A 71,568-nucleotide genomic window follows, 5' to 3' on the forward strand; every position below is an offset into this window, starting at 1 on the left:
TGGTCTCCACAATTAGACAGAAACGATTCACCAGTGCCTGTCGTCCCTACCTCAAGAATACGCCGCTCGTCAATGTCCGACGCTGCACGCTTCCAGTCCAGAACCTCGTCAAACGGCAGTACATAGCCGTTGCTCATACTGACCGGTATGCATGCAGCAAACAGTGTCTCCAGAAAGCGGAAGGAACCAAGACGGCGACCGCGAGGTACCAAACAAAACGTGCTATTCTCCAGTAAGTCATGGTAGTCGTATCTTCAAACACAAAAGTAACAAAGGTACATGACACACACACATATTGCAACGGTTGAACACAACTCACACCGAAAAAGGAGCGGACACTGCTATAGAGTGTTTTCACATCTATCATAATACAGGACAGACATGTTGGCTCCAACTCCACTCAACCCCTGCATCTATGGGTCACATGATGTAGGCCATGTTGGTTCCACCGTCCACACGCCATGATCACTTTCTAGACAAGTTTAGTCACATGACAAACTGATGTGAAACCATTCTATACTGACACACACGACGTGGACCCCAACATGCGGACTTGCCCTCGGAGTGCGAACAGCGATTCGGGGTATGGTGCATTTCAATAACATAGACGTGCAGTTCATTGCGAGTTTCGGTAAGGTCTTCTAGTTTAGGGGAAATTCTCCACGCCATTGGCTTTGTGCTCGCTTCACGATTCCACTTATATTCGCTATATTCACTAGAAACAAAGTTGATGTTCCAGACTGGTTTTAGGATTTGGAAAGACTTTGGTAGTTTCGCGGTGATAAACTTGTTTTCATATTTACGGCATTTTTCATTTCTCGCAGTGTAATCCAAGTGCTTGGCTGTTCTCAAGATCGCATCGAGCACAGTCGACCTTGTATCTTGAATGCACGCATAGAGTGGATGGCACCATGAAAGTGACGTAGTTATGAAAACGAGTCATGACATCACCAGGTGAACACTCGGAGGAGTTCTCTTGGTAGCATACCACCGTACACACTGTAGAGATACGCCCCGGATGGTAACACGTCGAATTCTATTTCACCTTCCACCATGTGGTGTCAAGGCAGAGCAAACAACACGGCATCATTTCGGCACACCCCACGCCGCACACGGTAGGTGCAAACACCAAACTTACTTGTCGTAGAGAGCATTGTCCACTGCGCAGCGCTCGTCGGCAACCCGCTGCCAGCTCTTGCCATGCTTGCACGTCGTCAGCATGATGACATCATTGCCATTATGAAGGTGATGCACGGCATTGCGCACCTCTGTGCCTATACCACTGAGGTAACGCTTGCCCTTGAACGAGACCAGGTAGCGGCGGTGCACCGGGTACAACGAGCCACGGCGTTCAAACACGGTCGACTGGCTGCGGCGCATCGGATGCTCCTTCAGGAAGAGCGGAATGCTGATGTCGAAACCCGTGCGGAAGTTGTCGCGGTGTATCGAGGCCTTGGCCAGCATCGCGTGGCCCGTGTCGAACCCGAGCGACTCCTGATAGTCAGGCCACGTACCTGCAACAAACAGACAACACACGGGGAGAAGGAAATTAAATTATTTTTTTGTCAGGAAGCCCAGCCAGAACACTGTCCCACCACACAAGCTGAAAGCGCTAGTTTTAACCTCTTTCCCATGTATTCCAGACAGGAAAGTGCTTACAAATGTGTAAAAAGAAACAGCAGACAAGTTGTCCATGCATGCAACATGGTCATATGCTTCCGTGCACTCTGCATGAGTCTTTTTAGGACTTGGCAGCTTCTATACTCACATGCACCAGTAGTACACAGAGAAACAGTGACACTGACAGGTGCAAACAATTCAGCAGGCATGCAGTGTGAGCATGCCATTAGTGCACTGGTGCATGACGCCGTGGACAGGAGGAGCAGATTAGAAACAGTCACAGTACTGTATGTGTACAGACGACTACAGACTGCCCTGCACACAACACACCTGTGACAGACCCTATACCCTATACCCTACACATACTACACATACATGTACTACACATGCAAACAGCACACACATTGTTATTAATATCGCATCAGCACAAACTCCTACTTTAGAACGCAATCCAATATTAATTTTCGTCTTCCAGGATACTAGTAGTTGAAGCAGGAAGACCTCATTCTAGACACGTGACATTAGCAGAACATTTTTAATTGCAGGTCTAGCTGTCACTGGCGAAAGAAAGCTCCATTTTTTCTAGCTGACAGGGCAATCTGGGGTTTGCAATACCCCGTTATAATGCCCATTGGCGTTATAAACCAATAAGGGATATGGGCAAAGACACTCTGGCCGGGAGTTTCACAAAAGATACACGCGTTATCAGTGCAAGTCACGACCGGTGGCCGGTACATCCTTACATCCCTATCTCTACCTGCCCAATGCTGTTGTACATTGGTAGAGCTGTCGGCTCGTTCTGGACACTGACTCACTCACAACCAGGGACCCGGGCCTGATTCAGCAAAGCCATGCAAGTGTACATTGGCTGCCAATATCAATCAAACTACTTGCCAGCAGCACACCCACTGGCTGTATGCACTAGGCTAGGACCAGATTAACGCCAGGATAAACAAACCCTGGCCACTTTGAACTGGTGCAACGTGGACTAGATTTCCACATCCACTGCAAGTGGTCAACTATGAAAGCACTTCCACCAGGAAGACCCCCATGCCAGCAATCTTGTCAATAGGATAATGTGAAGTGCAGCAACATTCTTTTGCCATGCATTCATTTATTTTTCCACAGTTCCTGGACCCTGCATTACCCTGTGTGTTCGGTGTGTAGAAATCATGTACCTCGTTCTGTCACATTATTACCATATGGCCCAGTCACACACAGACACGCACAGTCACAGCTTCACAGCAAGTAATCCCCTAATCACCGGCTAACAAAGGAGTGAAATACCACTCACAACTTACTTCAAAAAATACACCCACCAACACCCATTGGAGAGCAAGCACATGAACAGCGCATGCCTTACTGTCACTGCCTGCCAGGCTGCCATACACCAGTCCAGTACCGTCTTTGTCATCTTGGCCATCAAGACTTCAGCCTCACAGACCTAATGATTACAAGTGCTCCTTGAGCAGCCCGAGACTGTGACATAATGAGGCGCGCGCAGCAGAGAAATGACTGGGACACCATTTCCCACGCAAAAGGTACTACCTGAATGTAACCCTACTCACCCACGCTCTGCAATACATGTACACTTGATCCTGGTGGGATCCCGGCAGCACAAAAGAAAGCAAGTTCTCCAACTACTAGTAACACTTGATTGGGATTGCTACCTTACAAAACTATTTTGATATTCCAAAAGTGTAGATTCTGCCACTGTTTCTGTCCAAACAGTCCCTCCCTCCACACCATACAGGTAAAGTACAATACAATCAAGAAAGGAAGACAAAAATAGGCAAGACTGAACAGGTAGGAATGCAGGTTGGCAACAGAGGAAGTGAAGTATTAGATTTCGTGGGTGGCACAGACAGTGCAGTGTGCACAAGGCAGTTACTTCACCCAGTAGGGCAGAACTAATTCAGTTTCTGCACAGTGGAATGACACCAGCAACCATTGTTCCCCTTGTAAGTGTTGCACCATCTCTGGCTCTGGCAGTACTGGGATCATTCCCCTGCCCTTTCACCTGAAAATCTACCTATGCAGAAGATAGCCCCACCAGGTTGATTTCAACTGAGCTACCTCCCATCGGCTACACCCAGACACCCCAAGTAAATTCAATTCCAAGCAGTTTGCTCCACTACTCCTCTAGTCGGTTTGCTCCAAGCATGATACTTTTTCTAAGTAGAAGTAGATCTATGTGTAGTTATTAGTTTGGAGAACCAAGTACAGAACTCACACAAACATGTTTGTTAGTGTGTCACAGTAGATACAACAGCGACTCAATGTGCTATATTTCAATACCCCCATAGGCTCCGTACCGTTATCATCATGATCATGGTTTATGGTTATGTGGTGTCATGATGTGGCCCATTGCCATTACTGCAATACTAGGTCACAATAATACATGCCACGCACCATTGCAGATCTGCTCAAATCCGAAACAAATCACCGGTGCACAGCGATCAAAAAAGCAGCATACTCTAGCCACGCATAGACCATAGTCATACGGCACCACTCACCGGAGAACAAGTTGAACAAGACGTGGTTCTTTCCACCATTCCACAGCGGCAGAGCATTCAGCAACTGAGAAACAGACTGGACAAAGTTGTCACTCCTCTTGTCGCGGTCGATAGTGTCCAGGGACGGTATAAATATACACGCTTCCTCCGGTCGAGAGGTGTAGAAACGCGACGTGCGAATGATTTCCAAGATTTGTGCGAACACCGCCGACTGTTTTTTACCGGCAGGATCGGCTGAATTCGGGTACACGTAGACCCTGAATGGACGTCCATGACACCGCGAGAAGTCGAAACAGTCTCTCATTGAGCAATGGCGTCTTGCCGAGCCATCCTGACCCGCCAGGGCGAACGAAGCAGCTTCCTGAGACCACTCATAGTTGGACAAGAAGTTCCTCGAGCCAGGAAATCTCGCCTGCGCTCCAGGCGGATCAAAGAATGCTCCATGCGACTGGTCGACAACGCCAGACGGACCAGCACCAGCAGACTCCAATGAAACTGGCTCCGTTCCCCAGGATAGCAAGACTACGACGAATACGCAGACCACTATAAACAGGAGAAGGTATCGCTCAATCGTCCGCATGCCGCGAACCGAACGTAGCCAACACCAAAGCCTCCTCATCCGCCTGAACGGCACACATCAGAAATACTAGCCTAACAGATACTATCCTAAAGTACAAAATGGCAACTCAGCTCCTTTCTCATTCAGCACAAGAAGAAAAGTGAGAAAATCGATACGCCTGACTGTCGCACGACAAATAAAATCTAGGCGTCACCGTCGTCACCCACACGGGAGTCGGGACAAACCCAATCGCACTTGAGCGGGGCTATGGAGCGAAGAGCACGGCTAGCTGCAAAGAGCGCTAGCACAATGGACATAGGTTACTAGTCGCTAGTGAACGATCATCGATATCCCAAACTAACTGGTCCGTAGCAGGTTGTCATTCCTCATGCTCAGGTTTTACGACATCCATTACAGAAAGTCGTGCAGAGTGCTGGTGAACCGAACTCAAAGTCGTGATCTGGGATTATTTCTCTCGCTACTAGGCCTCCGCGGAATATGCCGGCATAATTTCGGGAATTATCGGTGTGATTTTTAAAACGGGAATTATTGGCAATTTTTGTGGAATAATCGGTAAAATTTGAGCAATGCCCCCCTTTTTTCAATTTTTTCCATTTTAACACCCTGATTTGTACCAAAAAGCTTGTGATCCTGAATGAGTTGATCGCCCGGTATTTCAAAAGAGAAAGAAAAAAAAGCTTCCAGCCGAGTTTCACGCGAACCATGATTTTTTTGCCCGGACAAGTGGCAAAAAAACCCGTAAGCGGTACGGTATCTGCAAAAAAGGGAGGAAAAAAAGCATTATTGTGAGAATTATTGGTGGAATTACGGGAATTATCGGACGTAATTTTGAGCAATGCTCAAAGGAATTATCGGTAAAAATACGAGCATATTCCGCGGAGGCCTACTCGCTACATGATCATGATGATTCGCAAGTCACAGGAGACTCGTAGATCTACGTGTCGTGAACAGCTTGATCTGGCGCGTGGCGCGTCCGTCATCTAGCTAGCTAGGCAGCACTGCAGCGTTGTCCAAAGCCACGCGCTTGTCATGGATGTCGACATGCTACTGCTAGCGCTGGCAAGCTGGATCATGGATGCAGCGGCTCCACGGCCACGAACGATCGAGTCGCTGGAGTGTTGCGTCGATCGGGTCTACTCAGGTAGTAGTTTTGTAGACAGATCTGCTGCTGCGCTTGATACATGTAGACTGTAGTGCACTACCATAATGCCATGTGGCATGTACTGTAGATGACTCGTTAGAATCTGATGATGCATGCATGTCATGCAGCATGATGAACGTAAGGTCGTTTTAGCTAGATCTACGAGCTACGGACTGCCAGCGCCTACGCATACTGAAACACTCATAGTCATAATCATCAGTAGTACAGGTCATTCATAGCGACAGCTCACCACTGCACTCGACACGTACGTAGACTCTACGTCTGCACGAGTAGAGTTTTGTAGCTGGGAATCGGTGTTCATGGTGTTGGAGTTGTAGTACTAGTAGTGGTATGCATGCATTCAAAACAGCTCTGCGCGCACATGTCTGCACACTACGCTCGTAAATCATGGTGCATGCACTGCACGCTCGCTGCTAGCTGTGCATCCTAGAATATCCTACTCCTAGATCCTGGGAAATTGTGGGAATCTGGGGACTGGGACTGGGAGGTCGAGTAAACTAAAAGTAAAACTATGACTCTCTTTCTCAAGGCAAGGCAAGACTCAACAAGTCACATGCACACAGTCTAGGACCATGGACAGTCAGTACAGGCACATGAGTCATGTTTTTTTTTAAAGTATTATTTTTTTAACTGGGCCTGTTTTTTATTTGAACCGGGATATAAAAAGCATGTCTTATAAAAACTAGTACAAGTAAAACATGAAAGACATAGTTATTACAATAAGTAGTGCTCCTCGCCCGGCAAGGCACTACACTGTACTAGTACTGTACTCAGTAGCTGGTTCAGTGGAGATAGGGACTTGGGTAGTTGGGAGGCTGGCACCCATCGCATGACATGTTTGGAGCAAGGACAAGGACATTAGGTAGCTAGCTCGGCTTGGTTTGGCAGTGACCACTCCAGTGTTACTGTTACTGTGTGTTAGCATCGCCGGGGAGTTACGTGTTTACTGTATCATGTGTATGGTACCATGCACATGCACATGTATACAGTCATGTACCGGTATGTCCTACCGCCAACACTCGACTCGAGTCTTCAGAATCTTTTACTTAGTCTTTGGCTCTAGCCGTCTAGGCGCTAGGTCCTGTTGTAAAAATGCCAACAAAAAAGTAACCATGCATAGTATACCATAGCCATAGACCAGGGCGTCGCATAAACCCTTTTGTGGTACGACTGTTGAGACACTCCATACTGACAGTGATACTAATAACGAATACATGTATTATTATTGTTACAATCTGCATTCCCGCTAAATCACTATGAATCATCCATGAGCAATGCTTATGTTGACATGACACACACACACACACATGCGCGCGCGCCGCGCGCACACACACACACACACACACACACCATGAGTTTCACCTCCTTCTGCCTGGTACTCCTGAGTCCTGGCCCAGTCACGGATACCCCTCCACTAGTAGGCACTACCCAGTAAACTAAGTAGTTACTTCGTCATTTCAACTACACGTGTACATGTACATGTACATTGTACTAGCACATATCATTGTATTTTTTTAATTGTATATGTATAATTATATTATAACAAGGAACCGAGTGTATATAGAGATATATATACACCAGTATGAAAACCGAGGCGAAGCCGAGGTTTTTATAACTGGTGTATATATCTCGATATACACGAGGTTCCTTTGTTATAATATATTTATACCTCTCCATATTCACCGTGTGTGACCTCCTAATGGCTTGTTCCTCGCTGACAACTACTGCTAATTTCCCTTAGCGGTGTATATGGAGATATATACACCACTAAGGGAGAGCATGCCTAAGACTGTAAGTGTATATGGAGTGAGGTATAAACACATACATTCGTAACATGTACATGTACAATGTACATCAAAATAATAGCAGCAAGACTACAGCCTACACGACAGGGGAGTACGAGTGGGGGTTGACCGTTGTGCACTCTTGCAGTCTTGGTGGGAGTTGGTTGGTGGTGTTCACCATGCAACGACATCATTGTACATTTTACAGAGCTCTTTCTCCTTCGTACAGCCTCTTTTACGGGCAAAAGCAACACAGTGATCTTCGTCAATACAATTGTACATTGTATACAATCTTCAGTGGCCTGGTATTTTGTCCACACAAGCCTTTTGAAGGTGACAAGAGGCACACAAAGAGAAGTAAGGGCTAATAGTTGATGTAACTAACGTCACTTATACCGTACATGTACAATGCAGTTGGTATAAATTTTCGTCTACAGTTTATTGTGCAGTCTACGGAATTGGGAGGGAGACAGCTTCCCGATATTGGCCACAGTAGGCATGGTAGATTCAGTAGGAACTAAATTTTAGTTCCTACTGAGTACTGTACTAATGAGTAATGTCTTTGGCCAATACCGGGAAGGGTAGCGCTAGCTAGCCGCCAAGCTCCAGCTCTCACCATGCTCACCGCGATGCGCTTCTAGTAGTACTGCCATCCAAACATGTTTAGTGCCAAGCCAAGCATGGCTAGGTAGTTCCTGTGAAGTGTGATGCTGCCGAGTGCCGTGTAGTGTAGTGTGGATTGTGAGGCATGTGTGTGCGGTTGTGTGACCAAAATACCTCGCACTACAAGACTTAGTGTAGATATACTCTGCTCGAGAGAGCTCGAAGTAGTTGTGGTAGCGGCGGCCACTACACCATCAGTACCGAATAACGTCGGGCCCCGGCTCTCACTTTAGTCTAGAGACACGCTAGCGGACCGACAGTTCCGTTACAGACGTGTATGGCTAGGCTTCATCTTTAGTCCTTTCCACCTAGTACCTGGCACTATTATTGTGATTATTATCAATGCTAACGTCGTCATACATTTACACGTTTGCCTCTCATAGTTATGACCAAAGAAAATGAACTTTTGGCAACTAATTTCTGCCGTTTGGTAACTTACACGTGCATTTCTGGACATTGTATAATGTATGGCCATGATGAGCAAACATGAAATGCTTCAGCTTGGTGCCTGCTTCCAACCACCACTCACCAGCTAACCTACCCAGTCCCTGCATGGACTGACTCTGGTTCCTTCCCGCAAAACAACACTCAACAGGAAGCGTGAGGCGATTACATGTTTCCCCTTTTTGCTACAAAAGGGTGAAGTTCACTATCTGTTAGCCATGCTACATTATCAACCTTCACTGACGAGATCCTGATGATCGAAACAGCTGCTGTCTGAAGGAGCAGAGTACCAACTGAAGTGTCGTTTTGCTGATGCCGTGATGGTGTGCTGTGGCAACGTGTTGACTGTTGAGGTCGGCCGGAGCGCGCAACGGTGTGGTGTAAAGTAAAGTAAAGTTTGCACGTCCGCGTTACCACGGTGTGGTGTGGTGTGGTGTGGTGGTTGATAATAAGATGAACGGGTAGCCTGGTTGGTTAAAGACATGTTGTTTATAACATCATGAACATACTGTCAACCAAACAACAGGTACAGTAGCCTGAGCAGGCTGAGGTCGGTTGCCTACACGGCAGCACAGCACAACTCACGCTCTACTCCTGCTGTTTGAAATCAAGATTTTCAGATTTGTAACGGCACAGGAAGCCAGAGTCCGTGTCGGCACATCTACTAGTACAATGTAGAGTCTACATGACTACACGGACCCGTGTGTAGATCTACAAAGTACAAATGAGAGTCCTCCGGCTCGATACGGTAGAGTGCTCAATACGGAGGATTAGCAAGACGAAATTCGCGTTCGCGTTCGCTCTCCAAAGAAAGTCGAACTCAGTGACGGAATTCGCGTTATGAGAAGGATTAGCAAACAGAATTCGCACATGCATGATGTTGACACGACGTGGGCAGTACAGCGTGGTAAATTTATGACTGCCCTGACACGAATCCACGATTCGTGTTCCGACTACTTTTCCGAACGAAAAGTGCGAAAGTTCGCAATCCAGTTCGCGAACTGAAAAATGTTTGCGAACGCGAACGCGAATTTCGTCTTGCTAATCCTCCGTAATATTCGGTCCGAACGGTTCGAATAGAGCTATCTTACACACGGCACAGTTAGTTGTCTGATGATTGCCTATGGGCATGAAACTACATTAGTTACATTAGTTACAACGAACGATGCTTGGTGCTCTGTGCCGTGTGTAGACTACACGGTGTATGATGAAGGGCACTGTACATGTACATACATGGTCATATACATGTATGTACATGACGTAGACTCTCTCTCAACCATCAAGTGACCAACCGCAGACGCTGGAGACATAACAGACTAGACCTTTCTGGATTTCACACGTCTGGGTCGACCTTCAAAGCATGACACCTGCCTGTCAACATCGTCTGCGAGCTTGACCCCTTTGATCTCGCTGACCCTCTAGACGAGTGCCAGACATGTCCTGCGCGCGCTCACCTTCAAAGGACAATCACCGTAGAGTCCAGATGGTTGAATGCCAAGCGGCATTCATCGTGACATAGACTGTCAGCCACACACACATTCACAACCTATGGCATACCAGTACAGTACTGTATGCAGGCGTAATCATCGTAATCATTGCCGCCAAGTGCCAGAACTGTATTTATGGATGATCCGCTGAGGTAGTCTGCTCCGCACGGTGATGTAACGGATTCCAGAGCAGGGCTTACTCGCGGTGGGGAGTGGCGGGTGGTAGCTGCTGCGTGGGTTCTGTCAGTGGCACTGTCAGTCCGTATTCAAGAATATGGCGAAAGAATCCTAATGACTGTGCAGATGGTGAGCTTGGGTAGCTCAGACGCTCCTCTGCCTCTCTCCGGCTCCCTAGCTGCTTCTACTAGTGGATTTCTGCGAGCGCCGTCAAGGACAAGGTTTGCAAGAGTGGATTTACTCGTCATCCTCGTCAAGAGACATCATGATCAGCGCACTGTGACAGGCCATGGTCCTGCAGAGAATCGAGCTAGAGTCGTAGAGATGAGGAGGACGTTTTGCATGCAATCAACTGCAATCACGACATCTTCATAGCGCGTATTGGCCCTTCAAGTTTATGGAACGAGCTCTTTAAGATTGTCCTGTTATGGGTTGGTGCGAAGAACATCTCTACCCCAAGAGACCCACCTGACATAATGGGTGTTTGATGTCGGCTGGGGAGGAAAATGCGAAGAGAACGAGGAGATGAACATCGCACTCAGTGAAGTCTATTCAGAAAGCAGGCCTCTCTAAAACACCTGCCTCAAACCAAGTCTGAGCAACCTCTGCCGTTACCTCAGAACATTATAAACAGTGCCACATACAATGCCATGTACATGTATATGGCACTTGTACTAAGCGCAGCTCTGTAATGATCATGTCCGCATTTCCACTGTGACGTCACGCTAGGGAGTAGCAACAATCAAACCGTGGGAGGAGGGGAGGGGAATACAAACAACCATTCGCCTCGCTGACGGGCTCTGCAGCCTGCAGGAGGCTATTTGGGCAGAGGACGTGCAACATTCTGGACACGAGTCATCAAGGAGGTGCAGGTGGCTGGGAGCTGATCCCATCCATAAGACCATAACCGAGGGGCATATTCAGGAAATGGCTTCACCAACCAGATGTAACCGGTTTCGTTTGCGTGTGTGCGACGTTTCTGATGTGCGTCCCGGATGACAGGCTCAAATCGAATGTATTTCCGAGAAGCTTGACCCTCATCCATGAGGCGGTCTCCCAAACGTGGAGTAGGTTACCGGCCACGGGTTCCTGCTGCGATTTCTTTGGTTCGAACTTTGTTCGCCAGGTCTTACTTACCCCATTAGGGTGAAATTGAATACTCCATTCCAGCTGTATTTTTGGAGTTGTGTCTTGCTCCCCACCGCGTGGGAGCTCGTGCTTTTCTTGCCGACTTGAATCTTCACTTAGCTGGCTCACGACTGCCACCCAGAGCACACGAGAAGTCCATCGAACCTTCCACTCGGCAAACCTGAAAGGAAGCACATCTCCCTGCTCAATACACAGTGTTTCGGGCAATTCACCCCTCATCAGTTGAGCTTGAGTAGGCTAATGAAATGTTTGCTCCGAGATTATGCATTATATAGTGCTCTCTAACTCTGAGCCGGAACATCACTAGGGATACCAATGACAGTAACACTGCGTACCCAGCGCGACAAACATCTCGCGGACTCCAGACAGCAGCGTAAGTCAACTTCGCTCATGGAGGTGCAAAACAAATGCTGTAGACTAGACTGTTGGCCATTCGCAACGAACGTTGCTGCCTTCAAACCATCTAGTCGCAAGCCCAGGGCGCTGGGGACAGTGCGAAGAAGAGGTGATAGCGACTTCGGCGACACTTCGGGAATTTAGTGTTGCTCCCTACGGGGGAGTGAGTAACGTTACGTCATGTATCGCGGAAGTGGCGACCACATCTTCTTCGCACTGTCCCCAGCGTTCTGGGCTTGCGACTAGATGGTTTGGACTTTTGGAGGCACCACCATTTTGGGTATCCGGTCCTCAGCGTTTGCTCTGCACCTCCATGGCATGAGTGACATTGGCTCACGCTGATGTCTGGAGTTCACGAGGTGTTCAAGTGTCGCGCTGGAAGCAAGGTGGCACTGTAAGTTGGTATCCCTACTACAGTATAGTAGTAATGTTTAGGTTCAGAGAGCACTACCTGATGCAGTGCTCTCGGAGCAGAAATTTCATTACTAGTTAGCCTACTCAAGCTCAACTGATGAGGGGGTGAATTCCCCCGAAGCACTGTGCATTGAGCAGAGGGTGGTACTTTCTTGCAGGTTTGCCGAGTGGAAGGTTCGATGGACTTCTCGTAGCTCGTGTGCTCGGGATGGCAGTCGCGGGTCAGTCAAGTCGGCAGAAAAAGCGTGAGCGCCCACGCAGGGAGCAACACACAATTCCCCAAGTGTTGCCGAAGTCGCTGCAACCTCTTCTTCGCACAGCTGTATTTTACCGTTCAATACCATGGTGGTAAAGACGCGACTGGTGATATGGCGGCAACGCACATACCAGGCTGCCCACACAAGTAGTTGTGCAAGCTGCGAAGTTAGTTACACTCTGAGACAGGGCTCCCCTCTCATAAACAACAACAACAACAACAACAACAACAACAACAACAACAACAACAACAACAACAACAACAACAACAACAACAACAACAACAACATCGTTTACCCCGAGTCATTGAGGTTAACCAGGGATACTGTCTTGTAGGCTACATGCATCTACACTGACTGTGCATGTGCTGGGCCGTATCCTGAGACCGGATGTAGGTAGAAACCGTACATCACTCCATGGTGTCATGAGTAAAGCCAGGAAGGAACCAGGAACCAGGCACATGCACACAGTTCAGCATCGCTCACATACTTGTACACGTACATAATTATTATCTCCCAGAAACTGGAGTGTTGGGCCCAGCACTGCACAGTCTGCAGCAGCATACCGCCACGCAGTAGGGACTGGGTGCGAGATCGAGTACTGGCCATTCACCGCGACGGCCCGTGGTGTGTGTAAGTGTGTGGTGTGTGTGTGTGTGTGTGTGTGTGTGTGTGTGTGTGTGTGTGTGTGTGTGTGTGTGTGTAAGCTGTTGGGTAGACCGGGGGGCTACAATCCCAGCACAAGCTGCTATGGCTTCTGCTGTAGCATCGCTATCATCGCCTCCGGCGATGGGCGTCCAATGGTCCAATGGTCCAATGGTGTGTGTGTGTGTGTGTGTGTGTGTGTGTATGTATGTGTGTGGTGTGTGTGTGTGTGTGTGTGTGTGTGTGTACATGATGTGTGTGTGTACATGGTGTGTGTGTGTGTACATGGTGTGTGTGTGTGTGCATGATGTGTGTGTACATGGTGTGTGTGTGTGTGTGTGTGTGTGTGTGTGTGTGTGTGTGTGTGTGTGTGTGTGTGTGTGTGTGTGTGTGTGTGTGTGTGTGTGTGTGTGTGTGTGTGTGTGTGTGTGTGTGGTGTGTGTGTGTGTGTGTGCGTGTGTGTGTGTGTGTGTGTGTGTGTGTGTGTGTGTGTGTGTGACAGTGTGTGTTCTCTACGGGTCGTCGAGGAGTACACGCTTTTTGGCATGCGCGAGTCATCCATCCATGTTGCACCGGTAGATGACTCCTGCATATGCGCGCATGCCAAAGCGTGTCCTCTTCGTCGTCCTCGAGCAACTGGGAAAAACACTCTGCAACTTCATGGGCACCGGAAGCGGTGGCGGAACAATGTCTTTTCTGACATGAAGGGCCGCCAGATCATGGACTGGACTGTGGCGGCCTCACAATCAATCAGTACCACCATGACCAAGACAATGTCGGTTGGACCAGGTCGGGTGTGTTCAAATCTCCCTGTCCTCCATGGAGATGATGACGTTATCAGTTGCCAGCTGATGAATCCACTTACTGTAGTGTACTTGGGAAGCAGCATCAGTGACAGTGCGGATGGTCAGCTGGATCTTGAAATCGCATCCTGTCTTGCAAAGGCATCCATCGCGTGCGTTTGGTAGCCTAGCGGACCCCATCTTCCGCAACACGTCACTGTCTCTTGGGACATGCCGCTATGCATATCATTATCAAGCCTGCGTTTTGATGGTCCTGTTTTATGCGCCAGAGACCTGGACGTTGACGGCTCCACAGTTACATCGCCTGGATATGTCATGTCCACGCATTCGAGTCGGAGTGATTTTGGGTTTGTCACGGGATCGGTAGTGGCAGAGCGTAATTCGTCCAAGGAACTAGCCCGTCGTTTTGATATGCAGTCGTCAATGGCGGAGGTTGCGTGTTGTCACCGTCCACGCCGACTTGGCCACCTTGGACGAATGGAAGATTCCCGTCTCCCCGAGCGTGCTCGGTTTCGCTGAGGACGGTCTGAACACACAAGGCCCAGAAATGGTCCGAAGAAGCTTTGAAGGGACATCGCCACTGCTGACCTGAGTCCAGTGCCCTGTACGGTGTGTAACAGGTGACTAGTGCGACTTGGTGCAGGCCAGACGAGACTGGCGCCTCATGAGTCGTGTGTTATCGTTCCCGGACGCCTGTTCCAACGCCCAGAATTTTCATTTGCGGCGTTGGAAGGGACTTCAGTGGGCCCAATCATGACATGACGTCAGCCCAATGATTGTCTCGCTACAGCCAGTACGGGAGCGCTGCACATGACTGTACTATCTAACTTCTGATGCAGCCCATCACCATGATCACTATCATCAGATTGCTCCGTCATCGACTACACTGTACCTGGACAGCTCATTACAGTGTACCTGCAGCACAGCAACTCGGTGACCATGACGTCATTGCAGGGGACTTTAATGTCCACAATTCCGCCTGGCTCAAAAGAAGTAAAACAACATTAGTTGGCCTTGCACTGGTGGATCTAGCATCTGCTTGAAGTTATTGCCTCACACAGCATATCACGGATCCCACTAGAGGTGATGCCATGCTAGACCTTGTCCTATCAGACGTACCTGGACATGTGAGCACTTCTATCTGTATGCCCCTTGGACACTCTAGTCATGCGGTCATCATCCCAGACTTCTTGACAGTTTCTCCCTCAGAGGAGGAGAGCTCTACTAGAAAAGTATGGCTCTACAACAAAGCCGACTGGTCGAGACTGAGGGCACACTTCATATCATTCTGTAGATTGGCTGCCAGTCACTGCTCTCCATACCGACTGCAACAATGTCTGGTATGCCATCTCAGAGAAAATTCTAGTGGGGATGCACCGATTTATCCCATGCAAACAATACCCTACAACACCCTCTGACCCTCCATGGTTTAACCCAGAGTGTCTACATGCAGTAGTGCTCAAGCCAGTCAAGGAACAGGCCTGGCGGCGATGGAGGAGATCTTCATCCTCTGAACCTCTGAAGCAGATATTTTTTTTGCAATCAGTCAACCATGCCCGCCTCACCGGCACAGGCTCCATGAGAGCCCCTACTAGTACATTGTCTGTCTTTCTTTTTTTTTTTTTTTTTTTTTTTTTTTTTTTTGGGGGGATTTGGGAAGGCCTCTTTTACGGGCAAAGCAAAGCACAATCATCACCATGTATCAGTACAGTGAGTAGTTAAACCCAACACGAATGAAAAATGTGAAATGGAATAAAAACAATATTTGTAAAAAATAAATAAATTAAAATTAAAATTCAATATCGAACACGAAACAAATAAAATAAAATATGTAAAAAATAAACAATATCGAACACGGAATTAATTCCGGAACTATCTACTCAACCAATTCATAATGCAATACCCGCACACTGTGTCAGTGATGGAACTCCGCTACCCGATCAACATGCAGAGACCACTCAATCACATGCTTAGAAGCCGCTCTCCACAATGGCCAACTCCCTCATCGCATTAACTGGACGATGGTAGGCCGAACGTGCACCGTGAATGCACATTATGGCTGCCCTGAGCAAAGCGAAGGACAAGCGACACCGCACATAGGCCATTAGCTGGGCATACGGTCGATCGGCAGTTGCCAGCAATGCACACAACCGCTTAATGAATGCAGTACACTCCGGAGCACAACAACCCGCCGTGGTAAAGACTAGAGGGGTAAATGAACCACGGTCGACATTGTTGATACGCTCGGCATACTCACTCTTCTTGCGGCGCTCATGTTGCTTCAGAAGATCACTGACGGGCTTGCTCTTGTATGATGCTGCATCCGGGTGGAAGACCCGGACATCGAAGAACGCATTCTGAGCCCGGGTCCAGAACCCACGAGCTCGGACATCAGCTCGGGCGTCGTTCGCGGTGTTTGTTGATGCCGATAAAAACACCTCGCCTGTGATCGGAGCAAGTACAGGCTCGACTGCCACATCTGAGCATACCTCCGTCAGAAGATCCGCCACGATATCTCTTACTTCATTGTGGCGAATTGTCGGGAAACCTCCGCGGGGGCAAATCATCGCATGCGTGGCGTCGAACGGCTCCCCACACACACAGCTCGCTGGTGTGTCCAAGAGAGACCAACCATAGCGGAGAGCTAGAGCGTCGCGGAAGTCTCCCTTGGACAGATGGTGACCATGGTCTGCCAGAGGCAATACCCCGAGCCAACTCGACACGCCTTTCGTGGATAAACTCTCCAGCCGACGAGCCAGGGCAGGGGACGCACTGCTCTTGATCGTGACGAAATCATTCTGCTCCCTCTGACGACGGTCATGCGCTAGCCGTGTCTTCTCGCTTAGGGCTGCCTGGCGAACATCCTCCGTGGAGTTATGGGTGTATTGATCATTCTGGTGTACAATCTCCTCCACCTGAAGGGCCGTTACAGCTCTCGACGCAGGGAGCTCTGCCGTACCCATTTGCTGAAAACACGGCAGGGCCATCCCCCCCAGTCGACAGGGCAGGCGGAGAAGGTTCAATTCTTCTGGTAGGAAGGAATAACGGCCCGCTAGAGCAGGTAGAAGCTCCTCCGTGATCACCTTGTCAAGGTCGGTAAGGCATTGTGCAGGGAAAGGTACTGTACGCAATAGGTAGGTCCACCTACCACGTAAACCATGAGATATTGCAGCATAGGCAGCATGTGGCTCCGTTTTTGCAATCTCTGTAAGCTTCTTCAGCTCTTCCTTCCACTTCGCCACCCGTTGCTGCACACTTTCCGCGACCGCCTCTTCCGATCCAATCTCGGAGCCGAGATAACGCAAGCTCCCCGTGACAATCCGGATCCCTGTCTCGGCAAACACTTGGCGTGCGTCCTGCTCCAGCTCTGGCTTGACAAGGAGCTGGGTCTTTTCGGAGTTCGTGAAGTATCCGTATCGCCGTCCAATTGCCTGCAGCTCGTCCCACCACAACCGGATCTGTCTCAGCCTACCTGCTCCGCTGGAATCATCCGCATACCAGCTCTGCCGGACTGATGTGTGCTGCTCCTGGAGACGAGTGATGATCGGTATGTTGGCAACTGCGTAAAAGGCCATGGAGAGGGGGCCGCCCTGAGTGGTTCCCTCACTCGACTTGACTTCCCCTCCACCTGCAACAAATAAACGTGCAGCCGTTTGATAGGAGTTCATGATGACGCTGGAGAGGGCAGGACATAGCCGCTGGACATTGTGTAGCGCCGCTTCTCTGTTCAAGCTGTTAAATGCATTGCGAGCATCCACCAACAGCACTCCATCTGTCTCCTCGTCATTGTCAATCTGCTGCACCGCATGCACGGCCGCCTCTATCCCAGCTGGTTGGCCCGCACACTTCTGGATAAATCCGCAGGCTTTCTCAATATCCGGGGCTGCGACACGAAGTACCGCCTTAGCAACAATGCGCCTCAGCACCTCGCCAACCCCGATTGGGCGGACCCCAGGCTTCTTGTCCAGTGCAATTAGCCGACCAGCAAGAAATGGAATGAGGCCCTCCGATGGTATGACACGGGTCGCAAGCAAGCGGGCGCAATCAGCCATTGCTTCGCAAAGGCGTGTTGAGGCTCCTTTGAACGCCAAACACATGCGGCGCCAGGCAGCAGCATCCAGACCGGAAGGGCCAGCGGAGCCTTCTGTGTGCTCGGCGATAGACTTGAGGAGATCCGGGGTCAATGGGTCAAATCGAATGCCGTCCACCTCGGGGGGCTGTCCACTCAACAAGACTTCCGGGCTGGCAGCCAGCCTCTCTGGGTGCTTCTCCTGAAGAAGGTCCCTGACAGAGCTTCGGGTGCCGTCCTTTAGAGTGACCATGTCGTCTATTTTGAGCACTCCACTGTCATCATTCCCGCTATCCAATGAGCGCAGTGCATCGTGTACTCTTCCCTTCCTCATGTGTTCAGCAAACATGCGGGCTCTGTCACTCTCTCCTTGCCTCTTGCCACCCGGCCTAGAGCGAAACAAGGTGTCCTGCAGGCAACGGCCCTCCGCAAGCAGTGCATCCAAATCACCGCCCCGCCACAAAGCCATCCGCCTCTGAAGATGGTCAGCGTTAGCCTTAGCTTTGCTCTTACTGTGAGTCACCTGCAACATCAACGATGGCAAGACCGACAGATTATACATAGCACTCGCATTGGTGCCTGCCGAGTCAACGAAACTGCGAAGTTGTGCGGCAATGAGGTTGACAAAATCCTTTCCAACGGACCCTGTTGGAATCTTGAAAAATCTCTTCCTCCAATGTACAACCTCGTCAAACGCAGAACTGATTGCTGGGCTGGGCGGATCTAGCCGAGGTGCAGGTCCCGACGGGCCCGACTGGCTAGAATGGTTGGAGGAAACTCTCTCCGGAGGTGGATCGGGCACAGAGTTAGCCTGACTCCCCAGCAAATCAACTGAAGGTGCCGTAGCCACTAGCGGTGGCATGTCCTGGCTTGGTGTTGACGCTGGCGAAGACGCTGGTGCTGACGAAGATGAAATTTCATGTACTCCATAGCGCTGTGTTTGCGGCTCAGAATTTTCACTGCTGGGGTACACTCTCCTCAGCCATGCAGGGGGCTGATTGTGCCAGTCAGCACCTCGGTCATGGTCGCTAGTCACACCATGACCATGACTGGCAGGCTGAAGCGCTGAGCTATCACCACCCAGACTATCAGGTCGGCTGTTAATAATAGCGCCGACATTAGCGCTGCCACTCAGACCATCGCTCTGGCTGTAGGAAGAGCCAGCTCCGAAACCAGGAGGGGCAGCGACACCTCTTGTCCTGTTTCGACACGTTGATGGAACGTTGCGACTTGGATAGCAATCCACACATGGGTTGTTAGAAATCTTGCACGCACATCTCTGGCACTTCCCTGTTAGTTGACACTGACAGCAAGGCATTACTGCTACAGGAGACGCCAGCTGGAGTAGGGATGCCGGCACGTCATACAGGCGCGAAGACTGGTGATTTCGCTCAGACCTGGACGCCAGAAGCTGGTGAGACTCTGCTAACACAAAGTATGAACAGAAACCAAAGAAAAAAGAGAACAAAACCCAACACAACACGGGAAAACAACAGCAGAGTAGCGATCTCATCCGAGTCTTCTTCTCCAGCTTCTCCTCCAGCCTCCAAGGAAATCCAGCACACCGTCAGAGCTCCAGAACGCCCAACCGACTCCCAACCGATGACGACCTAATTGTCTGTCTTTCTCCTTTGTTGTCTCGATCATTATTTTCTTTTGTCTTCTTCTTCTCCTCTCTTTGTTATGGTCTATCAGTAGGTGCATTCTGTGAAAAGAAAAGAAAAAAAAGCCTCAACTGTGATGGACAGGGCCCGTTTAGCCTGGGAACGGCGTGTCCAGGCTAAGCTCTGTGCTGGCAATCTGCGTGACAATCAGTGATGGTCCGTGATGAAATAAATCGCTGGTGATGCACATGGGCGGGAATGCCCAGCCAACCTGGCAAAGGCAAACTGCTTTGGCTCTTTCTTTCCCAAGAAAATGCAGTCTTGCCGCCGACATATTAGCGGACAGCCTGCTTGCTGCTTCCGGCAACAGTGAAACTCCAGCAGCCACAAGGATTCATTTCCGGGCTGACACAGTACGACGATATCTGACAAGACTCGACTCATCCAAAGCCACTGGATCGGACAATATCCCAGCTAGGGTACCCAAGGAATGCGCAACTGATCTTTCTGGGCCCCTAGCACACCTCTTCTTCCTGTCTTTCAGTACCGGCCGCCAACCACAGGCATGGAAGGTTGTCCGAGTAGTTCCAGTATACAAAGGTCCTCCAAATCCGCTGAAAAGAATTACCGACCAGTCTCGCTGCTCTCTATATGTTCTAAGGTAATGGAATCCATCTTCAACCGCCAGTTCATGAGCTTTCTGGAGGGACAAAACCTTCTATCACCAAGGCAATTTGGCTTCTGCCGAGGTCTAGGTCCATCCGATCTACTTACGGGACTACATGTACACCACAAGTGGTCGGCCACATCTGGCCTTGGTGGATCTGTGTAGGTGTTTGCTGTCGACATCGCCGGGGCTTTTGACAAAGTCTCCCACACAGGTGTACTGCACACGCAAGTTGTGGAACATTGGTATGAAGCCTTGCGGGTACCTTCCTGGACTGGCTTAAATACTACCTAACAGGTCGTTCGCTGGAAGTGGTCATTGGCGGAAAGAGCTCCTATCGCTATCCAATCTCTGCTGGAGTACCACAACACTAGGCAGCATCCTTGGACCGTCCCTGTTCCTTGTATAAAGTGAATGATGCGGATAGCTGCCTGGCTCCTGGGTCTGAAATGGGAACATTTGCAGACGACACTACGCTGTATGACTGCGTCAAAACACTCAACGATGCCTTACACCAAGCTGATAGTCTCCAAGCTTCCGTCAATGCGTTACATGCACGGGGGATAAAATGGCATGTAAGGTTTGAACCATCTAAGTCGCAGCTTCTACGAATCTCCATCGACAGCCTTGGCCTATCCCCGCAATAAACTTTGGAGGGAGGTCATCCCACAGCAGCCACACCTGAAACTCCTCGGAGTTATGGTTGACTCCAAGCTATTATTTCCCACACATCTCCGGGCAGTTGCAGCCAGGGCGAACTCACGTCTTGGCCTCCTTGGTAGAGCTGCTCGTGGCCTGGACTGCCGTGGCATGCTGGCCGTGTATCACGGCTCCGTCCGGCCCCTGCTCGAGTACGCTCCCATTGTCTGGATGGGAGCTGCTCCCACCAACCTTGAACGCCCTCCACATCCTGGAACCCAACAGCTTGCTACAAAGCCTCGAGGCTCGATGGACAGTGGCGGCGCTGACTTCCGTCTACAAGCTACTGTGCCAACTAGGTTCTCCTCTGCTGAGATCCGTGGTCCCCCTTCTCCTTGTCCACCATGCCACAACTGTAACCCGGAGACAATGCCAACAGGCTGCTTCACACCCCTACAAACTGGAAAATGTTCTCCCGCCAGGCCAACTACATGTACCGAAAACGAGCATCTCCATGCAAAACCATCAACACCTGGAACACGCTGCCAACCTCTCTCTCTCTCTTCACCAAGCCACCATCTCCTAAGGGCCTGCACTCCTTTTAAACGAATGTCCATTACCATCTTCGCCGAAGCCAGTGGCCTCTAACAGTTCAGAACTAGTTCCATCTTGAAGCTCCCCCCCCCCCCCAAGTATTGCATCGTGTTCACAGCCATCTGAACTCCCTTTGAAGCTCTCTCTCTCTCTCTCTCTCTCTCTCTCTCTCTCTCTCTCTCTCTCTCTCTCTCTCTCTCTCTCTCTCTCTCTCTCTCTCTCTCTCTCTCTCTCTCTCTCTCTCTCTCTCTCTCTCTCTCTCTCTCTCTCTCTCTCTCTCTCTCTCTCTCTCTCTCTCTCTCTCTCTCTCTCTCTCTCTCTCTCTCTCGGCTATGGTGCGGAAGCCCATATTAAAACGCCGAGACCATAGGTCGGTGTTGTGGGTTTGCCTCACCAGCACAGGCTTGCTTTGCAGCCCCTACTCTCCCTGCTGTTTTGTTATTGTATATTATGTTGTCTTCCCCTATTATGACGAGTAGGTTGTGTGCTTAGTGAAAAATATATAAAAAATGCTATCATTGCACCGAGCAATGCGCATCCAAAGGTCCGAAGGTTCAAAGGCAAAGGTGTGCGTGCGTGTGTGCGTGTGTGTGTGTGTGTGTGTGTGTGTGTTTGTGAAGGACAATGTAAAAATGGTTGTCACAAACGCACCGCAGTACAGCAGTCAGCCGGTACATGTCCAGTCAACATTATAATTATTTCTGAAAAGTAAATTTCAAGTTTGATTCATGTGCATATATGTACACATTGACAAGAACACTTCAAATAATTTTATTACAAACCGTGACGTATATCTGTAGAAGTGACACGAAGAAAAAGAAATGTAAAGAGTCTGTTTTTCGGTTGAACCATTCTCTTTATACTTGAAGTAGTTATAGTCTCTTAGTTTATTTCTATCATTCCCTGTAGTACATGTAGTATCTTGAGAAGAAGGGAAAGAAAACGTTCAATGCTTATGATACATGTACATGTCAAATTGGCTGCCGTGTCGTGATGCGTTCTTGCGTTGATGCATGCGTAGATAAACATTTTTTTGTACTATTTTCGGCTTCACCACCACCACCACGGTCTTTCACTGCATTTGCAATTTGCAATAAATTGATCTCCAAATAATTTTCGCCCTTGGGACGAGAATTTGGAGGTCAATATAATTATTGTACTTCAGTAATTTCAGTATAATTACAGGCTGTGATGGGTGAAGGTGTTTAAAAAGAGATAATTATTTGGCTGCAGTGGAGCCTCCAAATCTTGAAGGACTTGTAGTTTTAGTAAAGTCAATAGATCACAGTTGGTGTAACTGTTACCAAGAAGTTGCCAAGAGTCCATAACCCCGTGGACTCTTGCTGTTACTGATAGGGCCAAGTAGCTGAGTGACAAGACTCATACAGAGACATTTTATCTGTGCTCTCTTTTCTTCTCTGGGCATGGTGTCAATTTAGGAGAGGTTTTCCCTCCTTGATCACATCACATGCACGTGTGCACGGGTACACACACACACACATACACACACACACACACACACACACACACACACACACACACACACTACACACACACACACACACACACACACACACACACACACACTTGGGCTGGCGTTCATGAAGGGTAGTTTCTGATTAGAAAATACGTTTGTGGTGCAATGCACAGGAAGTGCGCTAGTGAAAGACAAAATTGATAACACCGGCTGGGTTAGAGGTGCATGTAATCATGACTTCTATACATGTATATCTGGTGAGATTAACACGGATGGAAATGGATGTGGGAAGAGGATTCGTAAACATGCAACAACGTACTCAGTGTGCATTTAGGGCAGCAGATAGAACTTCAGCAGACACTGTCCAGCTTGCAAAGAGCCTGTGCTAGAAACTGCAGAATCAATCAACAAATTGCTCAATAGCGGTGAGATTGTGGGTGCAGTGACTCCATGCAAGCAACCAGCTTTACAAGAGTTGACGGCACTGCATGTGGCACTCCTAGAGTTCCTTTCACGTGGATTTGAAAATGTCGGCAGCTCCCGCCACCCACTGAGCTATGCTGGTGGGCTTCTCTCCTGTAATCTTTTCAAAGTCAGACAGATCACCAAGGTTGAGCACAGGGTCACCGGCATCGATTAGATGGTACAATTCCATAATTCCGTCAGTCTGCCATTCCGGCACGCCATTGGTCATAAACGCTTGCTTGGCCTGGTCATAAGCAACTTGCACGTACTTCACCTCCTTGCCGAGTGACGAAGAGAAGGCCGCGGCTATGTCGAGTTTGGTGTGTCGATCGCTAGCAAGAGTGTACGTCTTGCCGTGATGTTTAGCTGGGTGTCTTAGAATGACTGCAGCCGCTACGCCGGCGTCACTTGCCGACACTGGTGTGAACGGCTTATCTGCCTCCACGGGGCCGTAGAAGGCACCCTGGCCGGCGATCGATGCCTGGTGTGCCAGGTTGTTCTCGTAAAACAGAGGAAGGCGCAGGAATGCATACTGCACTCCCAGAGACTTGATGTGACTTTCCAGGCCGGAGAACTGCTTTCCAAAGGTGAGCTCAGGGCGATCTGCTGATGTTACACTCACGCTCAGAATAAATTTGACACCAGCTGCCCTGGCTGCCTCCGCTGTTGTTCGGGTCAGTTCTGTCCGATCCTCAGCACCTGGAACAACAATATATAAACTGTCCACGCCAGCGAGCGTCTCGTTCAGGTTCGGATCGCCGATTTCTGCTTTGACAATGGTCACATTATCCAGTGCACGCAGCTTGTCGGCCTTGTCCGGGTTGCGCACACCGGCCAGAATTTTGACTTCCTTGCCGTACCTCTGTGACAAGGCAGTTAGCGTCGATACTCCGATGGAGCCAGTCGCTCCAATCACGAACACTACGGGCTTCGCCATATCTAAATAGTAATAACAGCAAGGATTATTATTTGAGGAGTGAAGAAAGCGAGGGATAGCCGAACTTTCCTTTTGAAATAAGAGGCAAGATTGAAGGTCTGAGGATCTAGGATGCTCTGACTTTGGACGAGTGGTACGACCCTATTTATACCGCTCCGAGGGCTGGACTGTGTCTGTGTAGTCCAGAGTGTTGTACTTGTAGTGTGGGCAGAGTAGGAAGTGGAAGGTTTGACAGCCTGATGCGCTAGCGCGACTCCCCCAACTGTGCACATGGCTTTGTAGAGGATGTTCACAGCCAGAACTAAAGCAGTAAAGGGCCGTTTGTCACTCGGCGCTGTGGAATGCATCGAGTTGCTCTCGCCATTGCTTCACCCAACGTTCATGCACCATTCACCTCCAAACTGCGGGGAAACTGCCAGAAGCTGAAAAAGAAGAAGCAAGGGCGCACGTGGCAGGATACGAGTATGATGACAGCAGACTGGTTTCATAACTGCTTTTGCCTAATTGACATCTTGATCTTGTTCAAGTACAATCATGTAGTATTACTTGTAGTAGTAGTTGGTTGAGGGTGATCGGGAGTGAGTTCCCCAGTTCTGTACCCCGAGCCTCTGCATGCATGCAATGAAGTAAATTAGTTGGTTACTCTGCGCCACTAGCTACAATGCAGGTGTACATTTGTATACCTTGCCCTTGGCAATTGGCCGATAATGCCGGCAGAAAAATTGGCAGGTACGTTTTCTGGAATGTTTTATGCATGTTTTGGTTTGCGGATAGAGAGATGGAGCAGAATTCAGGGAAATGCCCGCCATAAGGTTTGTACATGTATGGTCTGCCAATTTCACTGCTTTTCGAGCAGAATCTGACAATTTTTCGAGCATTATCCGCCAATGGCTACGTACGTACTACTAATACTATACTAGTACTAGTAGCTGCCATACATGTACGTGTACAGTCATGTACATGCTCTTGAATGTTGAGTGGCTGAACACGTGCAACCCTGCTGGCAAACCGGTCGAGGGACAACTCCATGACACATCCAACCGGACTGGAAAGCAGTTAGTACTAATAGTAGTACAATCATGTAGGTCTACAATCATGTAGGACAGTGACAGTGTTTCTGTTTGTCAAACACAATCAAGATGTCGGCATCAGTGGTTGAACTACTTGTATGACTAAGAGGCCTAGGTGGCTTTTGAAAGATCTCGACTCCTTCTAGAACACGGATTAGAACATTGGGATGACGAGCACACAAACAACATGCATGGTCAGTTTGTTCTGACAACAAAATCGAGTACTACAAGTCATAATTATTATTATGTACATGTACATTCAGGGCCGAAACGATATCCCAAAATGGGCCAAATACTCGCATATCCACACTGGGGACCACAGTAACTCTATAACCTACACTACAGATCGATTACTTTGTACATGTCATGTACAAAGTAATCGATCTGTAGTGTAGGTTATAATAGAGTTACTGTGGATATGCGAGTATTTGGGATATCGTTTCGGCCCTGAATATAACATGTACATATGACATGACTGTATTGCCAATATTATTGTACAAATAATAATGTAGAATGTAGAAGCGTGTAGGGGGGGGGGGGTATGTACTCTTGGCAGTAGAGACACCCATGGCAAGCAAAGGGCATGACTTTGTACACTACAGTCAGTACACGCGAAACAGAAAAGCGATGTTTGACAAGATCGTAAACTCACTTTACGATAACAGTAACTGTACTAGTAGTTACCTGTATGTAAGGCAATACCTCGTCACTGTATTGTTCAGTGTGAACGTGTCGTTACAAGGTATAATATAACACTCTTGTTATGTCGGCATAGTCGCCTCATCCTTGTCGACTGCGCCCCTGCATTCTTCAAGACAGTAAGTTCACCTATGCCGGGCCTAGTCTTCATTCTTTCACATTGACGCTGATAGTGACTAGTAACATGGGTGATGGGTGTTACATGTACGAGTATGTGGTAGACTTACTACTTACTACTTACTACTTACTACTTACTACTTACTAGTAACACAACAAAGCATTCAGTGCACAAGTCATGTACCCCCATAATACTAATACTAGTAATAGTACCACCAGACGTCCAATGCTCCGCATTCTTGCAGACCACTGTGACTGCCAATGAGTGTGAGTATCATCATGCCGCTGAATGAACACAAAGGAGATATTTTGATACTAGTACAAGTACAAGTACCCTTTTATATAACTCAATACTACTAGTTCAAAACTAGTATTAGATAAACCTTGTTATAGTTTCCGAACACAGTGTCCTCCACCTAAGTCCTAAGTCCTTGTTTCATGCTGTCAATCTAAGTACTAGTACCCATTTCTAGAGGCAACCGTCACACGGTTACACCATGCCACAAGGTGTTCACCAAAGAGGCGGAGGGTCACCGCCAACTCAGGCAACTGTTCTTGATTCCACTTTCTCGCTCTGACTTGTCCTTTCTAAAGTAGAGGTGAGGTGATCTTGTTGCAGTTTCATTCACCTTTACTCATCCTTACCATGGCGGGTGCATTTTGCGTCCTTGTGTGTGTGTGTGTGTGTGTGTGTGTGTGTGTGTGTGTGTATGTGTGTGTGTGTGTGTGTGTGTGTGTGTGTGTGTGTGTGTGTGTGTGTGTGTGTGTGTGTGTGTTTATGCTCCTTGGGAGCAGGTTACAGTTTCTCAGCTCCGTGTTCTGGCTTTCTCTAAAGTGTTCTGCCTGCCCAAGGCGACTCTGGCATAGACAGAGTCGACCCTGGAGCACCCTCGTGCATTGCCAAGATAGTGCTGAATGATTGGAGCGCGGAATGGAATGGAATGGCGATGTAACTTCCCAGGAAAAATATTTTGATATTGTATTTTAAAATAGTGTGAGCCGTGCCAAACAATCTGAGAGCTTGTGTACACTGTAGGTGAATAGGGGATGCGATAGCTTCCATTCACTGGTTGACGACCTGCATAGTCATTGTACATGTACATGTACATGTAGAGGCATGATGACTATGGAAAGACTAAGTACTTCAAAGTACCAACTGCACCAAGCCTTCCGGATCGCATTACGCGAATCAAACCTTCCGTCTCTTTCAAGTCTGTGTCTTGAAATAGAGCAGTACGTACATGTACATGTACATGTACATGTACATGTACGTATCGGTACTGTACAGTCATGTAACTGTATAAGTACTAGTGCATGTAAGTAAATTAAATGTACATGTATTTGCAACATTCATTGCCAGACTTGTAAGTTGTAAGCAACATCAATGAGAAAAATCCAGATGCTGATTAAATGTAGTGAAGGTCTCCCACCATTGCTCACATTACCACTAAATTCAAAAGTACTTTGTTTGACTTGTTTTATTCAAAGCCCCACATTAATTGAATAATAACAAGAAGGTACAAGAGAAATCTAGAGAGAAAAGGGAAACCAAGGAGGAGTCCAGGTAGAAAAGTAAATGTAAAGATTAGAACATTGAAAGGATCGGTCACGCAATTCGTCGGTTAATTCCCATCGTGGCTGATAGGATAACTATTCAATTAACACTGATATTTCACAAAGTGGTGTCGACCGCAGCTATCCTACAACTAAACGTAACACATGCCTGTATTTCTCTAAGGCTCTACTAGCATCAGCTGCTACACAATGAGTTAGTACATTCGGGTCTCCAGTGCACTGGAGAGCGCCGCAGGATGAAACTTATTTTGGGTAAAGCCTTCGCCACTATTTTACTGGGTTGTCATCCCGTTTGAACGCGCGAAGTAAGAAAAAGACTGCCAAGAGGACAACAGCAATGCATGCAGCATCGTTTATGGGGAGAGTGAAGGGCTGAGGATTCAGCCTACTGTCTGAGCTCCATGAACAAAAGCATCATTCAATCTGAGACGTTATTGTAAGAGAGGTAAAGGCCAGAGTATTTTTTTTACTACAAAACACTGGCCAGCAACATAAAAGGGGAGGTACTAGGTAGACAAAACTGGACAAGCGAACATTGACAACACAGAGGAGCCTGGTATGCGTGCCGATGAGGTAGGTCAACCTCCCCCGACCTAGTGGTCTCGGGTTCATCAGTTGGTCTACGCATCAGGAAGGGGAAATGGACAGAGAAAGGGAGAATGAGCATGAGGAGCTTTCCAGGAGAGAAAAAGTGAGAGAGAGAGAGAGAGAGAGAGAGAGAGAGAGAAACAGAAAATGATAATAATAGAGACAACCAGTTATTCTCAGTGCTGGTGGACGTCAGTGGCCCATAGCCAATTGGTCTGGCGGAGGTGATGGTAGGCCTTGGTCTTGAATGTCGGCAATTTCTTGAGAGTTGGGCGGTCGGCGAGGATTGGGGCAGGCAGTGTGTTCCAGCTCTCCAGGACAAAGTATGGGAAGGAGCGGCGGATGAACTCTGGACTGGAGGCTGGCAGAGGAGTTGTGAGTTGAAAAGAGTGGCCACCGAGGGACTGGCGTTGCCGGCGGGGTGCAGCGTTGACTCTTGCTGGGGGAGGTACCATGTTGGTAAGCAGAGCTGGACCTGGTATGCATTGGAGCTTATACAGGTAGCACAGCCCGTAAACATGCCTTCGGATTGCCAGGCTGGGGAGCAATGAGGGGCCAATAACCTTCATGGCTCGACGCTGGACCAGGTCCAGCTGATGGAGGTGACAATGTGCTGCACTTGCCCAGACGAGAGGGGCGTACTCCATTATAGGCCGTACAAATCGTTTGTACACTGTTAGGTGCCCTGCACTGTCTAGGATCCGAGACGCCGTTCGGAGCAGGCCGAGTCGCTGGTTGGCTCTAACGGCAAGGGAACGGATGTGGGTTCGGAAGGAGAGAGTACTGTCAAATAACACGCCAAGCAGCTTGAGCTGAGGGCTCTCAGGCACCTGCATGCCATCAAATCGGGTCTCGGAGTGGGCACGCACGTTCTGATCTGCAAGCCCTCTTAGTTCCTTCGTCAGCTGGCCCAACTAGGTTGCACTCCACCATGGGTCTGCGCCAACCGCCAGTTTGCACCAGGTTCGGCAAGGGTTGCCTCGCGTTCCGGGGCGCCCAGCTGTGGAACACCTTACCCAGCGATATACGTGCCATCTCCACGCTCCGCCAGTTCCGCGCCAGTATGATCCCGCACACCCTTAGTACCTAGAGTACCAAACGTCCTGTTTGATGATCAGCTGGCTTAGTTTTTCTCCACCTCTATCCTTATTACATCCCTCCCCAATTTCATTTATTATTGCTTTCTATCAGCATTCGCCACCTTTTCATTGGGCAGATCTGCCCGTTTGGTTTGCGAATTAAAATAAACGCAACAACAACAACAAATGTGAGCTGTGGCCTAGTGTGGGACATCCAGGGATGGTCTGTGGCGGTCAAGGAGTATTGCCTGAGATTTTGATGGCTCGAACTTTATCTTCCATTGGGCACCCCAAGTCTGCAGGCGGTCAATAGATGCTTAGAGGCTATTGCAAGCAACAGCGATGGTATCTGGGTTTCTGATTAGGGCATAGAGCATTGTATCGTCCGCATAGACAGCTAGATTGGAGCCTGGGGCCAAACACTGTTCTGCATCGTTTACATATAACAGGAAAAGAGTGGGACCTAGGAGGCTACCCTGGGGCACTCCAGCCTTGATCGGGAACAGTGAGGAGGACTGACCGCCAACAACAACAGTCAGTTTTCGGTCATGGAGATTAAGAGGAATTTAAGGCCTTAGCCAAGCCAGGAGTTGGCCGTGGATGCCACATTGCTGTGCCTTCGCAAGGACACCTGCGTGGGAAACCTTGTCGAATACCCCGGCAATATCAACTGCCAGGGCATGCACAAGACCACCGCCAACCAGGGTAGTGGCCCAGGAATGCTGGAGAGCCGTCAGTAGGTCACTTGTGCCCAGTCCACGTCGGAAGCCAAACTGGGACGAGGAGAAGAGTTGATGGGTTTCCAGTATGCACATTATACGCCTGCATTCTATCTTCACCTTAGCCTTAGGTAAAGATTCTACAATTTTATGTAAAGAATAAGGAGGCAGTGGGAGAGTCTAGAGCCATAGAGGCCATCAAGTTACGAACAAAATTCAAGCCGTTTCCATTCCTGGTGTTGACAGTCACTTATCACTTCAGACGTTTTGTTATTCCTTTTCAACTCCCTCACACTATACACGTACACGTACATGTAGAGTTCAAGCAATCAAAATATTCCAAACATCCTTTACATTACAGTACTAGTACCTTCGCTTCTGTAGACTAGTACATTATTCGTGAGGTTCCCCATGTGGCATGATATATACGCATGGCAATGTACTCTTGGACGGGCAGAAAGAAATAGATTGAGTAATCAGTAGTGACAAAAAAATCAAAGGAAAAAGCAAGCAGAACACAATGTCACTGATCCGTCTAAACAACAACGGTAGTTTGGAGCACATGACATTAAGGTTGCGTTTGGTTGGGCATTTCGAATGTAAATGACAACCATTCTGGAAGTGGAAGGGGAATGGGTAATAATCACCTGACCAAACAAACGCGCCAGAATCAACTAGGAATCACTTGACATAACAATTCCACGATGTCGTTGTGAAACGGCGGCTCTCTTCTCTTTTACCCGACTCTAGTTTCATTGAGAGAGGCAGGGTACTTATGGGTGCATGATTTGAGGCACTTGAACCTGATGGTACATTGTTTGGCTCGTGGCAACCATTATCATTTTTGATTCCGGAATGAGAATGCTCATTCCAGCATGTGAGGTGGAATGATCATTCTCCAGAAAGAATCATTCTCAGCGATTCCCAGTCTGGAATGGAACCAACCTATTAAACGCACTTTTTTGACCAACCAAACGGGCGAGAATGATTCCAAGTGATTCCCATTTGGGAATGTGACCAACCAAACGTAACCTTAGACAGTATGGACGCATACATGTAAAAGCAAACCAGATATTGCAAACAGACTGCAGTAAAAGAGGGACCACCTCATGCTCCAGAGAACATTAGGCAGTCATTCGCAAAACGAGCTGATCGATAGCATTATTTTTATTATAGTACTCATTGTCGTGATCTGCATCCCGATGTACCACTTGTAGTGTTATGACTGCTGTCATGACTCGGCCTGGTCTAGTCGTGCATAGCTGACTCTAGTTACTCTTGTCCCCTACTGACATTGTGTTTCACCATTAGTACACTTTGCCTCTACTCTAGTCGGTGCATGAATAGCCGTTCCTAGGTTTACATGTTCCATCGTGCAGTCCGTAGTGCACGCGACATTCTCGGCTTGACTTCCGCTGCTCTGGCAGCCAGCCAGTTATTATTCCTTTGTGATGGTAGAGAAAGGTTGTACATTGTCTTGGCTCGTATCCAGTAACTCTTTGGGAATGAGGGTACGGATTTGAGAAGTAAGTTGGAATCACTAACTGTAGTTACTTGTGTGACTGGATTGGTTGGGATTAGTAAAGTGAAACTCTCTCGAGACGTTTAGGTTGTGCGTCAATCGAGACATGGTGCTGTGACCAGGATGTCGCCACCCAACGAACAAACAACCTCTGAACAGGAACAGCCTGTCGAGTCAACCGGTGCAGCTGCTGCAGAATTACCGGTGACCCAAGCCGCTCAAACGAGCGTAGATCCACGAGCCGTGGATGGTACAGCGGATGAGTCCCATGAAGCCGGTAATGAGGACGCCAGCAAGGACCAGACCGATGGCACGGACGCTGGTGCAGGAGACCCGGAGCGGCTGCTAGTCTCGTCCAACCCCGAATACAAGCAGATGATCCAATCGAGGTCCAACATGAAGCGTCGACTGACGAGGGTGAGGCAAAAGATAAAAATTCACCTAGACCTGCTAGGAACTGATTGTTTCAGTGCAGACGCTCTTGGCCGCCTAGATGTTTCTGCCGCACGTTCCCTTTACGATGAGGCGTCCGGTTTGAAGTCAAACATCGAGGGTATCCAAGACAATATTAGACGGAGCTTAGAAGACGCAAACGAGGATAAGAAATTAGATGAACAAGACGCGTGGGAGAATAATTTCGAACTTGAATGCGTGTGTTTGCTGAGGCTCGCACAATGTTTACAACAATGCGACCACCATTCTCGCACTCAGTATGAAGCTGAAGACGAACGCCGCACCCGACTCCGATTACTAGAAGAGCATGGGCCACGCGCGCTAGATGTTCTTGATGCGGCCATGTCTAGCCCTCGCAGCGGACCAAAACCAACATGTCATGCGTCGCCAACACTACATGCGTGGAGTGAGAAGAGTGCCGACACGGATATCGACACTGCTGCTTCAAGTGCTTGTGACACTGTTGAGCCACCGCGACAGTCCCAATGTGAGTCGGCTGAACAGTCACACGCACAAAGTGCAGTGCTTCATGACATTGTACATGTAGTAGATGCAACTGAGTCTCCTGCCAGCGCAGCAAATGCACAGGAAACCAGCGCAGCAGTCAGTGTCAGAAGCCAACCAAGATCACCAGTGCCACCAGTCCCCAAACCACGTGTCAGGCATGCCATTGGCCCTGGCACTGGTAGAACTGCTGCCACTCCAGCAGTGCATGCGGTGCCCAGCCCAAGTCCCACCTATGGCAGTGGTGAGGACACGGCTGTTTTTTTGCGCGATTTTGGCCCATTTAATATGGCGGCCGAGAACGCGTAAAAATTCATGATTTTCGTCCAGGAATTGCTTTAGACAGCTAAGTATTCCACAGACTTCGCCACTTTTCGTCTCCAATCAGCTTGGTTTGCCCTAAGTTTTCGATTTTTCGGCTTTGCCTTTCCCTCAGCTCCGCGTACATGCCGCGCGACCGCTGCTTCGATTTGTTTCCTTGTCTCTGGAGGACGTTTGTTTTCCTCTCCTGGGACGTTCGTCGTGCAGAATTTGAGCCAACGTTTGTGCCTCAAATAGTATCCCCAGATTTGAGTATCGTTTAGATAATTTGGAATCGGGTAGGTAAGTGTCCGTTCTGGTGCTGTAGAAAATTTCGTTCCGTGACGTGCATCAATTCCGTGTGACTTGCGTTTGCAATATTCCCACACTTTTGGTATTTCCCACACTTACTGGATCGTAACTGCAATTGTGTTACTCTCCAGTTGTTGTGAGGACGTAGAGTGATCATGGATGAGCATAAATCGCTGCTGCAAGAAGTCTGCCGAGTCGGTGGCAGAAAGTTTTCCTGTTTCAAGCAGTCTACTAGATATAGTGTGGAAAAATATAGTGATCTGCTGAAATCTGTACATGGCATTGATATCTCGAAAGATTGCCCAGACATCCACCCACCATACATCTGTATTCTGTGCGAGCGAGCCCTAAAGAGAGCCAGTAGAAAGGCAGACCATTGTGGAGGTGGCTGTGGACCTGTCACCAAATGGGAGCCACACCATCGCACAAACTGCTCTGTGTGTGCAAGCCAGAAAAAAAGGGGCGCAAGCGCGCACCATGCAAAACCAAAAACAGCATTGCGAGGTGCCGCACTCCTGACAGCACCCAGCCACCAGAGTGATGATGGATCACCTGCACACGCAGCCGGCAGCAGTGTAAGTGGTCTAGATATCAGTGCAGAATGCATACAATCAAGAGCAGCGCGACAACATCGTGCAATATTGCCGCTTGACAGGGACAGATTTTTGGACAGAAATGCGGTGCAAATTTGCATCATTTGTAAGAATGCCGCAGACGGTATCCTGGAAACAGCATGCTGCAATGAGCTGAGTTGTGCAGAGTGCATAAGCGAATGGCTCAGCACGAATAACACATGCAAGTCTTGTAGCGCTGACATGGCTGCATCATCGATGCGCACGCCCAGCATTAGTCTAGTCAGGGTTGTCAGCAGCCAGTCCATACACTGCGACTTCCACGAGCCATCGCTACGTGGATGTCCTGAAGTCGTGCCGCTGCATGACTTGCAACGTCATGTCAACATGTGCCCGTTCAATCCTGCAGAGACGCCATCATGTAGCACAGCACGTAGCCCGCCGCCGAGTACGACACCTATCCGCTCAGTGCGCCCATCGTCAACAGTGGCTGAGGTTCTAAGTGCTTCTCCGTCGAAGTTGAAGGGCAATGTGGCAACCAACCTCACTGCACGTCTGGTCACGGCTAGGGCAGAGGGTGGCAGGCTGGAGGTGAAAACTGGCGAGGGAGGCAGGGGCAAACCGCAAGTTTACCAGCTAACACCAGAGTGCAGTGTACCGTCAACCGATGCGTCTGCCTCAACACTCAAACGCCGCGCTGCTGAGCTGACCCGAATTGCTGAGTCCGTTTGTGGTGGATCGGATGGAGCTCGAGTGCAAATGATTGCTGGGCTGAAGCGGCTCTCATCAGCTGCACAGGAGGAGCTCTTGCAGGAAGCTGGCTTGAAGTGTAGTTCACCTTCGCCTGGCACCGCGCTGGCCATCAAGGCAGACCTCCGACTGCCATGGAGCCAATTGAGGAAGCTGCGGCAGTGGCTCAAGGTCTTCGGAGTAAAGTTGGAGTCTGAGCGTTCTATACGAGAGTTCATCGCGAAGACGCTGCCCAGCTACACCGCTACAGAGCTGCCGATGTCGAAGCGGAATGGCGATGTCTCCATGGCTGCCACTGTATTTTTTCCGGACCTTGTCGCTGTTGTCATGCATTTCCTCGACATCCTCAATGAGAGTGACAGCTTGACATGGCATTCAGGCACGATTCCACAGTCCGAAGTATGGCTCAAGATTGGCGGTGATCACGGAGGAGGCAACTTTAAGTTAAGTTTGCAGATCGCCAACGTACTAGCACCGAACGCAACGCACAACACCATTCCACTGTGCATATTCGAGGAGAAAGACACTCCGGCCAATTTGAAGACTGCTCTTGGACAGTATGCTCCACAGATTGAGCATTTGCAAAGCACGGTATGGAACGGCAGGCAGCTGAGAGTGTACATGTTCGGCGACTACGAATTTCAGACTATGAACTACGGGCTGTCAGGTTCTGGCGGACTGCGTCCATGCTTGCACTGTTTGTGTCCGAAGAAGGAGATGGCCAATCCAAATGATGATAGAACAGATGCGCATAGACAGGCACGCACACTGACTACATTGGCTGATGATTATGGCAGATTTTCTGAAGCTGGCTCGCAGATATCACAGGCAAAGCACTATAACAATGTCATTCGTCCGTGCATATTGCCAGTGCCCGTTGAAAATGCAATCATCCCGGTGCTGCATCTCGACTTGGGCATCTACACATGGATGTTTGAAGCCCTTCTGAAGGACCTGCAGGAACTGGACTCGAAGCTTGCTTCGAAATGCAATGCTGACACCAACGATGCTGGTACGTTCACCAAGTTGTGTGCCCTCCACGAGAAACTCCGCTGCGCACAGTTGCAACTTGACCAAGCCGTCAACGAACAGCAAATGGTCCAACAACAGATGCAATTTGTAGCTCTCCACATCCAGAACCAAGCGGAACAGGCGTTACTGGCATTGGTGACTACTCTACAGCAAACATGTCAGGCAGCAGTTACGAAGACCCAGCAACACACTTCGACTGTCGACGCCTTGAAGGACGAAATTGCCAAGCTATGCCGCAGTAAGGACTTCAGTGGCCCATGCGTAGCCTCTGTGGAGCCTGTTCTCCAACACCACAAGATTGAACGTCAAGTGTACCACGGTGGTGCTTTCATCGGCAATCACGTCCACCAAGCCTTGAAGCCCACCGTGGTCGCTGCCATCAGCCATGCTCACGTACCAGTCATCACGTCCAGGTGTCCAGTCCTGGCGGAGGAGGCCCAAACAATAGCATCTTTACACGAGAATCTGATGAACAGCTACGCTTCTTGTCGAGCTATCTTCAGTCACAGCCAGGCAGTTTCAGCAGACGAGATGGATAAGCTAGAGTCTGAAGTTCGGCGCTTCTTGAGTATGTGCAGACGACACGTTGTGGCACGGCGACTTGGAAACATCACGCCGAAACTTCACCTGTTAGAGAATCATACGGTGCCGCTCATCAGGAAACTTGGCGTTGGTCTGGGCCTGCTCGCGGAGCAAGGGGCAGAGAGCTTGCACGCCAGTCTCAACACCCTCAACGCCATCTATAAAAACATACCAGGAGACCTCGCCAGGCTGAAAGTTGTCGCCGAGCAGCATCTGCTAACAACCACCAAAGAAGCCAGTACGCTGGCTCCTCGTCCACAGAAGAGGAAAGCCGAGGACCAAGGTCCAGTCTCCTCGTAAACAGGTAAGAAGACAGCGTGGTGACAGCAATGTCTGTCTTCGTGTTTTGTATTTCCAACGCTCCAAAGAAAAACATTTCGAGCACCAGATCATGCTCCTCTTTCAAATTTTCAAACGATCTTCAACTGTTTGCGTTTTTTGTGTCGAATCATACTGAAAACCAACTTGGTTTTGTTACTATTCACAAGAATTTACCGATTCGCATCGAGTTTCCAAAACCTCTCTAAAACCCGGTGGAACGACGCCATATTGTAATCTGGTCAGCCGCGGACAGCCGTGAGGACAGGGCCTATGACTATGAGCATTACCTCCAGCAGGAGACCCAGGACAGACAAGCAGTACAACAGCTTCAGCCAGATGCAGAAACATTCTATCCACCAGACCATTCTGTCGCCGCCAGGACAGCCCCTCCACCAGCCACAACCTGGCCACGCGATGCTATTGCCCCACTGGAGCAAGCTCTTCAGGGCGCAGTTATGAATGTCGCCCAGGCTTTGAGCCAAAACCAAACGCCACAACACACCAGCATATCCGCTGCAGCCGGCCCAAGCTCCGTTGTGTTCAAGCTAAAACCGATGGAAATACCGAGCTTCGACGGGCAGGTCACCAACTGGCCCGATTTTTGGGACCTGTTTGAAACTGCCGTGGACAAACAGCCAATGTCCGATGTCGTTAAGCTGAGCTACTTGAAGAGTGCCCTCACTGGCCGAGCTGCCCACACGCTCGCTGGTCTGGCTATCACCAACAACAACTATGCCACGGCCGTACAGCTACTGAAAGAACGATACGGACGGACAGATGATATTGTTGCTGCCCTGTATACCAAGCTGCAGCGATTGCAAAGCACATCGTCCAAACACCGTGATATCCGGAACACCATTGACAACATCGAACGGATACTACGACAGCTGTCTGCCATGGGCATTAGCGTTGAACAGCAGCCACTATTGGTGCAGCACATTTTGTCCAAGTTCCCTACGGAAGTACTCACCAAGCTAGAGGAATGGCGAACATCGAGCCATCAGTCGTGGACGGTCGCCACCCTGCGATCCGCCCTTCAGCGGTATGCCGAAATCCACCGGAATTTGCGGGAAGGTTCCGAGACTTCTGCCTCTCAGTCTTCAAGGACACCGGCCACACAGACACAGCACGGCTCACCAATGACCATGCAAGGAACTGGACACGCTCTTTCATCTCAGTCAACGCATAGTGCGCCTCCACGTCTATGTGTCTTCTGCAAAGGGACTCACTTCAACGACCAGTGCGTCACCTACAAGCTGGCTCGGACAAGACAACAGAAGCTCCGAGAACAAGGTCGTTGCTTCATTTGTCTGCGACGGAGCCATATGGCGTCCCAGTGCCCAGAGAAAACCAAGGCTTGTTTTCACTGCAGCAAGACCGGCCACAACCGAGCTATCTGCCCAGCCCATGAGAGACGTGAGCCCTCCAAAGGCAGCTCAAGGCCACAACCAAATGGCTCACAACCTGCCAGGGCCGTCTCCACACAGGGTAATGATGAGGAACTTGTAAATACGTGCTCCGCCAGTCTCGTGTCAGAGGGTCCCAGCGACAAGACTGGTGCAGTATTCCTCCAGACAGCACAAGTGCAGATTCAAGCTGCCGATGGTAGCTTTATCACCGCGCATGCGTTACTGGACACCGGCAGCAATCGCACTTACATGAGTACCCAGCTCAGCAAGCAGCTTCAGCTGCAGCCGGAGAGACAAGAGTCATTGACCCTCATCACCTTTGGAGTGACACACCCACGCAGTGTTGTTACATCGGTCGTTCAGACGTCCATCTCACTGTCCGACGGACAGAGGTACCTCATCAAAGCGAATGTACTCGACACCATTACACGACCTATCCGACGCTACCCTCTTCCATCTGAAGATGCGGAGTTCCTGGCAGGCGAACCATCCATTCAAATGGCAGACACCGTACCATCAACAGCCGAGACGAGGGCCATTGACATTCTCATTGGTTCTGATCATTACGGAAATCTTGTGCAAGGATCACCGCAGCGTCTACCGTCAGGTTTGTACGTGATGGATACGCTCTTGGGTCACATCGTCACAGGACAGTGTTCGTCCAAGTCGGATGACAGCAACAGCTCAACGCTTCTTGTCATGACGCAGGCAAGCACCGGTCTACAGCGTCCGCTATATGACTACATGGCAACCGCCGACTCTGCTCTGCTTGCTGAAGTCGAACCAAACTTGACGGAGTTTTGGTCGCTAGAAAGGATCGGTGTGGAGGACCCAGCAAGTCTCCCAACAGATGACGACACAGTTCGACAGTTCGAGGAGACCGTCACGTTTGCCGACGGCCGCTACACAGTCCAGTTTCCATGGAAGCCCGACATGCAGCTTCCACACAACAAGGACCTAGCCTACGGAAGGATGAAGTCACTGGGGAAACGGCTTGCAGCAGATCGAGACCTGCTGACCAGGTACAACGACGTGCTGCTGCAGCAGGAACGGCTTGGCATTATCGAGCGAGTCACAGAGAAAACCAAGTGCGGTCAACGCTCGCACCATCTGCCGCACCATCCAGTGTTGTCTCCTTCGAAGGCTACCACCAAACTCCGAGTGGTCTATGACGCCAGTGCGAAGGTCAATAAGACAGCACCGAGCCTGAATGACTGCCTGAATCAAGGGCCGTCCCTCCTGCCTAGCCTCTGCGGCATTCTGCTACGATTTCGCCTGGCCCCGATCGTGCTAATCTCAGATATTGAGAAGGCATTCCTGCAAGTAAGGATTCAAGAGACAGACCGTGACGTCACCCGATTTCTGTGGTATCGTGACATCACTAAGCCGGACGTCATCGTGGACAACATCGAAGTCTACCGGTTCTGCCAACTACCATTTGGCATCATCAGCAGTCCGTTCTTGCTGGATGCCACAATCAGGCATCACCTTGACAAACACAAGACAGCCACAGCAGCCGAAATTCGCAAGAACATCTACGTGGATAACATCATGCTGACGGCTGGTACTGCAGAGGAAGCCGAGGTCAAGTACCGCGAGACTCGGCAGGTGTTCAACTCCGCGTCCATGAATGTACGTGAGTGGTCGTCCAATGACCCTGCTACCTCCTCTGTGTTTGACCCGAGTGTGACAGCGACGAACACGAGCCAGAAAGTTCTCGGCCTGCAGTGGGATACTGTCGCCGACACATTCCACATTCCAGGTGTGAGCTCCGAGTCGCCTGACGTCGACAGCATAGCATCCAAACGGCGTGTTTTGCACAACGTAGCACGCATTTATGATCCACTCGGACTCTTCAACCCAGTCACCTTCCATGCCAAAGTGTTTTTGAGAACGCTTTGGAGGGACGACCTGTCTTGGGACGACGCTCTACCCACAGAACGACTCGAGCAATGGCAGTGCATAGAGGGTATACTTGAGCCGGTCGCAGACATCCGTATCCAACGCCGAACCTCCACTCTGAAGTCAGTCACCGATCGACAACTTCATGTCTTCTGTAACGCATCAAAGGACTCCTATGCAGCGTGTGTCTACCTCCGTGAAGCCAACGGACCTGATGCGACATCGACACTGCTCTTCTGCAAGATGCGATTGGCGCCAGCAAAAAGGGAGCTCACCATACCCCGCCTAGAGCTCATGGGCGTAGTCATTGCAACCAGAGCTCTGCTATTTGTGCGCAAAGAGCTCGGCATCGACATCACGAAGAGCTTCCTGTGGTGCGACTCACAGTGCGTTCTCCGCTGGCTTGTTACGCATTACACTAGGCCCTTTCGTGAGAACCACCCCGCTGCGTTTGTTCATTAGATCCAAATTGCTTTCTATCCGTTATCACCCTTTCTTCTCTTTACCCAGTAGTGTAACATTTTGCTGGCCGGAGTGTCGTGATCTGCATCCCGATGTACCACTTGTAGTGTAATGACTGCTGTCATGACTCGGCCTGGTCTAGTCGTGCATAGCTGACTCTAGTTACTCTTGTCCCCTACTGACATTGTGTTTCACCATTAGTACACTTTGCCTCTACTCTAGTCGGTGCATGAATAGCCGTTCCTAGGTTTACATGTTCCATCGTGCAGTCCGTAGTGCACGCGACATTCTCGGCTTGACTTCCGCTGCTCTGGCAGCCAGCCAGTTATTATTCCTTTGTGATGGTAGAGAAAGGTTGTACATTGTCTTGGCTCGTATCCAGTAACTCTTTGGGAATGAGGGTACGGATTTGAGAAGTAAGTTGGAATCACTAACTGTAGTTACTTGTGTGACTGGATTGGTTGGGATTAGTAAAGTGAAACTCTCTCGAGACGTTTAGGTTGTGCGTCAATCGAGACACTCATTTTCAACCCGCAACTCTGAGTCTGACTCTGAGCTCACAATGAAACGAGCAGAGTTTGACGCCTCAATTGCCTAGTAGTACTGGTACCGTTACGTGTCAGCCATTTACGAATACAATGGTTATCAGCTGGAACACCCGCCCTGCCTGGTCAAGTGGCCATTGGCATTGACATCATCATTGCACCATCATTCTTCACACAACGGTACAAACTCAATCCGAAACAAATACCATTGATTTCGGGGCTGGGTCCCAACCTTGAATTGCTATTTTGCTCGAGTGTCTCCAGGGACGATAGCCATGATACGAGTATGCATGTACAGTCAGTGTCAGTCAGTGTGTAGATCTACGACCCAAGCGGGTAAACTGTAAAGCAGGGATACTACAAGTGTACAAGTGTACAGACTCCTCGTCCTTTTCCAGTCCGGGCAGGCCCAGCACACGTCTTTGCTTTGCCAAAGACTTAAGTTGAATCAGACCTTGATAATAATTAATGGGCGCGCTGCAAACACAATGGTAGCATTGCCACAAGTGGCACAACCAGTATTCACGTACATGTACATACTGCTACTGATACAACGACGTAGTGGTAACCGGTGAACTACTTCACTGCATATTCTTCGGAGAAAGCATTTAAAATAGGCAGAACCATACCGCACCCTGTAAGAACCATACCGAAAAGCAGAATTTTCCTGTAGTTGCTGCTCTTCCCTATCGAAGCAGAAGCATTGTATGAAGCTTCCCAGAAACAGTACCAGTACCAACTAACTTCTGCTGATTTTACTGCCCGCACTACCCGCCCAGACTATGCATAGCAAATTGGCAGGGCTAGCAATAGTCCTGGACTCAGTGAAAACCGCTGTGAGGAGTGGTCAAGCTGACGTGTTCACATTTTAGAACGCCATACTGGCAGTGACTGAGTGAGATACAACGTAGAATGCAATCATCAGTTTGTTTTGAGCCGTACAGTCAGTCATGAGTATAAATTTTCTATTATAAATTTTCTATTTTGATTGTACAGTACTCGTACTGGTAAGTATGTACATGTACAATGTACTGGTAACTGCAGTACATGTATACAATCATGGAACGGATTTCCACGTAATCGGATGGCTACCGGATCAGTACATGTACCGGTAATTCACTGTTCAGTACTCCACCTCATGCTAAAAGCCTCACAGTCCTACAAATACAATCATGTATTTCATGGTATTCAACACGAAGATGCTGAGCTTGGCGTTTTCTATTGCAGTATTGGATCCGGCCATTGACAAGAATGACATGTCTACTCCATGACTAGCTGGGTTGCCTGCACGAGATGTCACTGTGTCAGCGCTGCATTGACGATGGCTTCCAAAGACCTCAGCCGCACACTTCTCTAGAAGTATAACATTTTTATGAAGCCAAAGGCAAAGGGGCAGGCGCTTGCACGCGATCCTGACATCCTTTTATCCTTTCATTCAGTCAGTAGTGTCGATAAGAATTCTGTGGAAGGCGCCGGTTTCCTTGATGACTGGATGGCAGGCTTGACAGCATCCAGACTAGAGCTAGCTACCGGCGGTCGGCTAGGCTTCTCTCCCAAGTAACGCTAGTTCTGCAGAACCGCACAATACCATCATTTTGTAATGTTTATAATTATGTCGACAGTCTACAACGCAGAATACAATCATTGTTTATACCATACGCATGGCCTGCTGTACCGGAGATTGAGTTACACTGTCCTGTAGGTAAGTATTAGTTAGTTAGCACTAGAGTAGCTGATATTTCTTCAGCGCAAGTAAGTAGTTAGCATTCGGTTATCCTAGTAACTGAACTGTCTGAAGTGTGGAGTACATGATTTACGGGTGCCAACCGTATCTCGTGACTCTTGAGCAGTGGATTCCTAGGCTTGATAGACATGACAGGCGCTTGCGATGTTCAACGAAGTAAAGGCTCGAAGCCTTGCTGGCTTGGCTTCGGCTCGGATTGGATTTGGAACCGTAGATCTACGCAGTCGTGCCTGTCAAGACAGGTACTGAGGTAGAGCATACACATCTATTCTATGCACGTTTGGCGTAGTTGGCTGAATGAAAGCGTTGGAATGAGCAGAAAGCAAAAGAGCTCAGCTCTGCTCCCCGGCAACGTCGTGGTAAGATCGCACGCTGAAGGGTGGCGTCCCAGGCTCCAGGCAGAATCAAACTAACTTCCTCAGTTTGGTCAGCATTTAGCTGTTGCAGATCTCCATTGTACTTGTAGTTGTAGTGTCCAGATTTGAATGATATCATCAGTAGATGCACACGCAGTCTGCGTCTCTTCTGGCCCTGGGGCAGCTGTTCGGAAAGCAGGAGTGCACATTGTTAGGATACGGTTCACTGCACTTTTGTCTGGTCAGCAGTCATACTGATGAACCTGCCGCTTGCAATCTCAACTCGACGCAGGAACTACTAGTGATTCTGTGAAGTAACGCTGATTCGTGAGAGCGAGAGGAGACGTCGACGTGACCCTACCCGGCAACAGGCAGAAACGTCATTGTATACAGTGCTAGTGCTGCGCTTGTCGTGCTTGCATGCTGCACGTGAACTGCATCTGAGCGCGTGACCTTGCGACCTTGCAGCTTGTTACCGTCACACTTGAGTCTTTGCGGACCTAGTTATCGTGTTCCTCGACTAACTTACTTGATCACCTTCTTGTTTATAATCGTGGAAGCTTTTGTTGAACGCCGTTTGCTGCTTGGTCAACGGGGCCGGTCCAGGGAAAACCCGATAGCAATTATCGTGAAGAAGTGAGTAGTACAATCATGTACTAGTACTAGTGGTAGGTCTACTTACTAGTGGATCTACATGCATCATTATTTTCCAGGTGCTAGGTGATCAATCCGGTAAATGGGATCTCGAGAGTGCTCTCGATCACTGGCTCCTTTCCCTCGTTTCAGCTGAACGTGACGTAGACTTGTTGTGAGCATCAGTTGGGTGCGCGCTGGGCGTCGGTCCGATCGAGTAAAAATAGGACCACGACCTGGTGATTCAGGACACAAGCAGGAGCACGAGCTGCCTCCGCTAAGAGCCCTTCGAGCTCCGATTTGTTCAGAGTTTGGGCAGAGCAGGACCAGAAACACCCATCAATTTAGACCTGTCCCTGGCTGCGGTCTGAACGTCCGAACTGTCCAGCTTGCTCCGTTCCGCTCCGTTCCGCAGAAGCAGAGAAGGTTGGATCGGCACTGACATTGAAGATATACCTGCTGTTTCCGAAGAAACAGAGGCAAAGAAAGAGGACGCTCTCCGCACTGCACTTGGCTTGGTCAACGACAGCTCTAGCTCCGCACTCGGAGAACGTGGGCCTGGAACAGTGGAAGCAGTGACCAGTGCAGTGGTGACCTTCAAGACCACGGACGGGCACCGGTTGGTGGTGGAGGCGGCCAGGTGTGCTGGGCATATCCAGTTACTTCGGCTTGTGAGGTAAGTAAAGCAGCTTATGCACGATTAGGAGTATGCGTACTTCAAGCTGAGTCTAGGGCAATAGCAATGCATTATCAGTGCAAATACGATCTCCTGTAAAAGTACTGATAAAATTTAATCTATGTGCTGTCTTTGGGAATACTCGGTATCTGGCTGAGGCTTGCACATGCAGTTTTCGTTGGTCACGGTGGGCTGGATCAAGTCTGTAACTGTTTGTCTGGGTGGAGATAGCAGCTCAGGTGTGCTGGGTGGAGGTACATGTCATGTAAGCCCAAAGAGGAGGCACCAAACCCAGCTGCAACACATACACTGATACAGTATTTTCCAGAGTACTATAACTTATAAGCCACACGTTTTGAAGGCACTTGTCCCTACCCAAAAAGAAGTCAGTGCTGCTTACCCTACCTACATTGTACGTACGATGGTCAACTGAACTGTGAAATACAGGGTACTGTAGTGGCAAAACATCAGGTTGTGGCTTATTCCAGAGTGGCTTATTCCAGAGTGGCTTATACTCCAGAAAATACCACAGGTTAGATCGTTGTGACTGACATCATGTCACGATGTAGAGCACTCACTCAACTCACTGCATACTGAACTAGGGGAACTAGGGTGAGGACTCTGAGGAGGAAAGCTTACCCCAATACTGTCAATAGCGCATGTCCATGAATGTACAATGTATGAGCTGACGTTTCCAGAATGAGAGTACCCATTTTGTCTGTTCGCCCTCACTGATGATTGAGGGCAAGGGAGTTATACTGCTCCCTGGTACACAAGTCACAAGCTACTGCAGACTACAGTTACTAGCCGAGAGCTCTATCACAATCAGTATCAGTAGTACAGTATCTGTATTGATGAAGACTTTGCTCCTCCTTGCTCGTCCCGCCCTCTGGGTGATAGTATCAATACTGAGTGTAAACAGTGTCAATGTCGTTTCTGAACCAGCCCTTTACCAATAAGGATGTGCTGCCTGTGCCGCTGTGGTTTGCACCTGTACATGTGTGCTACCCTTCCTGTTATGTCCTGTCACTAGAGTCTGCCATTTAGGCCTACAAGTACTGAGTACTACGAGTACTACATGTGCATAATACTAGTACTCACCTGTGTACTGTCACCACTGATATGATGTACATATACCAGTGTGGCTCTGTGGCATTGATCAAGTTAGTTGGCCATTTGGGGCTGAGTTGTATACCACTTGCTGACTGATCTGGTCTACATTGTACATGGGAAAGCTCTGCCTCAGTGTAATTATGTGCACCAAGTGGTTGGAGTGCCTGCCACGGCCTGGGCTTGGACTTAGCTTTGAGGCTGGCTGTCACAGGCTCATAGAATACCAAATTGAGAACACTATGCCGGTTGTCGCGCAGTACATCTCATCAACTGAGTTAGTGGAGGGCAATTTATCCTATTATTAATAATTATTGTTCCTTCAGGAAACCAAGTGGAGCAAGGGTTTGCAGAGTATGCTATTCTCATACGTTTGATGACATCAATGGGATACACCCAAAAGGGGAAATCCCTCCAAGAAAGACTCTGAAGAAAAGGAGATTCACTGAGCACTGGCCAACACTGCCCTCAGTTAGCATCCTGCATGAGTTAGCTGTATGTCCAGTGGAGCCTGCTTTTTCTATTGTGATTTCCTTTCTTGAATTTCCTGTTGACGACATACCCACAGACCTTGTCTAGCCACTGATGTTGCAGTGGTGTGCATGGCAATGGCTGGGCATTACTGACTGGCACTAGGCAAATATGATGTGGTTTTAACTTTTAACTACCGTATTTTACCGGTTGTAAGTCGACCCCGGTTATAAGTCGACCCCCCTATCTGGAGGTCACAATTCTGCGTTTCAAAGTTTTCACCCAAAGAAGCACTACTAACCACCTCCTGCTACTAACACATCAACAAATCATGTAAGCATTCCTTATTGGAGGATAACGTCCCAATCCTTGAAAAAGGCCAATGAACTGGCAAAAATGTATAAACATGGTGCACTCGTGCATGCAGTGCAGGTCATTTTTTGTAAGATACTGATAGTTCCCGGTTATAAGTCGAATCCCGGTTGTAAGTCGACCCCCACCCTTTCTCCTTCTATTTTCAGTCGTAAAAGGTCGACTTACAACCGGAAAAATACGGTACATCACATTTGCCTAAAAACGTTAGTTCCCTCTCTTGGACAAAAGAATACTTCGAAGTATGTCTTTGACTGACACAAAGATCTTCTCTCTTCTTTTCTGAGCCTCTCTCTCTCTCTCTCTCTCTCTCTCTCTCCCCCCCCCCCTCTCTCTCTCTCTCTCTCTCTCTCTCTCTCTCACACACACACACACACACACACACACACACACACACACACACACACACACACACACACACACAAAATTTGAAGCGAATGTTCTAGCAGGTAGCACTGGCATGTATGCGGCTTAGCAGATGGCACTGCATGTGGCGGCATCTCAAAAGAACAATAGGAGTCGTAGACAGGTGTTGGGAAACCCTGAGCACACACTGAGCACACCCTGAGCACACACTGAGCACACACTGAGCACACACTGAGCACACACTGAGCCTGTGATCATATCCTCTGCTGTACAGGTACTAGGTAGTCTGTGCAGTGAGGAGATATCTTTCCTGCGCACACACACCATACTGGTACATGCATTGCTAGCTTGAGATTGGTAACGGGAGCAGGAAGTACTCACGGTACTGGGCAATGGTATTCATCCTCATCATGAATAGTGACCTCTGTACATGTAGCACCATGTTTGTGTCTAAATAATTATGAGCACAGTCTCAGGGGCTGTGTACGTGTACAGTCTGGGGCTGTGCACAGTACTGTCGGGTACTGAAGAACAGTCAGGCTAGAATTTTACCAAGCACAGCATAGCCATGACTCTACTGCCCATACATGAAAATAAGAACGGCTCAGGCTACAAGGCTGCCCCCAGTGTTTCAACACTTAACAGTACTGTACCCCCTCCCCCCCCCCCCCCCCCCCCGCCCTGACCCTGGTATCAAGTATCATGCTCATAGAAGCAAAATGTCCCTGGTAGCACTGTGGCATTCCAAAAAAACACACACACATACACCATTTAGCAGTATATCCTGAAACTGGAATTTTTACTTGCGAAACGCATGACACCAGGATGTGTAAAGGCTGAGCCCTGGTAGTACATACCATGTTTCGCGGAATGTAATTCGCACCTTTTTACACTAAACTTCAAGAGTAAAAATGGAGATGTGACTTACACTCAAGTGTGACTTTCTACTTATGTGAATGTATTGATACAATTCGGTTCAGACCTGAATATGGGTTGGGTCTTATAATCGGGGAAATACGGTACTGCAAAGTATCCCCCCCCCCCCCAACACCCACCCACACAGGTGACTTCTCGCAATGCCTGATATTTGACTGTTGTTGTGTGTGCTGTACAGTGGTCAGTAGTCAACGACGACTAGTCAGGCACCGGGTCCGATAGCCAAACGGTGAGACCTGCCCAATGGCTGATGATGATTCAACATCCTCCAGTGCAATGTCACTGACTATAGTGGCTGCCGTCCTGGGTGGACTGACCTGTGTGCTGCTCATTTGTCTGCTACTACGTGCATGCCATTGGCGTCGGCTCAAGCGCAAGCGTCAACGGCAGCAAAAGGATGTCAATGAGCGGTTCTCCATTGACTTCCTGAGTCAGCGGCTGATCGAGTCTGCCAACAACACCAGTGCATCACGCCAGGCGAGATCTAGCTCAATACCACGGCGCTCCGATGCCTCAACTGATACACAGCATTCGGCATGCGGCACTGCCACTCTGGCATTACAGGACCACCGGCCCACTACGATGACCAGCGAATGCGTCAGCACTAACTACGTCAACACCAGCATCGAGGCCCGTCAGCGTGAAAGTGCGTTAGCCTCGGTCACCGAAATAGCCCGGAGCGACAGCCTCTCTTCACTGGAAGTTAATCCTAACTATCGACCAACATCATCAGCCCTGCGTAATAGCAGCAGCAGCTGTAGTAGCATGGCTACACCGACACTGGCTCATGTCCGTACTTCACCAGCAGGCAACCTTACCCAAGTACCCTCGTCGCCGCACGTCGAGTTATCAGCGTCTGCCCTGGAGCGTCCCTACATGATGCTGGATGATGCACCGGGACAGGACAAGGCAGCTGCCTCACATGACGTGAAGCAGAAGCTCCGCTCGGCTACTCTTGTGCACGATAGCAAGTCACCCACTGCCCATTACCAGAAACCCCGTGCTGCTACTATGCGTCCACAGCACAATGGTCATCATACTTCAAAGACGAGTGCTGGTAGTGGTCCAGTGTACGACAATGTTGATAATGGATCACCTTTGCATCAGCCACGCAGAAAGTCCAGTCAGCAGTCAAACAGTGACGTGTTCTTCAGTAGCAACGGTATGCACAGTGGTCACCGCCGTCCCAGCCCACAGCTGCTCAGTGTTGGCGCTCAGGTGAATGGCAAAAATCTCTCAACAGCGAGTATTACGCCATCTGAAATGGACGAGGAGTACACGGACATGACGTCACACAGCTCTGCTACGACGAATGGCAAGAAGCTTTCAATACCAAGTGTCACACCATCTGAAATGGATGAGGAATACACCGCGATGACATCACTCAGCTCTACTAAGGCGAATGGCAAAAAGCTCTCAACAGTGAGCATCACACCATCTGAAATGGACGAGGAGTACACGGCGATGACATCACCCCGGAAGAGCAGTGCAGCCAGTATGGCATCCCCGACTGCCACAGCCACGTTCAGCCCTGGTCATGCGGGTCAGAAAGTGCCTGCCACCAGTACTAGTAGCATCCTTATCAAGACTCTTGAACAGCCTCAACTCACACAGCCACGATACCAGAACATACGGCAGATTGCAGAAAATGCTACCGAAGACACCTGCGTTTAAGACAAACGACAATTGGAAATATTTGTGTAAGGTTGAAGGAGTTGAGAACAATTGGAAACTGAGTCTTTTCATCAAATTGTCACACCCTCAAACTGTTCCCGTAGTACCTTGTTAGGTTTGATGTTGTCATTGGTGCCCCTCTCCCTCCTGTTCACTGTTCCTTTGAAAGTTTCACGTGATTCTTCATCCTTCAAATTTTGTCCCTGGTGTGATGTGCGCTTGCCGCTATCGTGCTTCTCGCTTCCTTGCTCTATTTTAAAAGTGCTATTTGAGTTGTTGTTTTCCAAATGGTTTTTTTCTCTCACCTCTTTCCGTTCAATTTAAAAAAGAGTGTTTCATTATTATCCCAAAATTCCATCCATTGTTACGTACGTTCACTGAAGAACGTAATGAGAAAACGGTTCTGAACACTTTTCCTTTTATATGTACATTTCACATTTACCTTTTACAAATATTGATACTATACAGTCATGTACTCACGGGTGACGCTTTTGAAAGGAGAGAAACTTGAAATTATACAGTACACAACAGGAGATGCGGTGTTTTATATACAAATTGAATGTCTACTTTTCTCTTTTATCGACCAATATAATCTTTGTGTGACCCCATCGATGATAAGTCTAGCAATCGCCAGGTGTCTATACAATGTCGTTACTGGTATTGAGAATTTTCAACAATGAGTTTATTTGAAAGGGTTGTTTTTGACAGAATCTTCAAACCCGTTTCCATTATTTTTTTAAACTTTGAAACACAATGTATGTTATCACTTTTTCACTTTAAATTACAGGTGACATTTTTTAATTGTTTCCGTGGAGTGCATTTGTGATGAAGACCATCACTGGTGATGGAACACTCCTCCATTTAATCTTCATCAATTCCCAATCCTCGGGTTTTGTTTTCGTTGACGGCACTGAGAAGCAAGGGTCCTCTGCATAATAAAAAGTGCAGTTTCCAAGTATGCTGCGGTGAATCACTGAGCCACACAAGAAGTGCACTTTACTAATCGTGTGGTATGTGTGCATGTGGGGGCTATCGTTGTACGAGTAAGATGATTTGTACCTCAGCATTCAAGTCAGTAGCTGCATTTGAACAATCAGAGCACGCACAATAAAGTTAGTCGGTAAAATATGAGTTAATCGAAGAGCAATGTAGCTCAGTGCAGCTCTGTTGAGCAGTTAATTCCGAAAATATTCAAATGCATGCAAAGAAACCCAGGCAGCAGTTCACATCGACTGATCTCTGAATATATCAAGGCTTGTGGCAAAAAAGGAAATTGGAAAAAGTCATAAGGCATATACGATTTTATAGTCAATACATTTCTGTGAGAAATAATTATATTAAAAAAGGAGATACGAGATAGGCTGTGCTATAGCTGTAGATCAACACTGACCAACGAGGAAAATTTGAAATTGTTACATTCAAGGACCATTCTACCCTTGCATCCGGCAGTTTATCAGGATTCCGGCTGAAGAGAAGGAGGTGAAAAGTAATGGCAGGAAGGAGTGTGCAGTGAGCAACACTTTGGAGTCATAGCTCATCAGACACGCGGGCACAGGAGATTATACCTGTCCGGCAAGCGTCAGCACTACGCAGCACAGGCTACCCTGAGAAACGGGGGATGATGCCACGCAGTGCCATTACGACCGAGTTGATGGGCACATCGGTACACCTGAACAAGTGTACTTTGACACAGGCACGGCCAATGGGAGAGTTGCGCATGCTGCTCATGGCCGGAGGAAGTGTTGCAAACGAGAACAGCTCCTTATCAACGGCGTGCTGATCGACGTGGAAGAGGCCGCGGCGCGGATAGTTGCGCTTCAGGAACATGACGTGATTCTTGTCCGTCAGCGTCACGCCTTGGCTGGAGATGCGCATGGACACACGTACGGAGCCACAATCCACCGCACCGGCGTCCTGCCCATTTAGTGCAAAGTCGTGCATTACCTGTGTTGTGCAGAACACAGCCGGGCAAAACACACACAAGACGCACATCGGCATGGCAATCGGGCAATTAAAAACTCAGAGACCAGCCCGTTCCTTTTCATACTTCCATAAGCCGTCGATTGCATAAGTAGGAGAAAGGCGCCCCGCAGACACCCAAATAGGTCAAGCGTGCCGAAGTGCACAAATCCACAGAGAATCTTACTGTCCAAAAGCAGGTTGAGTCGGATTGGAAAACAAGCTGATAGGGAAGACAAGCTGATAGGGAGGACGAGATGATGGCACACATTCTGATGGGTGTTCCTGCTCAATGTCCACTAAGCGCTTCGGCCTCTCAGTGACAGTAATAAGTCACTTGTCCCTTCCATGGGTTGATGAACAACTGGACTACACATTTCCCCCGGGACAGCTTCTAACAGTTATCAAGATATTCTCTCTACACACTGTTGAACTAACAACATACCGGGATACAGTGGTTTTTCACACATCAATGTTCTAAAGTACTAGTACTAGTAACACACAGGTGTATCTCAGTTAACACTGCACAGTACACATGACAGGCTAGGTAGTGGTGTAGAACATGTTGGTACAAGCTAAGTTGCGATTTACTAATTTTACTTTGCAAGAGTGCTCGATACCACAAGGGGAGAGCCAAACAACCCTAGTTTGCAATGAAACCATGTTTTGTTTGTGTTGTTACTCAGAGTTTCACGCCTATTCGGCCAATCTGCGGACAACATAGATTGTCTCGAGATTGGCTGAATACTACAGGAATGAATTTCTGAGTACCAACACAACGAAAGCCTGGTTTCATTGCAAACTGATGAAGAACATGTTGGTAGGTACGTGGGTAACACCCACACCCAACACATATGCAGCTCAATATCTAATGTTTTTTTCTTTAAAAAGAAAGAAAAGAAGAACATGCCCATGTGCATGTCCAGGGGTATTTTGAGCACTTTCGGAATACAGGGTTACTGTAGTTTCTCAAGTTTTTGGTGTACTTTTATTTTCCGTACTTTCGGTACATCTGTTTCATACCTAAAATTTCAATACACCGAACAAACACTAACACACATAATCCAATAGGGAACTGATTCTCTGTACCTAAAATTTCTGTTCACCTAGCCTGGCCTTTTGCCCTCATACCGAAAATATTGAGCACCGAAAATTTCTGAAACTAGAGTAATTTACCGTTTTCGTCATCTCCTTTGGTCTGTGCTCAGTGTAGACAAGGCCGCCCGTGCCTAGATAGTCGATGGGAAACTCCAGTCCGGTGTCAGAGCTGCTACTGGGTAGATCATCCACAGTGGTGTAGAGACGGCGTAGTGTTGGCGACTCCTCCAGCTCAACGATGACCATGTTATCCGTACTCTCCGTGCGCAAGCGTGATGCCATGTCGGCAGACTGCTCCACGTCCGATGGCGTAGGGGAAGCCGGCTTGTGATTCCTTTCCGAAAGACGTCGCTCCGTCTGCGAGCGCGCTGTTGAGCGACGCGACCGGGAGAAGAAGTTGCGAATAGCATTGCCAGGTGTTCCACTGCCACGCTCTTCATCCGAAGACTCTTGCATCTATGACGGGAAAGGAAAAGCAGATCAAATATTTGCTACTCCAGTATTAGCAAGGTCCACTATGTCAGGAATGCAAATATCGGGTTTTATAGGGCTTTGCTATGATTGTCGACAACTAAGAACTGAGAATGTCCCAAGTAAGCGGAAGGTTAACATCTGTGTATTCCGTGACTCCTGCGAGACCAGCGAAACAAGTATCATGTAGAAGAGATGCAAGATTTGAGTAGAGCTAAACACAGATGATATCTGCGGTTTAAAAAAAGTACATTGAGCAAGGAGACATGGAGACAGGGACATAATGCACACAGTCATGCATACCTCTTTAGATCTGAGTCTGGACATGTAGCTCTCCTGACACATATCCTTGATGCACTCCAGTATGGCAAGGGCAGTAGATGGCCGGCTGCAGCGGAATATGTGGCAGACGGGATCCGGGGAGGCTCGCTGTCGTAACACATAGCCAAACACACGACAGTCTTCGCTGAACGCGCCCACCGACGAGATGGCGTGAGTCTGGTGCGAGGCGTAGATGACATTCGATGTTGTCTTGCGCAACTGAACGCGATCCGTGTCGAGATCCATGAAGGAGAACTCAACCTGCAAAACAAATACCAGGGCCGAGTGCATTCACAACATAGAGTATATAATATATTAAAGAATAGTCCCAAATCAACAAAGGACACTACACTTCTTTTTACCACCTATTTCAATCAGGATGAGCTAGACTGATTAGTGCTGGCTGCATGATCCTATTTGGTACTACAGTAAGCCTCATGCATGGCGACCCATAATCAGGCATGAGAAAAGTGTGATTATTTGTGCACAACGTTTGAAAGTTGCAGTAAAAATCTTTACTAGGTCAGTTGACCCTTATCCGACCAGCCAGTCGACGACTATCCGGCGACGACTTTAATCACAAGCTGTAACTCACTTATTTAATCACCAGTGCACGTACTTTTAGAAAAGGAGATATTTCAAAGAAGTCATGCACATTTACCTTGGCTGGATGTGTCTGTGCCAGAATCTTGCGGCCGGCTTCGTCAATGCTATTGTACGCAGACTGCACGGTGAGGCTTCCAATATGCTTGACCGAGAACTGACCGGCTTGACCCACTCCACCTTCTCTCAGCATAACATGTCTGGGATAGGTCATAGACTGTGCATGGGGAAAGAAAGGGAGAGTTAGTAGGTCATAGACTGTGCATGGGGAAAGAAAGGGAGAGTTAGTAGGTCATAGACTGTGCATGGGGAAAGAAAGGGAGAGTTAGTAAGCGTGGAGGGGAGAAGCTAGAACACAAGCCCTACTTGTAGATGTATTCACTTGCAGTGTACATGTGTGTGTACCAAGTTGGAAAACCAGCCCTCACGCACACATTCCCATGCAGGCATTTCTAGGACATCGACGCACTCAAGTTTGATGAGCATGATGAGGTAGGAATCCAGACATACCTTTTCTGAGCATGCGCCTTTACATTGCCATTTTCGAAAGATATTTCAAACACGGTTCTTACAAGCTAACTGTTCGTACTGGCCTTGGCCAACGGATATTTGAACAGAGAACACTCACACACTTGTGGCATACCGCTCACCTTGAATTGTTTGACATCGGCATACAATGCTGTTTCCATGGTAGTAACGGCTGCGCTGCAGGCAAGCTCGTTCTTAGCACGGAACACAAAGCAAGTTGCCGCCACTCCTTCCTCCACCATCACGTACGAGAACACATTCTGGCAATGATCGGGTGCTGTTGGAGTGCAGCCCTGGTCGAATGCGGCAGCTGCTGTTGGCGATGAAGGTCGTCCGGAGTGTGCTGAAATAGTCTCCACGCTATCAACTTCATGTCTCATCATGATCTCTGCACTGGTGGATACCTGAATAAGAGAGACAGCATGGCACAGGTGTGAACATTGAGAAATGTCGGACGCTCCAGCACAGCCACATGCACAGTCTTTCCACTGCCAGTAAGTCCATCTCCAAAAAGGGAATCGTCCACCAACTAATGAAAATAGTAGCTTACCTCGATGGTGGCAGCAGAGACGGTCATGCAACACGGTGTCGGTAGCTCAGCACTGATAGAGGTTGCTTGTTTCGCGCACGCCTGCACCACACTCTCCATTGCGCTGTCCACGGCACCGTACGCACTGGTCACCTCCGCTCTGCCTAAGTAGTGGACTTGAAACTCACCAAACACCTCCATGGCTGACGACTTTCTCCACGACTTGCGGCACGGCAGTGGACCGACGCTGAGGTAATCCGGAGAGGAGCACGCGCTGCTATCAACAGTACTCACGGGAGAGGCACAGTCTCTGGTGGTTACACTGAGTGATGCCAGCGACATTTCAGGTGACTGACTACCACTTGCACGTGTTGTCCCAGGACACACGGGTGCATTGACGTAACCGTCATGCGGCGCCACCGTGACCATTCCACCAGCCACGTCCTGTCGCCCACGGGTCTTGGGAGGTAGAGGCGGCGTGCCAGGCTCTTGTTTTGGATATCTCTGCTGCGCAGAAAGAGCCTCGTTGTTGAGGCTTTTCGATGAGAGCGATGAACGGCGTTGCGGTGGTCTAGGTGGGCCCATGTAGTAGAGTCGTGCTGCCGTCAATGTGCCGTTGTTGAAAATTTGATCCGGAGTGGCGGCCAACGGGGATACGGGGTATGGTGGCGATACATCCTCAACCAGCGCCGATGGTACTTCCGGCGCTGAGCACGATCGCATGTGTGACCAGCTAAGATCCTGTAGCGACGCTGTGTCAACGCTGCGTGGAGACTGTGGCCGCGACGTGATGCTAGCTGCGTGGTGGTGGCTAGGAGTGGCTGACGGCGGTGGGGACATGTCCAGAGGCAGCCCAGTCACCAAGTCTGTATCTTCATAATGTCTTCGGCTACTCGACGGCGGTCCCGAGGTGGGAGCACGGCTGATCATGGAGACCGGCGTGACGCAGCGTTTCCGTGACGACATCCTCCGTCGGTAGTTGAGCGTCGATGAGCGGCCGATCTGTACCGGCATGATGCCCCCAGGAGAGTCAGTGCTTGCCGCTCGCTCATTGTCTGCAATCTGCTCGTATGCTGACAGCGGTGGGTGTCTTGCTGACGGGTTGCACGGTTCACTACGGTCTGGTGCATCGTGTGTAAGATATGCATGGTCAACGCCACCACAATCTAGTCCTCTTGTTGTAACAGCAGCAGTGGCAGCAGCAACAGCAACATTCTCATCAGAACCATAGTTGAATGTGCCGTGCTCCGGTATGTTCTCATAGCTACCAGTTGACGAGGAGGACTGTGCCGAATGTGAGACACTCACAGCAGCATGATCCGGCACAGGTGAGCAGCCATCTTCCGCCTGTCCAGAAACGGAATTGTGATCAGCTCCTAGCCAAAACGAGGCCTGAACACCATCTTTGGGGCGCACCAAGTTCTCGTACATTACGCTTCGCTCTAAGCCATACACACTCATCAGCTGATCTCTGCGCACTCGACCATGGTCATCAGGTGATGATGTCGGCTGTCTGCTCATTTCTTGTCGTGCCCCACCAGCTGCAACAAAGTCTAGGTCAGCGTACTGGCCCGACAGTTGTCCCGCACTGCCGCCCGATGCTGCTGGGGACACGTTCGTCTTGTGCGCCGCTGCCTGGCGAAGGGCACGCTGCTTCATGGCTGCTCGCACGTCTGGTAGGTCATTCCGCAGAGCTCTGTTTGTGCTCTGACGTGTAGGTCGACTGGGTACAAACTCTGCCACGACACTGGTGGTGACGGATGAGTAGAGCGTTGCATTTCGCAGAGTGGGTGAAGGAGAACCGGACGGCGGTGGAGTTGCACTGGCCGGACGCACAACAGTCGACCGCTGGTCATTGTGATGCTGCTGTCCTCCACTGGACTGCGACTGCGAATGCGAACGAGCTCTGTGACAAACCTCCACACCGCCTTCAGTCATGGTTTACTGCTTCCTTCTTTCAGATGGACACTTGAAAAGACGACGGGCGGCTTCAAACTTTCAAACTTCCAGCTTTCGGGTCAGGTATTGGCGTGAAGAAGGTGCTTGAGCAATGTGGTTAGACCATCTGGTGTAGCTCCGTGTGTCAAAGACAGCTATGGAAGCAAGAAACACGCTACTACCAAAAGCAAAAACAAAACAAACCTCCCCTGAGTGCGACTGACTGAGGACAACGCAACTGGTCGTGTACTGCGGAGCAGCTTACATTGACAACACTACGCCGGAGTGTTACACGACAAGGCCGAATGCTCGTCCAGCTAGCTATGAAACGGTTCCAGGCAGTGGCATACGCACACACCCCGATTGTGACTGATCTGAAGGCCTGTACTGCTAGATCCACCGGACCGTGCTCACAGCATGCAGCGGGAAGTGGGCTGTCCCAAGTTCAGGAACGCAATCAAAGCAAGCGACAACTCTCGTAACACTTCACCTCGCGGCCACAAACGGGAAACTAACGGCATACACAGACCTAGAACCTCTAGTCTTACACTGACCTAAGAATACTCGCTCCAAAGCGTAAAATAGCGTTCTGGGGATTGGAAAGCGAACGGCAGAAGGCTCGCGGCCAAGAAAACATTCGTCTGTGAATGATCTAGCTGATTGAATGCTCGCGCTAAGCCTTTACAATACATCTTGTTCTATTTTCTTCGTGCAAGATTTCAACCGGCATTCTGAAATGTTCGCAGACTGCGTGGTGTACAGGTATGCGCGACTGCGAAGGCTGGTGACATTCATCTGTTTGGTGAGACGGCATACAATGATACAGTGACGGTTCCTAGATCCTCTACCTGTGACCTGGGCTGCATCGATCGCCTGTCGCTGCTGCTGCCGAAGATTTCAGCCCGTCCAGCCCAGCGATTCTTGCACCACGTGTTGCGAATGTCACTTGTTCGACTGTGGTCAGGGCAGCGCCCCAACCCCTGCTTCATCGCTCGCTCCAATATTCCGGCTCATATTGTGGTCCATTGCGTGGCCCATTAGATCTTGACTTTTCGCCGACCGCATTGTGTCGGGCTGTTCTCTCACTGCTTTTCGTCTTGCCCTTTCCGAGCAATGAATCGACTCACTCAACGTCACGCAGGGATACGTCACATACTGTAAGATCGCAGGTATTTCCAACACGCAAAATGTGCGAGTCATACAAAGAATGGCGCTGAATCAGCGTACGTAGATCTACTGACTCGGTGACTGAGCCGAGCGCGACATCAATAATCAGGCCAAACGCGCGCACATGTATATCTAGAATCTACATGACGATTGTACCAGTTCAAAGGTCGGCCGGGGGCACTGAGCTAGCGCAGTTCCGTTGTCTGGCACGCACAATGGCACTACGCAGCCCGTGCTAGGCCGGTCAACCGGCTTTAGCGTGAAGTACAGGAAGAACTGGCAACGGTCGGGGAGTGGAAATTTATCTTGTGTGTTTTCTACTCACCAAGCACAGGTGTCGACGCAGGGCGCTAATCAGCCGTGACTTCTGTGTGCACCTTCACGCACAGCAAACTCCCAAACTTTCCCAAAGAAGGTGATTTGGCCCATGCAGCAGATCTAGCTACTACAAACGTTAGTACAATGACAATGTAGATCTACGAGCTCGTACGTGATTGAAAAAGAGCACTACAGAGAAGCCACGACAAACATGATTGTACAGACAGACTCTGGGAAAAAGCTGGCTGAACGAGTGTTGTGCAGGCGCAGGTGGTTTGCACACGTTGTGCGTGTCTGGGAAGTGGGAACGCTCACCCCACCTCAACTACGAGGAATCTGTGTGACACCTCGAATACAGCTGCTCCCATTAGAAAACAATACATTATTAGTAATTTATTATTACATGTACATGTACAATACATTATTACAATACGCAGTGATTTATACATCATTATAATTATAGGTTTGTCCATCCAGGGCATGTAGCTGTACTGTAGGGAGGGATCAACGAATGCCCATGAATCAGTGTGTGGCTGGGAACGCTCTGGCAGTCTACGGCAGCAGGCTGCGCTGCAGGGTCAGTCTGTATGGTCTGTGCTTGTCCTAACACCCTTTCCCCAACCCACTACACCGCTGCGCCGGCTGATGATAGACTAGACGACCAATGAATCATGCCGAAGAGCTGGCACAGTGACAGTACAGCCTGATCGTCGCATGCATTGATCGGTGCCTTCAAAAAAAACAGCATGGCGCACAAACATGCTTTTACTTAGGCCAAGGCGTTTTCTTGTCACCCAGCCTGGTCGAGTCAACCATTGTTCGTCACACGGAACATAATTGTCAGTAACAGTGCGCTCTCCAAACCAACAAAACTAAGTACATGTACGTACAAGTAAGTTTACGCCTAGTAGTAAACAAGGTGCATGTCATTGTGCATGGGTATTACCCCCGGTATGTAATACATGACTTGTACATACATGTAGTACCAAGAGTACTACTACATGCACTTGAAAAGCAAAAAATCATGATTGTACGACTGTCAGAGTCATCCGTGCCACGGACAACCGACCATCACCTCCTCATTTTGTAAATGACATGTCTCAGTTGTCTGTATTCAGATTTCAGTAAAGAGACTCCACTAGTACTGTACAGTAGTAAATCGCCGGAAGCGAATACTTACATGTACACGTACATGTACGTGAAACTGAAACTGAAAGGCGTACATGACTGTACTGCATCTGTGTAGCAGTCGAGCGTCACCTCCACCCACGCAAACAGGTCAAGACTGTGTTGCCTGGTTTTCCCTCTGCACTGCAGTACTGCAGGACAGAATGATGTCTACGAAGTAGCGTAGTACTGGGTGAGGCCTAGCCTGCAGGGTATGGCGTGACTGATGCTGTGCCCTGGCAGCTACACCATGGCATGTGAGGGGCGTTGCGTCGTTCTCAGGACGCTCAGTTTTGTCGGTCGACGGCGGCTGATCGAGGAGGACGTCCCTTGAATGCTGCACACTCCATTTTGTCTGTGTGAGGGTTGCTGTAAAGCAAGACGTATGGCCATCAATTACTGACCCGGTTTGTCTGAATACAGTAAGCCGAACATGCTTACTTCAATGGGGTACTTTGCTGATGTGATGCCAAGCAATGGGTACAGCAGTTTATGCTGCACGTTGTAACGTAGTCGTTAGCACGGTACTCAGTAACTGTATTGTAGTGTACTTCGTAGTAGAGCCATGGCACTACTTATGTACATGTACATGTATGTCTCCAGCAGTGTTGTGTAGATTCCGGCAAACACTCAAACAGACGCACAAAGCCGTGCGTAATTGTTGCTGTGAATACGTTTGTCGACCGATTTAATATGCCATTCATTCGTGAGTGATTTTCTTGCGGCACAAAGCGGTTATTCAAAATGCTACAAAGTGAATGACTTGATCGCACAGGGCTATCTTGAACAATTGTAGTTTCGTCGCACACTATAATCATGGTCATTGGACATTGCTTCTCTCCACATCACCATGATCACGTACTAAAACATTTGTAGTGCATGCCATGGGCCGGTCATGACAGGGTGCCCCGCACTGGCAGTGGCACTCATGTAGTCGAATCTGTACCATGTGTACTCCAGCCACCACGCGTGCCAGGCCAAGGCGTGATGACCTAGCTAATGACTTACATGTACATCAAGAGTATAACCCTCATGCAGTCATGGGGGGTTATCATGGTTATCATGGTTATACTCTTGCTTACATGATGCACAAGGGGTGTTGTAAATCAGTACTGTATACAGAGTTTCATGGTAAAACCCCCCTTCATCAGACAACAGTTACTACCAGGGAGTCGTAAAATACCGGTATTTTACGACTCCCTGGTTACTACAATGTACTTGAAGTTGATGTACAAGCATGTATACATGTAATGACTGTAAATGTTACTTCCAAAGTAGTTACAGGCACGCACCGTGAACCAAAACGATAGCACTAAAACTTCGGTGGTGTAATATTTTCGGAATTCTCCAAAATCGGCGGTTCGGTGGAGGGAAATTTTCGGGAAACCCGTTTTCCAGGTAAGTGTACTAGTACTAGTAGCTATAGTACCGACATTCTTGGTGGGTTTTATTTTCGGTGAAAACTTCGGCACCGAAAATTTCTGCTTTTACAGTACACCATGGTCCATGCCTCCCTGGACTTCACCAGCCCCAGGGTGACATTGGTAAGTGTACTGCATGCAACCAACCTGTCACCAGTCACACTGCATATCTTATGAGACATGTGTAAACCACATGCGGTGGAATTTTCGTGTAGGAATCATAACTTGTTGAGCGGTGAAAACAAAACTTATTAGTTGCGTATACTGTACGCTTGTACACGTACATGTACAAGCACATGACATTGTACATGTACCGCCGTCCTAATCTGCATTGTACAAATGTCTTTGCTTCAAAAGTTCAATGATCAATCCAATATTTCTGGTCCTCCCCCCCCCCCCCCCCACCTTCCGCAGAATAGCAGACCTGGTGCTTTGCAGCATCAGTGAACTGTGAAGCCGATGATCTACCAGTAGTAGGGTAGTATATGCTCCAGGATATTACACTGAATCAGGACACTACTGCTGCTGCACCTGCTCAGCTGCTTTACATACAATGTACATTGTAGATGAGCTATCCTCCCCTATGCCATATGCGGTCTGATTGCTCCAGAGCTACAATCATGTACATTGTAGATCTACATGGTGGTATTATGAAAGTCTAGGAAAGGCCCTTGTACATGTACATGTACATGACTGTAGGCCGATGGTGTGATTTTTCGTAAAACATCAACACAGTTATTCGGATGTGTCACAGTAAATCGTGCATTCCGTCAACCATTGTTCAACAATTTGGTTTCTTTGCTGCGAAACATCATTATCTCCCTACACCAAATGTTCGGGCATGGCCGAGCTATGGCTGCGCTAAAGTGTGTGAATTCTTAGAAAAAGAACCACAGTGTTTTAAAAACAATCATGTGACTATTCAGTGATGGTCACATGGCATGATCAGCATCAGCCATATCAACAGACAGCCGATTGAGAAAGGTCGGGTGTGGGAAACCATCCAGTCATACGGTATACTCTACTCTATCGTATGATAGCAGTACAACAGCTGAGGAAAAAGACTGTGACACTATGCTATGTCAGATTATTGCAGGAGAAAGCATGCATGCATGCAGGATAGTGTTATGGCTGAGCGCGTGTGTCCACCACGGTGTACACTTTTCTTCGGTTGTAACGACGACTGTCTTCAAAGCGCCAATATACCGTTGAATAATTTAATTGTACTAGCAACGCGGCAGATGCAGCCACAGCCAGTGGCAATAACACTAATCTATTGTGGACTGTTTCGTAGCCGGCGTTGACGCAGTAGCCGAGCGAATAGTGGCAATGCCTCCTCGAAGTCTCTCTGTCCTCTTAGCCAACACCCCGATGACCTATTGGCAACAGATCATTGGGGGAGTGCAATGGTGAAGGCTGAGAGAATTGTTCAAGTTGATCAGACACCCTGCCCCGTCCTGTCCTACATCACGGTTGGTTTTATTTGGTATCTAGCGGTGTTCCCCTCGTTCTTAGTTACACCATTTGTTACTTTGTTATTGGTGTTGTTACTCACCACTAGCATACCTGTATCGTGCGTAAAGTCGGGTCTTTCTGGTCACCATCAATCCGGTAGACTCTTTGCAGACTTGCTGGACGACGCACTGCCCACTGTCTTGCTTGAAGACGCGCTTCTGCTCGAAGTTGGGCTGCCCACTGGTGTGTTCGAAGGCGTACCGGTTTTTGGCCTTCGAGCAGAACGTGCCTTCGCTCCCGAGGCACCGGCGCGTTTCTTCGCATTCTTCCGGCGGCGGTTTCTAATCTGCTTGTAGACTTCCTCGTACCTCTTCTTGTAGACGGTTTCCTGCCACAACATTTCTCGTTTCTTTCGTGAGCTCATATCCTTGGAAATGCTTTTAGTCGGACGAATACCCTGTAGAGCGTATTCAGCTAGTGCTTTGTCGTAGTTGCGGGCATCTGCGACGGCTATCTCCGCCAACACCATCCTCTTCTCATCTTCCGTTAACGGTACGTAATCGGGGAAGATTTCTTTGTCCAGCGGCAGGAAACCGGCAATGTCCATGATGCTACCCGATGCTGCCAGCACGATTGCCCGCGCCTCCTGCAACAGGGTAAAGATGGCGTGAGCAGTAGTAAGGTGGAGCGTTAACATGCATCAGCAGATCATACAGGAATCAGCTTCGGCTCTCTCCATGATCACACGCTCATTGAAGCCCACCTAATGACATCACCAAATTTAGTGAAAACTTTTAAAAAGCAGGTATAACTCGGGAACGGCTGCTCCGATCAACCTGAGACCTTCACCATTGGAATCAGTGCATTTTTCGCTACAAGTTGATAAGTTTTCATTTTAAGGTGAAGTGAGAATACGAAAAAAGTGGGGCAAAAGTTATGTGTTAGAGTACACCAACTAAACAAGCCATTGAACAGTCAGACATGCACAAGGCAGCACCAGACTGACAAGGAGTACTTGGACATTCCACGGCATGAAAGTGAGCTTGAGCACTGCTCAATAGCTTTAACCAATCATGGATATTAGTGATAATTTCAAAGAGGGGAAGGTAAGCGCCATCGAGCTGAACACAAGTTTCATGTCCAGGCTCCATGGCATGCTGGCTTGGCACGATAGCGGGACAGTAAGGCCATTTTTAGGTCTAACCACAATCCGACGATGCAAAGCAAAGCAACAACCACCCAACTTGTGAGGTTCAATTTGATCAAGGATAAGAAAAGAAAGGGAAGCTTCGCTTTGGTCGTACCATCCTGCTATCGTACCAAACCAGTGATTGGTTATGTATTTCGCGGCCAAAAGTCTCGGAATCAGCATACACAAGAGATGGATAGATAGATAGATAGAGAGAGAGAGGGGGGGGGGAGAGGGGGGGGGAGGAGAGAAAGGCACACACAGGGAGAGGCAGAGAGGCAGAGGGATGCTGCATGTTGACTCAATGCACAAGAAAACAGATTTCTATACCTCATTCAAACCGTTGCTCTCGTCTGTCAAGACACGATCCAGACGATGAGCAACAACATTCTGAGCGAGAGCACCTTGCAGCACCTTGTTTTCAACTGCAGAGAAGACGAATGAATACTTTCAGTGCACCACAGTTTCACAGTTCATGCCGCTATGGATCACTGTGAGTACAGGACTACCGTGTGCAGCCATTGATTGGTCCGGTAGTTATGTGGTCTTTCATACAGTTTGTGTATAATATGGTGGGTACACATGACCTCTGCAGTAGTAAACATGTGTTGGTGGCTGAAAAGTTGGTCCGGTGGGACTGGTGTAAGTACATAATGTGCACACAGACATACACACATATATAGACACACAAACAAGCACACACATACACATACACACACACTTGTACTTGTACTTGTTGCTCACTGCCAAAACTGGTCACGTGGGTCTCCCCGGAAGAGAGGAGAGAGACTCAAAAGGAATCTTGGAAAGATGACTCAATTGGCTATTGAACCGCCCAACGGCCGACACCCCCTGAAATCCCCAAAACTCTGGGTGGACTTGAAAATGATCCCACTTACGGGCTCACCACACCTCGTAAGTGGGTGAGGACAAGGTGCAGAAAAAGGATTGACGGCATCAGGGTATCCGTCCTGGGATCCAACTGCAGTTACCCCTGCCCCCAGTGAAGGCAATACTTGCTACTAGTGTGAGTAGCTAAATCAGAGTGGATCTGATACAAGCTTCACTAGCACCATGATTACACAAGAGTTAATCTAACCAGAAGTAGTCCATGGTTAACAGGTATGTATACTTCAAATAGAAAGTATATGAACCCTGAAACCAACAAAGGTGATAAGTACAACATTACACCTTCAAGCTGCCGAGCCCGTTGGCAACAGACCCAACACTATCCGGCATAAGTGTACCAACCAACCGAACTAGCTGGACACACACACACACACACACACACACACGCACACACACACACACACACACACACACACACACACACACACACACACAAACACACACACACACATACGCACACACACACGTACACACATGTACACACGTACACACACGCACACCCACATGCCCACCCACACACACACGTACACACAGAGTCATCACAGACAGTATTCTGAATAACCAGCACCACTAAGCACCAACACTAGCACTGCCAATATAAGCACCACTCACTAGCACCGGCAGCAGTACTCAGTGGCGGGTTTAGGGGGGGGGGGGGGCGCGGGGGGCGCGCGCCCCCCCCTCAAAAATTTCGACCTAGGTTTCGAAAAATAATATTAATAGGCAGGGCGCTAGGGCGCCGGGTCGATCGAGCTAGGCTCGTCAGGGCGCGCGCGCGCGGCCTGAAACGATTGTCCAAAAGCGGTTGCACGGTCGAGCTGGTGTTGATTGTACACACTACAGACTAGTACAGACTCAGTCTACAGAGTAGAGTCTACGTACAGTGAGCATGCACGGCGCGGCTACAGAAACACGGTGACCTGACTGTGTACTGTTGTACAGTGTGATCCCTGCTGGGACGCGCTCGACGCGTCTTCAACGGTACAAACATCGAAGAAAAGTCTTCGATCGAGTCAACCAAAACACGATTCGAATGCCGAGGGCTCAGGCGATCATCCTCGTTCGAATCGTGTTTTGGTTGACTCGAAGGCTTTTCTTCGATGTCTCAGGGACATCCCAAAAGGCCAAGCTCTAGCCAGCAGAGCCTGGAATTTTTGTAAAGCGTTCCTGTGGCGGCGCAACTCCTGCTGCCGCTCCAACAGGAAACAGTGGGAGTGATGAAGTCGCTGTTATTCCAGTTGAACTTTCGGAGCGGACTGACAGTCACACTCCGCCAGACGCGGAAGAATCTGTTGTCAGGGAGTAGCCAGAACATGAAGAACAGCGCACAGTGACAAGTACCGCTGCCTATGTAAAGGATGCTTTGACTCTTTGAGAGCGGTGAGAAATTGTTGGACTCGCATAAATAATTGCAGTTGATTCGCTCACCTAACGGCAAATTATTATTTGAAGTGTACAATGTACATTGTTGCTGCGTGTACAGAAATACTGCTCGTGGTGTGTGAGATTTACGGCTTGTTGTTGTTGTTTATTGTACTTATCCAAATGAGCAGGCAGAGATGCCTTCTCACCTGCCCATAGGACAGGTTCTCACAGAATGATGAAGGGATGATATGCAAGGGAAAACAAGAAATGATATTAATTATTATATAAGACAGAAAGGACCAAAAGAAGAAAAGGAAAAATTTATATGAAGACAATTTCATGGAGTCAGAAATAGAAAGACAATAATTTCATGGAGTCAAAGAATAGAAAGACAATCTCATGGAGTCAGGAACACGTGGTTGATTTTATAGACATGCATGCACAAATGTGATAGATGAGAAGGTTGGAATTTATGGCAGATAATAAAAGTTTAACGAGGATATTCACAAAGTAAGTATACCAATGGCAGAAAGAGCTTTTCGGAAGGGACCAGGGACACGTATCACTCTAAAATCAGAGGGGAGAGCGTTCCAGAGAATGCTTCCCCGAAACATCATGGTCGATCGTCCCGCAGGCCCACGAAGAAAGGGAACTTGAAGCAACTTCGACACTTGTCCCCGTGTGGTGCGCTGATCCTCCGGAACAGTCTCTGGGGCCGTTCGGGTGAATAACTGTTGAAGAAGGGGGCTACAGGAGGAGCTTCTTGACATCGGTTTTCAAAATGACCTGGGACAGTAGCATGATGTCATCTACCCCCACCCCATCCCGCCTTGATCCCGGCCGCAACCCCCCCTCAGCCAAATCCTGGACACGCCACTGGTACTGGCAGCACCACCAAAGGCACCACACTCGATACCAGCACCACCAAAGGCACCAAACTTGACACCAGCATCACCTTCATACAGAGAGCATGAACACAACTACTTACACAGCCCAGACATAATTCGAATGATCTGTGCACAAGTCAAGGCAATGGTTCCACCACCTTCGTTTGGCTTGAACATACTATGGAGGGCGGACACAGGACAGGACAAGCAACATATACTCAGATAGTCTTCACTGCATGATTTCCACACATTCAGAATAGTGCAGTTTGCCAGTGCTGCCAAACTTCCGTAATTTTCCGTACTTGTACGGAAAATCACTCCTTCGTCCGCAGTGCGGAATTTGAGCAAAATGGTATGGAAAATTGAAGAGGATCGATCAGCTACAGATATGTACACAGAAGCATGGCAAGTGCAAGCGGAGCAATGAATATCCCTGTGCCAAAGCGAGTGCATGCCATGCTTTGACTACATGTCGCACAAAATATGAGCCGCGCCAAGCTAAAAAGTGGCTTAGCGTTTTGCCAACAAATCGAGATAATCACCAAAACGTCACAGTCGGCAAAATTCTACTCGAGCGCAGTCGCGAAAATATTCACTTTCGAGCACCCTTTGAACCTTTCAAGTAAAATAGTTTGGAGAAGAAGAAAGAGGCCTTTTTTTAGCAACATTTCTTCAGTGTTCCCTCTTTCATCGTTGTGGGGATTTCTTGCCCCTGCCAGAGATCGTAATGGAGCGTTCTGGAGAATGTGGAGGTGAGCAGGATGACACTCTGTCTCCGTGTGCGCCCAACCCCACTTGACGAGGAAGATTCGCTCATTCATAGTGGCCGTGTTTCTCATCGTGGCCACGACTAGAGCGGCTAGTATAGCTATGGGGAGACGTGTACAAGCCGTCCGACTATCATTCTGACAAGCGGCCTGGTGAGTTGGCTCTTGCTGCGATGTTTCACTTTGTTTCGGCACCTTCAAATGTTCATGACGTGGCGTACTGTATTCCAAAATTTCCTCATTTCAAGGCCAATGGCGCCACACGACGAAGCGACGCATTGACTCTACCTGTAAGCATATCGTCCCGTGGTGCCTTCTACCACTACCTGCACCAGGGAAGGAGAATGACATGGACTAGGACGGACAAAGAATCAGTGCCGCTTTTTAGCGATGTGCTGTCTGCTGCACCTACACGTACGTACAAGGGACGGATGGAGCTCGATCTCTGGCACAACACTACGAGCTACATGAAAGGATTAATTCATGCTGGCATAGGTGATTGGAGAGAGTATGACGGACTGTCTTGGTACGATGCGACGTATCCCAGCCCAGCGAAAATATAGTCACAGACTCACAACATCATTGAAGGATATGAAAATTCGTGTTGCGTGAAGAAATGACAATCATGAGGTACATAGATCAATTATTTATTCTTTCTTTGGATCTTCTAATTAGAACACAAGTGCTCGGTCTTTGTGGTCCACTTCACAACAATAACACACACAGAAGTCTCTGCTGTGAGCACGGTGGCTCGGCAATGGAGCACGGTGGCTCGGCAATGGAGCACGGTGGCTCGGCAATGGCTTTATTATTGATATTATTATATCTCCTTCCTGATATTTTTTTTTCTTCTTTTTTGAATAATTGTACGCATAGGGCCTGATATCATAAGAAAAATTAGCACAAGACACTGCTGCTACTTAGTCGCACAGCAAAACACACAGAAAACGACAAAATGTTACAATGAATGTAACAACACCCATCCAAGCTAAAGGACCGACATCCTTGCCCCAGGACGGCATCTCGAACCCCCCACACACTCACCACACGGTCATCATCCAGCTTCAGTTCAATCACTGTATTCTTCCCCTGCAGACTCAACCCCCCTGTCACTAGCCATACAATCTGAAGCTGTATGTAACCATACAATGGCCCACGACGCACACACCACCCCTACGTTTTTTAACTAAAAAAGAAAAGCAGTCGTAACTGCAACAGCCACATGGCCAATAAGAAAAACCAATACGATAATATATCGATAAACACACACCCAGAAGTCAGGGGTGGGAGGGTGGGATACAAACTGCACCAACGAAAAGCCACTGCGAAGTGACAGGAATGCGGTCCAGCACAACATTTTTGCGGACGCAAAAAGTTGTGGGGAAATCCCAAAATCGGTGCGATTTTGCATGAGCCCAAATGTTCAGGTTACCCACAAAGACACAAGCTTTCCAACTCTCTTTGGCCGTTGGAAAGCGTACCGTCTTTGTGGTCCACTTCACAACAATAACACACACAGAAGTCTCTGCTGTGAGCACGGTGGCTCGGCAATGGCGACAGAAAAGGATAGCCCTGGGTACATGCCTTGCCATATACTCTGTGTTACCTGTCAAATTGTGTCCTCCGATTCGGCTGCATAGCGCTTGCATAGATTCCCAATATTTGCCAATACGAGGTTTGGATTCGTCCAGTAAGGCAGACTGCACTATCCATGTTCCTGAACAACACTCTCATTAACATCCTACTCGCGCAGCATCTATAGAAAACAGCTCTCGGCCCTGGTATACGTCATAGAGATGTAAAGGCCATGGTAAATGCCAAGCATGTGTCTCGCCATACAATGGCTGGCCCAGCTGCTGATGTGATCATGCCAAAACGTCTGTATATAGGCCACAGTCCATACTGTACGGTCAGGGCATTGACTCGGTAGGTACCAAATGGCCCCCCCCCCCTGAACCCAGGCATCTTCGTGCTCTTCAGACCACTGCGATAGCCACACCACTGAGCGCAAGATTAAGACAAGATATGTCACTTCCGTGCCCAACGCCTCCACCTGTGGAAACATACAAGTCACAGAAGCGAAGCACAAACACAACACACAACTGCAGGCCAAAGAGGTACTGTACTGTATTTCTCACTAATTCCCCGACGGTACTCACACCCATCAAACTGTGCCACTTTGGCAATATTTCTCTCACTCGTTTCCCGAAGGCATTCACACCCATGAAACTGCGGCATTAGCTCTCTCTTCCTCTCTTTCTCTCTTTCTCTCTCTCTCTCTCTCTCTCTCTCTCTCTCTCTCTCTCTCTCTCTCTCTCTCTCCTTCTCTCTCTCATTACCCGAAGGCATTCACACAGACCAAACTGTGCCACTGCAGCATTAGCTCTCTCTCTCTCTCATTACCCGAAGGCATTCACACAGACCAAACTGTGCCACTGTGGCATTAGCTCTCTCTCTCTCTCTCTCTCTCTCTCTCTCTCTCTCTCTCTCTCTCTCTCTCTCTCTCTCTCTCTCTCTCTCTCTCATTGCCCGAAGGCATTCACACCCACCAAACTGTGCCACTGCGGCGTTAGTTCTCTCTCACTCATTGCCCGAAGGCATTCACACCCACCAAACCGTGCCACTGCGGCATTAGTTCTCTCTCTCTCATTGCCCGAAGGCATTCACACCCACCAAACTGTGCCACTTCGGCAATATCTCGGTGCCACTGCGGCATTAGCTCTCTCTCTCTCACTCATTGCCCGAAGGCATTCACACCCACCAAACCGTGCCACTGCGGCATTAGTTCTCTCTCTCTCATTGCCCGAAGGCATTCACACCCACCAAACTGTGCCACTTCGGCAATATCTCGGTGCCACCGCGGCATTAGTTCTCTCTCTCTCATTGCCCGAAAGCATTCACACCCACCAAAACTGTGCCACTTCGGCAATATCTCCGTGCCACCGCGGCATTAGCTCTCTCTCTCACTCATTGCCCGAAAGCATTCACACCCACCAAAACTGTGCCACTTCGGCAATATCTCTGTGCCACTGCGGCATTAGCTCTCTCTCTCTCTCACTCATTGCCCGAAGGCATTCACACCCACCAAACCGTGCCACTGCGGCATTAGTTCTCTCTCTCTCTCATTGCCCGAAGGCATTCACACCCACCAAACTGTGCCACTTCGGCAATATCTCGGTGCCACCGCGGCATTAGTTCTCTCTCTCTCATTGCCCGAAAGCATTCACACCCACCAAACTGTGCCACTTCGGCAATATCTCGGTGCCACCGCGGCATTAGTTCTCTCTCTCTCATTGCCCGAAAGCATTCACACCCACCAAAACTGTGCCACTTCGGCAATATCTCTGTGCCACCGCGGCATTAGCTCTCTCTCTCTCTCACTCATTGCCCGAAGGCATTCACACCCACCAAACCGTGCCACTGCGGCATTAGTTCTCTCTCACTCATAGCCCGAAGGCATTCACACCCACCAAACTGTGCCACTTCGGCAATATCTCCGTGCCACCGCGGCATTAGCTCTCTCTCTCTCACTCATTGCCCGAAGGCATTCACACCCACCAAACTGTGCCACCGCGGCATTAGTACTCTCTCTCTCTCTCATTGCCCGAAAGCATTCACACCCACCAAACTGTGCCACTGCGGTATTAGCTCTCTCTCTCTCTCTCATTGCCCGAAGACATTCACACCCACGAAATTGTGCCACTGTGGCATTAGCTCTCTCTCTCTCTCTCTCTCTCTCTCTCTCTCTCTCTCTCTCTCTCTCTCTCTCTCTCTCTCTCTCTCTCTCTCTCTTCATTGCCCGAAGACATTCGCACCCTTCACACTTCTGAGCCGCACTGGGGCTCTCTTACACTTCACTGACAAGGGCAAAGTAAGAATAGGATACCAGATATACGGTAATCGGCTACACAACTATTTCACACTTTTCGGTGTTTGTCTCCTTCATGCTCGTTACTCCTTATTCATGCTTCCGCAGGTACCCTTGTCTCATTCATGCTCGTTATTCCTTATTCATGCTTTCGTAGGTACCCAACTATTTCACACTTTTTGGTGTTTGTCTCATTCATGCTCGTTATTCA

At 48.9% G+C, this 71,568-nt stretch overlaps 6 protein-coding genes across 8 annotated transcripts in view; 2 read left to right on the top strand and 4 right to left on the bottom strand.

Annotated features, from left to right (window-relative positions):
• Positions 1–5,170, bottom strand: part of LOC135822379 (exostosin-1a-like) — a 12,721-nt gene extending 7,551 nt beyond the window's left edge. The window contains exons 1-3 of the mRNA XM_065335131.1: positions 4,137–5,170; positions 1,139–1,514; positions 51–252 (exon numbers count right to left, since the gene is read on the bottom strand). Coding sequence (XP_065191203.1) covers positions 51–252; positions 1,139–1,514; positions 4,137–4,755 — 1,197 coding nt within the window. The 5' untranslated portion in view covers positions 4,756–5,170. The remainder of the gene's footprint in view (positions 1–50; positions 253–1,138; positions 1,515–4,136) is intronic.
• Positions 5,171–23,265: 18,095 nt separating this feature from the next.
• On the bottom strand, positions 23,266–24,656 carry LOC135822371 (NAD(P)H azoreductase-like). Its single transcript, XM_065335121.1, has one exon. It carries the CDS (start codon positions 24,544–24,546, stop codon positions 23,656–23,658), a length of 891 nt encoding a protein of 296 aa, XP_065191193.1. The 5' UTR covers positions 24,547–24,656; the 3' UTR covers positions 23,266–23,655.
• A 2,355-nt stretch (positions 24,657–27,011) lies between these two features.
• LOC135822373 (mucin-2-like) lies at positions 27,012–50,279 on the top strand. 2 transcript variants are annotated; one of them, XM_065335124.1, is made up of 2 exons: positions 27,012–27,031; positions 47,902–50,279. In XM_065335124.1, exon 2 carries the CDS (start codon positions 47,967–47,969, stop codon positions 49,395–49,397), a length of 1,431 nt encoding a protein of 476 aa, XP_065191196.1. In that variant the 5' UTR covers positions 27,012–27,031; positions 47,902–47,966; the 3' UTR covers positions 49,398–50,279. The 2 variants fall into 2 exon arrangements, with proteins under 2 accessions (XP_065191196.1, XP_065191195.1); XM_065335123.1 differs by lacking the exon at positions 27,012–27,031 and adding an exon at positions 42,969–44,468.
• On the top strand, positions 37,197–40,514 carry LOC135823632 (uncharacterized). Its single transcript, XM_065336479.1, has one exon. The coding sequence runs from the start codon at positions 37,197–37,199 to the stop codon at positions 40,512–40,514; it is 3,318 nt and encodes a 1,105-aa protein (XP_065192551.1).
• Positions 50,280–50,321: 42 nt separating the features above from the next.
• LOC135822372 (uncharacterized) lies at positions 50,322–57,929 on the bottom strand. The gene is made up of 6 exons (XM_065335122.1): positions 54,928–57,929; positions 54,500–54,781; positions 53,908–54,066; positions 53,229–53,507; positions 52,533–52,910; positions 50,322–51,341 (listed from the first exon to the last, which is right to left on the bottom strand). Exons 1-6 carry the CDS (start codon positions 56,842–56,844, stop codon positions 50,997–50,999), a joined length of 3,360 nt encoding a protein of 1,119 aa, XP_065191194.1. The 5' UTR covers positions 56,845–57,929; the 3' UTR covers positions 50,322–50,996.
• Positions 57,930–61,770: 3,841 nt separating this feature from the next.
• LOC135822377 (serine/threonine kinase-like domain-containing protein STKLD1) overlaps positions 61,771–71,568 on the bottom strand; it is a 50,123-nt gene continuing 40,325 nt past the window's right edge. Inside the window, exons 25-27 of one of the 2 annotated variants that reach the window (XM_065335128.1) lie at positions 66,824–66,900; positions 63,892–63,986; positions 61,771–63,018 (exon numbers count right to left, since the gene is read on the bottom strand). In XM_065335128.1, coding sequence (XP_065191200.1) covers positions 62,521–63,018; positions 63,892–63,986; positions 66,824–66,900 — 670 coding nt within the window. In that variant the 3' untranslated portion in view covers positions 61,771–62,520. The other variant, XM_065335129.1, reaches the window with a different exon arrangement.

The sequence above is a fragment of the Sycon ciliatum genome, chromosome 8 (genome assembly GCF_964019385.1).
Source record: "Sycon ciliatum chromosome 8, ocSycCili1.1, whole genome shotgun sequence".
Taxonomy (NCBI): Eukaryota; Metazoa; Porifera; class Calcarea; order Leucosolenida; family Sycettidae; genus Sycon; species Sycon ciliatum.

Bases quoted from the DNA above. Each gene is read 5' to 3' on its own strand.
- LOC135822373 (XM_065335124.1), top strand. From the start codon at position 47,967: ATGGCTGATGATGATTCAACATCCTCCAGTGCAATGTCACTGACTATA.
- LOC135823632 (XM_065336479.1), top strand. From the start codon at position 37,197: ATGAATGTCGCCCAGGCTTTGAGCCAAAACCAAACGCCACAACACACC.
- LOC135822371 (XM_065335121.1), bottom strand. From the start codon at position 24,546: ATGGCGAAGCCCGTAGTGTTCGTGATTGGAGCGACTGGCTCCATCGGA.
- LOC135822372 (XM_065335122.1), bottom strand. From the start codon at position 56,844: ATGACTGAAGGCGGTGTGGAGGTTTGTCACAGAGCTCGTTCGCATTCG. The intron at 53,508-53,907 runs GTAAATGTGCAT...TTTGTTTTGCAG, and splicing joins CACAGACACATCCAGCCAAG to GTTGAGTTCTCCTTCATGGA. The intron at 52,911-53,228 runs GTATGCATGACT...TTCCCGTCATAG, and splicing joins CCAGACTCAGATCTAAAGAG to ATGCAAGAGTCTTCGGATGA.